Consider the following 72,089-nt stretch of genomic DNA (forward strand, 5'->3'; position numbering starts at 1 on the left):
ATTTTGTCACGAAAAGATGCTCGACTATGCATGGAATTGACAGCCTTGGAAAGACAAAACTCTGACGTTTCCAAAACTGCAAAGATATTATCTGTGAGTGCCCCAGAACTAATGCTTCAGGCGAAACCAAGATGAAGTTTCATACTGGAAATGCCCCAGATTCTGAAGGCGCTGTGTTCCAATGTTTCCTTATATGGCTGTCAATGCGCCAGGAATGAGCCTGCCCTTTGTGTCGTTTCTCCAAAGTGTCTGCAGCATTGTGACGTGTTTGTAGGCATATCATTGGAAGATTGACCATAAGAGACTACATTTACCTGGTGTCCCGCCCGGTGTCCTGTGTCGAAATTATTGCGTAATCTGTAGGTCCATGCGCGTTCCATTTCTTCAGAAGAGAAAGTCAACTGCCACGAAGGATTTTATCGTCGAAGATATGTGAAAAACACCTTGAGGATTGATTCTAAACATCGGTTTGCCATGTTTCTGTCGATATTATGGAGTTAATTTGGAAAAAAGTTAACGTTTTAATGACTTAATTTTAGTTTTTTTTCTTACCCAAACGTGATGAAGAATGAAGAAAACGGACCGATTTGTCAACAAATAATATTTTTTGTAAAAACAGAACATTTGCTATCTAACTGAGTCTCCTCATTGAAAACATCTGAAGTTCTTCAAAGGTAAATGATTTTATTTGAATCCTTTTCTGTTTTTTTTTGTGAAAATGTTGCATGCTGAAAGACAGGCATAATCCTATGCTAGGCTATCAATACTGTTACACAAATGCTTGTTTAGCTATGGTTCAAAAGCATATTTTGAAACTCTGAGATGACAGTGTTGTTAACAAAAGGCTAAGCTTGAGAGCAAATAGATTCATTTCATTTGCGATTTTCATGAATAGTTAACGTTGCGTTATGGTAATGAGCTTGAGGCTGTAGTCACGATACCGGATCCGGGATGGCTCGACGCAAGAAGTTAAACCTTCATAAAAGTTAGCTATTCCAATTTGATCATTTTAAAAGGATCATTAGAAAACCCTTTTGCAATTATGTTATCACTGCTGAAAACTGTTGGCCTGATTAAAGAAGCAATAAAACTGGCCTTCTTTAGACTAGTTGAGTATCTGGAGCATCAGCATTTGTGGGTTTTATTACAGGCTCAAAATGGCCAGAAACAAAGACTTTCCTTCTGAAACTCGGCAGTCTATTCTTGTTCTGAGAAATAAAGGCTATTCCATGCGAGAAACTGCCAAGAAACTGAAGATCTCGTACAACGCTGTGTACTACTCCCTTCACAGAACAGCGCAAACTGTCTCTAACCAGAATAAAATGAGGTGTGGGGGGCCCTGGTGCACAACTAAGCAAGAGGACAAGTACATTAGTGTCTAGTTTGAGAAACAGAAGCCTCACAAGTCCTCAACTGGCAGCTTCATTAAATATTACCCGCAAAACACTGCACGCGTGAGTGCATACATTTTCATACTGGTGCCCTGTGGGAATCGAACCCGTTTATGATCTAACATAGCAATAAAACAGGAACTAGGTTTACCACCAGAGGTGTGTTTCCATCAAACAGACTAGTTGTGGATTAAAAAAAAGGCTGTGCGTGATTACATTGTGCACATAAAAAATTACTTTTGTGGTTAAGTTCCCATGTACCAAATAACAAACACAAGTCAAATGAGTTTCCATCGCAATTTCAACTCTACAGATGGTTTTGTTACAAAAACTCTTGCACAATCTGATTTTGGCGCATACTCTCTAGACAAGACCACTGATAAATTGGATAGGGGGTTCTGTGATGAGATATGGATAGAGTGTAATTTAATTTAATAATTGGCAACCAAGAACCGATCATCATGTCATGAGCATTCAAATAGCCTTCCCTCGATATTTAGCCAATTGGACATTTGCATGATCACCGTGCACTTAACCACCATGTGAAGTTCATCATTACTTATTTTATCTGCTTATAAACTTAATGCTTTTCCACAATGTGGTGGAAGGCCCATATCGCGTGACTCCAAGTTTACCTCGATATGATGGTTATTAAATCAATATTTTCAGCATAAAGGCGTTTCCATGGCCATTTCTAACATTCGTTTTATAGACAAAAAGATCCCACCATGTCGAACGAAACTGTCTGTTGATATTTATGAAATTGTATGGACATTTCCTGTTTCTATAAACCCTGTCGTGACCTTTTTGTGTGTCAGGTAAATCTTCCGCATGAAAAATGTTGAATGACACTGAGGGGCAGTGTTTTTACAACTAATGCCGGTTTGTCTGAGACTGATGTCGTGCAGGTGTTTGTACACATGCATATACACACACACACTCATTCAAATAAACACATACAAGAACACACACATACATGTAATAGTGCCAGACATGCACACAAACATATACAGTTGGCATTGCTGTTATGATTTTAGTTGTCCTTGATGTCCTTTGTTTTAAATGTATTTGTTTAATTCTTTTTTTTGCATTGTTTGCAGTCTGTCTTCTTTTTTCTCTTTAGTTCATTCTCTTGGTTGTTGGTGCTTTGGGGGGTTCTTGGGGGTGGGGAATGGAATTAATTGTACACAGATTTCTTTCGAACTTCATGGAATTATAGACAGTTTGTGTTTGATGACTACTCTGCCAAGAGCTGTGACTTGAATAAACGAAATGACTGAGATTGCGTCACAAATGGCACCCTACTCACCACTCTATAGCCAATAAGGCTCTGGTCAAAAGTAGTGGACGATATAGGGAATAGGTTGCCATTTAGGATGTAACCTAAATGCTGCTTTAACTGACTATGGAGATTAGTCAAGACCTCTGAATTGACCTATTTTTACCATAGACAGATGTAGTTCAGTTGTGAGTGCCAATTATTTTGCATTGTCTTTAATTCAAAAGCACATCCTTGTTTGCACTAATTACATTCTATATGTAATAAATAATGTAATAATGTCCATTCAAGTGTGCCATGTTTACTTTTAAAGAAATTACAAGGCAAAACAAGTTCTAGCCTACCAGCTGAGACATTGTAGTTACATAAAATACCAGTTTTTATTGCAAGTAAATACCACATGGGGTTTAGATTAGAAATGCTAAATACCGGTAGGGAATAGTGGGGTATATTGACCCAATGGTTAGTTGTTTCTAGGGAACACAAAATTAATCATGTGACCAAATATTTAGGAAGAGATCATCATTTCATGGAGTCAGTCTGGTATGCAAGTTAAGTCCAAAAAATGGATTTTCACAAAGTCAGATTAATATATTGTGTTACAGGTTTTTATTATGCATGTATCTAAACCAAAGTAGATTGTTTTATATATCCGTTGGGGTCTCTATAAGCTACAATATGAGGTCCTAAACCTAGCATGAAAGTGCATCCTTGTAGCGGTGTGGGCTAGTATAGTAAAGATGTTCGCGTTGGAGTAAGTTGAGCCAATGGCCATGGGGTAAGTTTAGCCAATGGCCACCATACAAATTATGTTATTTTGTCAGTGTAATACATAGTATTTTTGCAATGTGTTTACTAAAAATAATGCATTTTCTTGTTACAGAGCAGATATCATCATGCAGTGTGTATATAAACGTAGAAGTACATTCGAGAAGTAGTAAGGGATAAAAAATAATGACAGAGGGGTTTGATTTCTTTTTTGTCAATATACAATGTCCCAGCTAGCATTTTTGGTTCATTGGAAGTTGTGGGAACAATACAGTTTTGGTTTCCCATTGATCTGGTAATGAAGCCATACATTTCCTGACCAGTAAAACTAAAATGTTTTTTTTCTGAGATCAGAAGTGAAAATGTAGCCTGTTCTGGGAAAGTTCCTTTGTAGGTTGCAGGGAGGTTCTGAGAACGTTTTACTATAATTCCCTGAAAATTATAGGTTGTTTGAAGGAAATTAAATGGTGTTTTCTTGTACATGTTTCAATAAGACTTTAAAAAACACTGCTAGCGTCAGTTAAACATTCAAGCACAGATAGGACACATGGAAATTCATTTGCTTAGACATTCATCATGCAAATACATTTCTTTATTTTATTGTGGCACAGCATCAGTGAGATTTGATCCTACGTATGATCTTCTGTTTTCTATCCATGGAATTAGTACACTGTGCCATCATACAAAGCAGTTACTTTCAGTCTCTTCAAACAGACCCCATTTCAAAGGAAACAAGCACTCATTAAGATCAGGTGTGGCCAATTGTGGGCATGGCCAACATACCTGAACACACAAGATAGAGGATTGATAAAGTTTTGTTGACACTAAGAATGGAATGTGTATGTTTTAAAATCACATTCTTAGAACATTAGTAATGTTTTCTTGTGGTTTTCATGGAAAGTTGTCTTAATGTTCTGAGAACATGACTTTACATAGAACCATGAGAAATCATGTAGAAAACATTCTACTTACGTACTGAAATTCCCACCTAAGAAACATATGGTTCTCAGAATGTTATGTGCTAGCTGGGTATCTTGTACCATTCCCAGAATGTTGTGGGAAGGTTGTATGCAAAATAACCATAGGACAACCATGATCTCACCAAGAAACACATGCTAGCTGGGGTACCTGTGCTAAAGAGAGGAAATGATAGAGTAGCAGAGGCACACAAGTTCTTATCTGATGACATCAAATGCCGAATACAACAGGTACCTTACAGTGAAATGCTTACTTACAAGCCCATGAAAAACAAGTGTTAAGAAAGTATTTACAAAAATAAACTGAAGTAAAACATAATAAATTAAAGAAAAAAGAAAAACAAATAATTAAGAAGCAACAATAAAATAACAGTACCGAGGCTATATACAGGGGGTACCAGTATAGAGTCAATGTGCGGGGGCACAGGTTAGTCGAGGTAATATGTGCAGGCAGAGGTAAAGTGACTATGCATGGATAATAAACAGAGTAGCAGCAGCATAAAAAAGGGGGTGGGGGGGGTGCAAATAATCCATAGCCATTTGAATAGCTGTTCAGGAGTCTTATGGCTTAGGGGTAGAAGCTGTTAAGAATCCTTTTTGACCTAGACTTGGTCTTCCAGTACCGCTCGCCGTACGTAGCAGAGAGAACAGTCTATGACTAGGGTGGCTGGAGTCATAGTCTGAGCTTGCTAAATATATCAAGAATCTATATCTAGACCAGTTTCATAGGCGTAATAGCCTTAAATGCAGGGAACTTGCCTACGAATTGGCACATCAAAACATCATCCCTGTCCCAGACAGGTAGTCAACAAATGGAAGGGTAAGTGATTTGAACAGAGCGATCTGAATGTAGGAATAACTTTAAGAGATACAATATACCACACCCACATTCCATGAATTAAACTTTGACCTACCAGCACCATCACCCACTTAACCCAAGTCTGCTCAACTTACCCTGTCCCTATGTGCAACTTACCCCATACCCAGTGTGTTGTGCCAAGGGACCACTTTCTATGGACAAGCTATGTTTTCAAAACTGCTACGTTGAAAGTGCATTCGGAAGCATTCAGACCCCTTGACTTTTTCCACATTTTTTTAACGTTACAGCCTTATTCTAAAATGGATGAAATAGAAATGTCCCTCAATCTACACACAATACCCCATAATGGCAAAGCGAAACAGTTTTTTTGAAATGTTTGCAAATGTATTAAAAGTAAAAAACAGAAATCCATTATTTACATAAGTATTCAGGCACTTTGCTATGAGACTCGAAATTGAGCTCCGGTGCATCCTGTTGCCATTGATCATCCTTGAGATGTTTCTACGACTTGATTAGAGTCCACATGTGGTACATTCAATTAATTGGACATGATTTGGAAAGGTACACACTTGTCTATATAAGGTCCCACAGTTGACAGTGCATGTCAGTGCTAAAACCAAGCCATGAGGTCGAAGGAATTGTGCGTAGAGCTCTGAGACATTGTGTCGAGGCACAGATTTGGGGAAGGGTACCAAAAAAATGTCTGCAGCATTGAAGGTCCCCGAAGAACACAGTAGCTAGCCTCCATCATTCTTAAATGGAAGAAGTTTGGAACAACCAAGACTCTTCCTAGTGCTGGCTGCCCAGCCAAACGGATTAATCGAGGGAGAAGGGCCTTGGTCAAGGAGGTGACAGAGCTCCATAGTTCTTCTGTTGAGATGGGAGAACCTTCCAGAAGGGCAACCATCTCTGCAGCACTCCACCAATCAGGTCTTTATGGTAAAGTGGGCAGACGGAAGCCAGTCCTCAGTAAAAGGCACATGACAGCCCGCTTGGAGTTTGCCAAAAGGCACGTAAAGTCCCTGATCATGAGGAACAAGATTCTCTGGTCTGATAAAACCAAGATTTAACTCTTTGTTATGAATGCCAAATGTCACATTTGGAGGAAACCTGGCACCATCCCTACGGTGAAGCACAGTGGTGGCAGCATCATGCTGTGGATATGTTATTCAGCGGCAGGGACTGAGAGACTAGTCAGGATCGAAGGAAAGATGAACAGAGCAAAGTACGGAGAGGTCCTTGATGAAAACCTGCTCCAAAGCGCTCAGGACCTCAAACTGGGGCGAAGGTTCGTCTTCCAACAGGACAAGCACACAACCAAGACAACGCAGGAGTGGCTTCAGGTTAAGTCTCTGAATGTCCTTGATTGGGCAGAACTACAAACCTGATTCAGTTACGCCAGCTCTGTCAGGAGGAATGAGCCAAATTCACCCAACTTATTATGGGAAGCTTGTGGAAGGCTATCAGAAACATTTGACCCAAGTTAAACAATTTAAAGGCAATGCTACCAAATACTAATTGAGTGCATGTAAACTTCTGACCCAGTGGGAATGCGATGAAAGAAATACAATTTGAAATCAATCATTGAGCCAATGGCAAGTTGAACAAATTGTTTTCTTCCCAGGTGCAATGCAAAGCATTATCGCTGGGATATGAGGTAACAACAGGGCCTGGCCTATGTTTAAAGTGTTTAAAAAAGTACAAAGTGTTTGTTTGGTGTTACTGTAAGTCTGTGTTAAAATATGTTTAAAATGATTAAAACACAAAAAAGTGATTGTGTTATGGATATAAAGATAGACATGGATTTAAAAAAGGTAGTATAATATTTAATTCAGTACAGAAATTGGTAGCCGGGTTAACTTAGCCTGTCCCGCTGCTCAACTTACCCCATACATGGGTTAAGTTGTGCCAAGACCCCACTATTTTTGGACAAGCTATATTTTAAAAACTGTAATGTTTACATGAGTGCTGATACATTTCCAGGGATACACAACATCTGTAAATATATGTAGATATCTTTGTTAGAAAGAACACTATATGTCCCTTGACGGAGTGATGCTGAATGGCTCAACTTACACCACTCAATGACTGTGGTTAAAAGCTGAATTTTGATAATATTACCATTGTATCAACACGCTTGTCACTCCCTTTCAACAACGTAAAAGATTTGGCACAGTAGGCATCAAGTTACTTGCCTTTTAATGTTGCATAAATGTTTGAAAGGTCTATCATTTTTACTGAAAACGATCCAAGTTATCATAGGCCGTAGAGGATAACTTGGAAATATGTCAATTCCTGGAAACCAAAGGGAAGGATACAGCAGAGCTCCGGGAGCAAAAGTTCCTGTGTGAGCTGGCCTTTCTCTGTGACATCTCGAGCCATCTCGATGAGCTGAACCTGCAGCTTCAGGGGCGGGGGCGCATCATCACAGACATGTACGCTGCAGTGAGGGCCTTCAAAACTAAACTGTGCCTGTGGGAGAATCAGATGCTGCAAGGAAAGCCTTGCCATTTTCCCTGCTGCCAATCCATAAAAGCGCAGATCTCTACCGCTGTGTTCCCATGCGCACAGTTTGCTGAAAAATGCACCAACCAACATCCAAATGGAGCTGATTGAACTCCAGTGCAACGACACGCTGAAGTCAAAGTATGATGCTGTGGGCGCCGCACAGTTTCCACGGTTCATCCCTGACACAATGCCTCAGCTTCGCACCCAAGCTGCTCAGATGCTCTCCATGTTCGGCAGCACTTATCTATGCGAGCAACTTTTCTCCTCGATGAAGATGACCAAAACAACTCACAGGAGACGTCTGACTGATGAACATCTTCGCTCGATACTGAGGATTTCTTCAGCTCAGAGCTTGAGCCCAGACATTGATGAACTAGCATCCAAGAAGAGATGCCAGGTATCTGGCTTGGGCACATCAGATTAGACCAGTGTGCAATATTTAACTTTTTCTTTATGCACTTTTTCTTGCTACAAGGCATGGGCTTGAATGGTTGATTGATTTATTATCATTTTATTTGTAAAATTATTAGCCAGTGGAAAAAGTTGATTTTGGTATTTAAATCAGAAGGCTCCAAATAGAAAAGAGGCATACAATTTTTATTTAAATTTTATTTATTTAATAAATGAATGCCATTGATGTGTTTTTTCATTTGAAATTCGATTTTGCATGTCTCCACTATTAAATTATATATTGTATGGTAATAAGCGATGCTTGTTCCATATTCAATGTTAAAGCAAAACTTGTTTGGGTCCATATTAAAAGGTTAATTTGTTCAATGTTGGCCCGTGGCTTTGTTCAGGTTTTACATTTTGGCCCACTGGGTATTTGAGTTTGACACCCCTGCCGTAGACGCTATCAATTGCCTAACTTATAAGCTTAGGCATATTTTTGCACAACATGATTTTGCATTCAGAAGGGATAACTTGAAATAACATGATGTAGGTTAATTAAATAATAAAAATAAAATTATTTATTAGCCTAGTTGTTATAAGTATTTAGGCATATCATGTGAATTTGGCCTAATGTGAAATCATTGTCAAACGCACAAAATATTTTGTCTCATATTGGTCTATAATTTATGGGTTGGTAATGTGGAAATATCAAAACATCCTTTTAACAACTCCAAACCAATTGCCTGTCTATGGTGCAGGAACCACTGACCCACTGCCTTTTTCTATTGTCAAGACACCTGCTGGTAACTGCTTAGGATAGGCCTTGAGGTCTCCATAATATCTGCCGACTAGGTGTAACGCTTATGACTAAAGAGGCTTCGTGCATAGCTTTTATTTTTTGCACATAAGAATAGGAGTAAATTCTCTATTCTCTAGTCTCTATTCTCAGCACTTACGACCAATTTTTCTACTCTGAGATACTTTGTGGATATGGGCCCTGGCCTCGTAAATCTCAAAGATTCAATCAATACTTGCCTTTGAATTGAACTTCCCTGCATTTCAGAATTTTGAAATTGACCAACCGCTTGGAAATATGAAGGACAAGCCTATTCCTCTTGTAGGATACCCTAGTTTTCAGAAAATATGGGGAATCAATGAATAATTAAAGGCTTGAGACACCTTTGTATAATCATCTGATAGTGTTATCGTCAATTATCAAGTCATGATCAACTCCAGCATTAAAACAATTACACACAGATGAGAGCAGTACTACACCTCTGTGTACGATCTGTAACATGAGTTCCACCCATGTTGCTTCTTTTTCTCTGTGATCTGACACACAAGGAAGTAAAAGGGGAGGGCTCCCACATGAAAAAAATACATCAGTTTACTATAGAATACTACCCTACTTACTATAGAATTCACATAGTTGAGGTGTGGCTTGGGAGACTCCAGAGGGATCCAGGAAGAAACTGACTCGGGTTAGCTAGAGGCAGATGCAGAACAGGAGCGGCTGAGGAAGTTCGTCTCAAGAGAGTAAGAGAGCAGAGGAAACTGTAGAGAGAGACATGGCAGACACAGAAAACAAGTCAAAATCCAAACCAGACCAGAAACTCTGCTGCACTGTGTGTTCCAGTGCTCTCAATAAGGATTACCTCACTACCTGTGGCCACTCAGTCTGTGCCTCCTGCTTGGGGAAGAAAGGTAAAGGCTGTCCTGAGTGTCTACAGAGCTCTGGCAAGCCTGAAACTGCACCTGTGGAACAGAATGGAACGTTGAATGGAATGGTGGCTGAGTCTCCACCGGTGATCAAAACCAAAGAAAAATATGAAAAGGACATAGAAGCCCAGGATTCAAAGACCGCAGAGGAAACAATGATAAAGGAAGACCTGAAGGAAGCAGAGGACCCTAAAAAAACAGAGGAAGAGAAAATGAAAGAGAGTGACCCTCCACAGCCTGCAGAGGAAGTGAATGAGGATGGGGTGAACAAGAAAACAAAGGAGGAGAAAGCAAAAAAGAGAACGCAAAGGGAGAAGACAAGGCAAACGAAGAAGAGGTCAAGGAAGAGGTGAAAGTAGAGTCGTTGGGACTCGATGATGTTGTGTGTGACTCATGTATGGAGACAAGCCCGTGCATGGCCCTAAAGTCGTGCCACACCTGCCTTGTGTCCTACTGCGAGGCCCACCTCAGGCCCCACTTGGAGAACCCCAAGTTCCAGAAACACCGTCTGGTGGAGCCGCTGAGGGACATCGAGAGACGGACCTGTGAGATTCACAAATGGTCCCTGGAGCTGTTCTGCTGTTCTGATGCTGTGTGTGTCTGTCCGGACTGTGTGACAGAAGACCATAGGGGACATAACACTGTTCCTGTGTTAGAGGCGCGCAGAACCATAGAGGTATTGCACTTTCTCTTCTGCATGCAATCTTTCACCCTCTCTTATTCTCAGTTTAGAGTGGAATAAAAACTCACTTCTCTCTAAACAGGATGTTTTGTTCACAAACTCATCCAAAGCTTTACAACAGGTGTGGAAGTCTAAAACATCCAGGAACATTTCACCAGCATGAGCACGTGTTGTAATACATTGGCTATTGCCATGGTAGCCTGCACTGAGCTTGTATAGTTGGTGGTTGAAGATATCCCTCTAGTGGTGTGGGGGATGTGCTTTGGCAAAGTGGGTGGGGTTATATCCTTCCTGTTTGGCCCTGTCCGGGGTGTCCTCGGATGGGGCCACAGTGTCTCCTGACCCCTCCTGTCTTAGCCTCCAGTATTTATGCTGCAGTAGTTTATGTGTCGGGGGCTAGGGTCAGTTTGTTATATCTGGAGTACTTCTCCTGTCCTATTCGGTGTCCTGTGTGAATCTAAGTGTGCGTTCTCTAATTCTCTCCTTCTCTCTTTCTTTCTCTCTCTCGGAGGACCTGAGCCCTAGGACCATGTCCCAGGACTACCTGACATGAGGACTCCTTGCTGTCCCCAGTCCACCTGGCCATGCTCCTGCTCCAGTTTCAACTGACCTGAGCCCTAGGACCGTGCCCCAGGACTACCTGACATGAAGGCTCCTTGCTGTCCCCAGTCCACCTGACTGTGCTGCTGCTCCAGTTTCAACTGTTCTGCCTTATTATTATTCGACCATGCTGGTCATTTATGAACATTTGAACATCTTGGTCATGTTCTGTTATAATCTCTACCCGGCACAGCCAGAAGAGGACTGGCCACCCCACATAGCCCGGTTCCTCTCTAGGTTTCTTCCTAGGTTTTGGCCTTTCTAGGGAGTTTTTCCTAGCCACCGTGCTTTTACACCTGCATTGTTTGCTGTTTGGGGTTTTAGGCTGGGTTTCTGTACAGCACTTTGAGATATCAGCTGATGTACGAAGGGCTATATAAATAAATTTGATTTGAATTTGATTTATTAGTATCCTTAATGATAATATGGCAAAATTCATAATTTGTCCATAAAAAGTATATAAAGAAGATGTCCTTCATCAGTCCACATGTTCTTACCCAAGTCTTATGCCATAATGAATTTGGCTTGCATCAAAGGCAGCTGCTCTTATTTAAAGTAATAATGAACTTGTATCAACTAGAGCCTTCACACATTTGACAACAGCTAGGCTATATATAGTAGGGTCTGACTGGTTGTAGGTCATGTTAGCACTTCTGTCAGCCAGGACATGGAGAATGATGGAGCCCCACTATGTTGTTTTGGTCTCAGTCTATAGTCACTGTAAGGACACACTGCTTTTTTAAATAAAGTTGACTTTTCATATCGACTGCAAAGACAGGATTACTTTTAATTCAATTACAGGGATATTCCCATATAAAAAAGGTTGTCCTATATCACTGTGTGATTATTGTCCAAGTTTCACAGTACAGTAGTACATTCTGGAAACTCTGGACTAACATATACAGTTTAGCACTCAAACAAAAACACCACACGGAGACAGCAAATCAAGAAAACAGAATGGAAAATCTGACCAAAATAATATATTGACTGACATTCTTAGTGCATTCGGTCACAGAGAGAGCTTCAACCCCTGCTGGTACAACACAGCAAATTATCCCGTGTTAAATCAACACTGAGAGTGTTAAATGTAACTGTTCCAATGTCTATACGGGTCTACACTTTTCAGTGTTAAATTAACACATTGCTTAGTGTAAAGCCTTAATTGTATATTTCCCAGGTTGACTTGCCTTTCGAGTGGATTGTAGAGTTACTACCCATGGCTGTATTGATTAATGACAGAGACATGGTTGTTGCAGTCATACATGTTTTAGTCCTATAGCCTTCACCAAGTGAGATCCGAAGCAAATATATATTATCATTAAAATGTATATATTTAAGTCAATAGGATACATATTTCATATTGCCTTATTTTGAGGGCCTAGTTTTGCCCTAATACTGCAGCCTGAATCTCCTGGTTTACATGCCACAGACAATTTCACCACAAAAGCTGGATTCAAATAGGAATTACACATCACCTTGCAAGCTAGCATAATGTGACTTGCATGCCTGATGTGGCCTGTAAACCATGTATTTCAGGCCATTATATTACACTCAGGCAAAAAGGTTTAGATTTGTTCCTAAAGGGGTACAAACACTTCAAATCAAAGTTTATTTGTCACTTGCGCCGAATACAACAGGTGTAGACCTTACAGTGAAATGCTTACTTACAGGCTCTAACCAATAGTGCAAAAAAGGTATTAGGTGAACAATAAATAGGTAGGTAAAGAAATGTAACAGTGAAACGACAGGCTATATATAGTAGCGAGGCTACATACAGACACCGGTGAGTCAGGCTGATTGAGGTAGTATGTACATGTAGATATGGTTAAAGTGACTATGCATACAATATATGATGAACAGCGAGCGGGTGGTGGGTGGCGGGACACAATGAAGATAGTCCGGTTAGCCAATGTGAGGGAGCACTGGTTGGTCGTCACTGTAGTGGTACCCTTTAGTTATAAGTGCATAATTGTACCCCAGTTCATACCTCAGGCCACATCAGGCATGGAAGTAGGGTTGCAAAATCCCTGTGACTTTCACAAAATTCCAATATTTTCTGCTTCCTTTTCCATCAAATTTCCAACCAGGATTTCTGGAAAACCTGGGAATTTTGCAACCCTACCTGCAAGTGGGTGCGTTACTCAAAAATTCAAATCAAAACAGTAACTCTATCTGTTTGAGTAAAAATACAAATTCACTTTAATTAACTGTACTCAGATAATGCATAGTATGTGCAATGGTTTTCCTCAAAAGTTCTGAGTAATGACAGCACGTTGGGCTTTACAGTGTAGCTCACACCTGTTATTTGCACAGTGAGTTAAAATGCCATTCCTTAAGTAAACATATGAATGTATGACAATCCAAGAAGTCAATATTTGACAATAGTCATGCAAAAACTCAATTACTAGCTGAATCTGTGAGAATTTACATGCAGCTGCAATAAGCTCATATTCTGAACTAAACTCAAAGTATGACTGAGTGGGGAAAGCTCCTCTTCGTCAACAGCTCATTCCTCATGTTCTTCGTGTCATCCTGAGCAAATGCCTCTTTTGAGGAATTACATAATGGAATAAGGGTGGGATTGAACAGGAGGCAGACTCTTCTGTCAGTGCTGACCAATAACATTATACAACAGTTTGTGCCATGTATCTAGATGTATCTAATTATCTTTGTTGAGTTACTGTTTAATGCTGGCTCAGGGAACATCAAAACAAGATATTTTGGTAACATTTGAGACACATGATTTGACTCAGTTTCCCTTTTTGGGTTCTAACTTGTCTCGCAACATAACAAGACACAACAGATGAATAGCTGTAAGTAATGTTTTGTGACGTGAGATATGCGTCTCTGTGCCAAATTACGAGACAATATAGGACAATAGAATTCCCTTCAGGAGAAGGTGTCGACATTCTGGACTGAACGATGGCCCTGTCTTTGACATAATTCAAATTTACACATCTACAAATGGTTTAAACCCAAAGAGGTCGAGTGGCTTTGCTGTTCCTGTCTTTAGAACAAAGGTGTGGGTCTTTTCAGAGCATGTTCAGACCTGAACAGGAATCTACTGAGGGGAAGGGAGAGGGAAAGACACAAGTGCAGATGTTGAGTAACCTGGTCCCAGTTATGTTTGTGCTGTTTTTCTAACTCCATCCATGACAAGGACCATAGGTAGTTGGCAAGACAGCACAATCAGATCTGGCACCATGCTAGAATGTGGAAATGCAACATTGAAAGTCACACACTGGCTGACTGGGAGGTTTTCAAAGTGTTGCCTTTCAATAGGGTGCTCATAATGATCACACATCTCATCCACAGCCAAGGTTGGGGAGTAACGGATTACAAAAAAAAACTAGCTGTAAAAATGTAGGTTTCGACAAGGGTTCAACTAAGATCCTCAAAGTTCTTTGAAGAACCTTAGGGTTCTTGACACTGTAAATGGCCCACAAAAGGTTTTTCAAAGAACCACATAGGAGGTGGGGGTTCATCAAGGAACCTCCTTAGTTGGTGGGGGTTCTTGCAGGAATGTAACTGCCCAACTGAAACATTTCGATTTGAAAGGACAGCAGATGCAGGCATTTAACTGAGGCACTTTAAATCTTCTCAATTTAAGCTAAGGTTTGTCCCTTGTATGATCTAAATTGATCATGTTTATGATGATAGCATTTATCTTCTCATGTGTGTGCCAATCTTTCTAAAACAGAAAATGGACACAATTCAACGGATATCAATCAACAAAGAGGTCAGAATATATAGGCTATAAGAATATGTTGGAGGCTAGCTGTATTGCGTGCAGATGAACTGCACACTTTTGTGCCCGTGTCTGCAGGTATACTTATGAGGAGGCATTCAAAGGTATGTCAATTGGTATTGGTATGTTATGCAGATCACATTTACCATCCTCCTCCCTTACCTCTTCAATTAATATCCCATAGGCATCTACATTACGGACATGGTATGTGTATGAAAACCATTATCAAAATAGTTTTTTTCATTCACATTCACCACAAAAACCACCATGTGCAAGTTGTTAATAGTCTGTATTATTACTATTTTTTGGATTCACAGACTTAACCCTTCCTACACCTCTGATGAATATAACAGGAAACCTGTTTCATCACCATGCACTGCAAAATCATTCTGGCTATGGATTCAGAGAACATCAACACATTAACACGCCAGAGGATATACCCATTGGACTTGGGGCTCTGCTGGGAGTTTACCTCATATTTAGATTTTTTTTTATTCTGCTTTGCCAATAAAATCATAAACATTGAGAACTAAAATATTGGGTAAGGGAGGAGGATAACATACCAATAGACATACCTATACCAGCAAAAATATTTCACTCAGATTAGATACTTTTGAAAAATAGACGTTTACTTCTAGGATTACTTTCACTGTTTTCTGAATTAAATGTATTTATAAAGCCCCATTTACATTAGCAGATGTCACAAAGTGCTATACAGAAACCCAACCTAAAACCCCAAATAGCAAGCAATGCAGATGTAGAAGTACGGTGGCTAGGAAAAACTCGAAATGCAGGAACCTAGGAAGAAACCTAGAGAGGAACCAGGCTCCGAAGGGGTGGTCTGTCCTCTTCTGGCTGTGCTGGGTGGAGATTATAAGAGTACATGGGTATTTAAAGCCAGATTGTTCTTCAAGATGTTCAAACGTTCATTGACGACCAGCAGGGTCAAATAATAATCACAGTGGTTGTACAGGGTGTATCATGTCATTACCTCAGGAATAAATGCCAGTTGGCTTTTCATGGCCGAGCATTCAGAGGTCGAGAGAGCAGGTGAGGAACAGAGATAGAGTCAAAAACAGCATGTCCGAGACTAGCTAGATCTCTTCCACCACATGAGGGGGCTCAAAACTGGACAGGAAGATCACGTATGTAACTCAACCCACTCAAGTGACAACCCTCCTAGGGATGACATGGAAGAGCACTAGTAAGCCAGTGACTCAACCCCCGTAATAGGGTCAGAGGCAGAGAATCCCAGTGGAGAAAGGGAAGCCGGCCAGGCAGAGACAGCAAGGGCAGTTTGTTGCTCCAATGCCTTGCCGTTCAACCTTTGCACCCCTGGGCCAGACTACACTCAATCATAGGACCTACTGAAGAGATGAGTCTTCAGTAATGACTTAAAGGTCGAGACCGAGTCTACGTCTCTCACATGGATAGGCAGATCTTTGCTAAAAAATGGAGCTCTATTGGAGGAAGCCCTGCCTACAGCTGTTTGCTTTGAAATTCTAGGGACAATAAGGAGGCCTGCATCTTGTGACCGTAGCGTACGTGTAGGTATGTACAGCAGGACTAAGTCAGAGAGATAGGTAGGAGCAAGCCCAAGTAATTCTTTGTAGGTTAGCATTATAACCTTGAAATCAGCCCTAGCCTTAACAGGAGAGAGGCTAGCACTGGTGTAATATGATCACATTTTTTGGTTCGATTCAGGATTCTAGCAGCCGTGTACTAACGGAAGTTTATTTAGTGCTTTATCTGTTTAGCCGGAGAGTAGAGCATTGCAGTAGTCTAATCTATAAGTGACAAAGCATGGATTAGCTTTTCTGCATAATTTTGACAAAAAGTTAGATTTTTGCAATATTATGAAGATGGAAAAAAGCTGTCCTTGAAATATTTGTGATATGTTCATCAAAAGAGAGATCAGGGTCCAGAGTAACGCCGAGGTACTTCAGTTTTACAGCTGTACAACCATCAAGATGAATTGTCAGATCCAATTGCAGATATCTTTGTTTCTTGGGAACTATCATATCTGTTTGGTCCAAGTTTAAAAGTAAAACATTTGCCGCCATTCACTTCCTTGTGTCTGAAACACAGGCTTCCAGGGTAGGCAATTTTGGGGCTTCACCATGTTTCATTGAAATGTACAGCTGTGTGTCGTCCGCATAGTAGTGAAAGTTGACATTGTCTTTCCGAATGACATCACCAAGAGGCAGAATACATAGTGAAAACAATAGTGGTCCAAAAACGGAACCTTGAGAAACACCGAAACTTACAATTGATTTGTCAGAGAACAAACCATCCACAGAGACTAACTTATATCTTTCCAACAGATAAGAACTAAATCAGGCAAGAACTTGTCCGTGTAGACCAGCGTTCCTTAAAGTATGGGTCGCAACGTAAATGTATATTTATTTAATTAATGCTCAATTTGGTAGCTGCGGGATTGGGAGAGATAGAGGGTGATGCCCGTGTGCTTCGTGGTTTTCCCAGATCTTTATTCTTGAAGATCACTCTGCGATCCACAAGCTGCAGTGCTGTTGTTCAGCAGCAGACGATGCGCCACTGACTTGTCATTCCCACTCGACATCACCCACCGTCATGAAATGGACTCATGCTAGCCACAAGTTCTGACTGAGCTCAATCGTCATGAAACACAAATACAGTGATGACTTTCTCTTTCAAACACACTTTGAGAAATAACGAGGAGCACCCACAATGTGTTTTGTATGGGAAGTACTTAGTAATGAGTCTCAAAAATATTTTTTAATAAAACGACATGTCCTGACCAAACATCCACAACATGACGTTAAAGCCAGGGAGCTCTTTCAGAACAGGGCAGAATGCTTCAGGAAACAGTGCTTCGAAAGTGGAAAAGTGAACTAGCAAAGCATTGTTGTCACTTTATAACAGGCGATGATGAGCAGAAATAAGGGAGTACTATCTCTTGTAGTAGATGTGAGATTCTCTTTCAAACAATCCCCTGGCCTTGTAAAGTTACACAGCTAATAGCTAACATTAGCCGAAGCAAGCTAGCTAGCTACTGATAAAACACTAGGAAACAGTACAGATGAAGGTGAAAGATTCAGGCCTACTGTACATTTTACTGTATAAATTGTTAAAACAAGTCTAGGTTGGAACTGTTGATGTTAAAATACAAGTAATAATTCTTATTCTGAACTGGAATAAACTGATTGAAGCAAGATGCTTTTTGAGGCAAACACTCACAGCTCTGGTTTGCTCATCTACAGCAGGACGTGGTCTCCTGCCTGACTGAGAAAGCAGTAAATGTTCTGATCCAGTCAGGGTTCTCAAGTACAGAAACAGTGTCAATGCTGAACATGACCTTATTATTGCTGTCACGCTCATCGTAATGAGTAGACCAAGGCACAGCGTGAGTAGAGTTCCACATATTTTTTATATACCGAAACTCAACAAAACAAGCACGCACGCACGCACGCACGCACGCACGCACGCACGCACGCACGCACGCACGCACGCACGCACAAACGAACTGTGAAGCTACTGGTGCACACAGGGAACTATCCGTAGACAAGATCCCACAAACACAAATGAGGAAATGGCTACCTAAATATGATCCCCAATCAGAGACAACGATAAACAGCTGTCTCTGATTGGGAACCATATCAGGCCAACATAGACATACAAAAAACCTAGATGACCCACCATAGTCACTATCACGCCCCAACCAACATAGAGAATAAACAGCTTACTATGGTCAGGGCGTGACTATTGCATTGTCAAAAACCTCTTGTTAGGACTTTGTGTATGTGTGTGTTTTCTGGTCTACATCTGTGTGATGTGATCAATCTGTTTATTCCAGTTTAGAATGAAATAAGTTATTGTATTTTAACAGCAACAGTACCAACCTAGACAGGTATGTAAGAGTGTTTTTAATAAAACAAATATTTATGGGCATTTCATTGTTATTTGTTTTTGTCTAAATTGCATTTTCTTTAGACATAAGGGCAATATAATGTACTGATATTTACACATAGTTGAATATTTTCCTAAACTTTGGTCCCAGGAAAGCACAGAATTTCTAATTTGGGTCACATGCTGAAAAAGTTTAAGAACCTATGGTATAGACCAATTAGGGTTTCTAATCTCTCCAAAAGAATATGATGATCGATGGTGTCAAAGCAGCACTAAGGTCTAGGAGCACGAGGACAGATGCAGAGCCTTGGTCTGATGCCATTACAATGTAATTTACCACCTTCACGAGTGCAGTCTCAGTACTATGATGTGGTCTAAAACCAGACAAGCATTTTGTATACATTATTTGTCTTCAGGAAGACAGGGATTTGGTGCGCAACAGCTTTTTTTTTTAAAATTGAGAAGAATGGGAGATGGGAGAGGTACACATCTGGTGGATAGAGAGCCATTTATTATGTTCAGTGATGCAAGTTTAAGTTTGTTCCACCGTAGCAAGTCTGACCAGAAGTCAGAGACCACTATGATGACACACCAAATGCATTTGATAGATGGCGGGAAAAGTAATACAAATAATAAAAGAAGAGCAGGAATATGCTTTTGTAGGCTACAGTCCAAGCTATGTCTTCTAATAAGGTGACTACTGCCGCCAAAAATGTCACCAAAAAAAACAAGAAATAACAAAACAACCGTGAAGCTTATCAGGGCTAACTACCCACACTGAAAGGAGTGAAAAAGAGCTACCTAAGTATGATTCCCAATCAGAGACAACGATAGACAGCTGTCCCTGATTGAGAACCATACCCGGCCAAAACATAGAAATAAAGAGACATAGAAAACAAAACATAGAATGCTCACCCCACATCACAGTGCCCTGACCTAACCAAATAGAAATAAAATGGCTCACTAAGGTCAGGGCGTGACATAATGGCCTAATAATTGCCTCTGTAAGTTGTCTAGAAATCTCACAATACTTCTCATGGCTGTAAGCAATTGTAGGTACATGTTTGTAAATGTCTGGAAGCTTCATTTCTTTCAAAAAATAACATAATCTGATAGTAGAGAAACAGAGAGGAAAACACATTCTTTATGTGATGCAGCAGCATGGTAAATGTTTCGAAAAATTGGTCAACTAAATCCATTTTTACCTACTTTTTAAAAATATATAGTATGACATCATATTTTATGTATGTTTTTTTCACATGAAACAAATGTTCAAATAAACCTAAACCTGAACCTAAACTTAAAGGTGACAGAGATCCTGGAGGGAGAGGACAAGCAAGCTCTCAGACAGACCGAGGGGATCAAGGTACACCTGGAGCAGAAGTGCACTGAGCTGAAGAAGACACAAGAGCAGTTGAAAAAGCTCTCGAAGAACAAGAACGACGTGGACTTCCTACAAGTAAGGTGGTTCTCACATGGCCTGGTGATTTATGATGGTTTATGGTGGAGACTGACATGGAGGTAGTGCCAAGGGAGTCAGTAGTGTTATTCACTCATTCATGGTTCTCATGGTGGTTAGCTTTGAAGTAGTGGCTGCACATACAATTACTTGCAGGGGCCAAGAGCTCTTTGGGGGTTAATCATGAACACTGAGAAGGTTGTGGTGATGGAGTGCTGTGACTCAGCAGTGTTATTCATGAACCTTAACTCAAGCCACAGCGCTGCTATCAGGTGGACTTCCTACAGGTAAGGTGGTTTTCTCTGGTAGGGGTGGATTCTGAGATTGTTGTGGTGACAATGCCAAATGACTCAGTAGTCATTCACAAACTTGAACTGTCGTACAGTGGGGCAAAAAAGTATTTAGTCAGCCACCAATTGTGCAAGTTCTCCCACTTAAAAAGATGAGAGAGGCCTGTAATTTTCATCATAGGTACACTTCAACTATGACAGAAAAAATATCCAGAAAATCACATTGTAGGATTTTTTATACATTTATTTGCAAATTATTGTGGAAAACAAGTATTTGGTCACCTACAAACAAGCAAGATTTCTGGCTCTCACAAACCTGTAACTTCTTCTTTAAGAGGCTCCTCTGTCCTCCACTCGTTACCTGTATTAATGGCACCTGTTTGAACTTGTTATCAGTATAAAAGACACCTGTCCACAACCTCAAACAGTTACACTCCAAACTCCACTATGGCCAAGACCAAAGAGCTGTCAAAGGACACCAGAAACAAAATTGCAGACCTGCACCAGGCTGGGAAGACTGAATCTGCAATAGGTAAGCAGCTTGGCTTGAAGAAATCAACTGTGGGAGCAATTATTAGGAAATGGAAGACATACAAGACCACTGATAATCTCCCTTGATCTGGGGCTCCACGCAAGATCTCACCCCGTGGGGTCAAAATGATCACAAGAACGGTGAGCAAAAATCCCAGAACCACACGGGGGACCTAGTGAATGACCTACAGAGAGCTGGGACCAAAGTAACAAAGCCTACCATCAGTAACACACTACTCCACCAGGGACTCAAATCCTGCAGTGCCAGACGTGTCCCCCTGCTTAAGCCAGTACATGTCCAGGCCCATCTGAAGTTTGCTAGAGAGCATTTGGATGATCCAGAAGAAGATTAGGAGAATGTCATATGGTCAGATGAAACCACAATATAACTTTTTGGTAAAAACTCAACTCGTCGTGTTTGGAGTACAAAGAATTCTGAGTTGCATCCAAAGAACACCATACCTACTGTGAAGCATGGGGGTGGAAACATCATGCTTTGGGGCTGTTTTTCTGCAAAGGGACCAGGACGACTGATCCGTGTAAAGGAAAGAATGAATGGGGCCATGTATTGTTAGATTTTGAGTGAAAACCTCCTTCCATCAGCAAGGGCATTGAAGATGAAACGTGGCTGGGTCTTTCAGCATGACAATGATCCCAAACACACCACCCGAGCAATGAAGGAGTGGCTTCGTAAGAAGCATTTCAAGGTCCTGGAGTGGCCTAGCCAGTCTCCAGATCACAACCCCATAGAAGATCTTTGGAAGTAGTTGAAAGTCTGTGTTGCCCAGCAACAGCCCCAAAACATCACTGCTCTAGAGGAGATCTGCATGGAGGAATGGGCCAAAATACCAGCTACAGTGTGTGAAAACCTTGTGAAGACTTACAGAAAACGTTTGACCTCTGTAATTGCCAACAAAGGGTATATAACAAAGTATTGAGAAACTTTTGTTATTGACCAAATACTTATTTTCCACCATAATTAGCAAATAAATTCATTAAAAATCCTACAATGTGATTTTCTGGATTTTTTTTCTCATTTTGTCTGTCATAGTTGAAGTGTACCTATGATGAAAGTTACAGGCCTCTCTCATCTTTTTAAGTGGGAGAACTTGCACAATTGGTGGCTGACTAAATACTTTTTTGCCCCACTGTATGTGCTGCGTAAGCGCTGCTATCTTACGTATTAGCTATATCATGAAGCATGACTAAGGTAGAACTAACCTAAAGTTGGACCCAAGCCATGCTTCAACATTCTTTTTTCAAGGCTGCCATTAACGTTAAGTAAATAAGTAAGCTTTGGACAACCCAGAATGGCCCATAGGGGCATGCACCTATCTCCTGTTTCTGTAGTGCAAGGCAGCTTGATGTACAAGTATGGACATGGCGACATTAATGACAGTTCATCGTTATTTGCCAACGAGGTCCAAAATAGTGAACGAAGCTGTGTGTGTGTTTTACAGGAGTACTCTAAGTGGAAGAAGGACAGCCCTGACATTACCCTACCTGGGTTCTACATCGGCCTTATGGACCGGCTCAACTCCTTCAGCCGAGTAATTGTTACCTCCACACAGGAGCTGTGTGAGAAGCTGCTGTCCAATTACATAGAGACACTCAAAGAGACCTGCAAAAATGGTGAGTGCAGTCACCGTTTGGCGAGCAAAGGAAAAAACTGCCATAGCGGCTGGCGGCAAGCCTCAGCAATTCCCGATCTATGTTTATTTGCTGGGAAGGGTCAGCACCACAGGAGGCTGCTGAGGGGAGAACGGCTCATAATAATGTCCAGAACTGAGTGAATGGAATGGCATCAAAAACCTGGAAACCGTGTGTTTGATGTATTTGCTACTATTCCACTGATTCTGCACCAGTCATTACTACGAGCACGTTCTCCCAAATTAAGGTACCACAAACCTCCTGTGGTCAACACACCACGGCATCCCTCACCCTGGTCATACAGAAAGGAGTAAGTAAACAGGAAGTGACAGTGTGACAAGAGAAAGAATAACACTTCAGCTTTGTGCTCCAGATAGCCAGGGAGATCATATGTGTTCATACTTCTCTGCAGACCTGATCAATCCTTCAGACAGTGTGTCATACAGTAGGTGTAGTGCTCTGATAACAACAGGTTGACTGAAGTCTCAGAAAGATAAAAACAGTTGAGAGCGTCTAATCTTGGACTGTCTGTCACTAGAGTGAAGCCCAGCTGTGAGCTGTGTGAGTCAACACATTTGAGACATCAAGGACAAAAAAATGTTGCCTGAAGGAGATTAGTATTACAGTGACTATGTGTTCTTTCATGCACAATGTCATATTTGTACTTGCAGAAAAAATAACTACATTCAAATGGAAAATTCATGCCTGGGAGTTAAAAAGTTAAGTTGGCCATGTGATTTTTTACATTAAAACATGTTATTTTTTTCTCTCTCTACTCTTCAGACAGGATGGGGATAAAAACCACAGTCCATGAAACAATCGCAGCAAAACAGAACATGACTGTGCCAGACCCAAAGACGCGGGATGACTTCCTAAAGTGTAAGTCTCTTCTATACCATTCAGGTCCTTACAGAAGCAAAACAATCCTTCAAATCACTTGAACGCTCATGTATTATTGCAGTATTGTTGTTTAGGATGTGTAAAGTTAGCCTTGCCTAAGTTGTTGATCCTGTTTTGCAATTCTTTCTCATTACTGTTATGTTGTTGTTATTCTTTCTCACGCTGTGCAGATGCAGCGCCTGTGAGTTTTGACGCAGACACGGCCCATAAGTTCCTGCGTCTGACTGAGGAAAACAGGAAGGTGACCAACACCACACCCTGGCAACACCCGTACCCCGATGCCCTGGAGCGCTTTGAGAACTGGCGCCAGGTACTGGCCACAGAGAGCTTCTATGTTGGTCGACACTACTTCGAGGTGGACGTGAGCGGTGAGGGCACGTACGTCGGACTCACCTACAAGAACATCGATCGCAAGGGCCCAAAGAACAACAGCTGCATTACCGGCAATGACTTCTCATGGTGTCTACAATGGAACGGCCGCAGCTTCTCTGCCTGGCACAGTGATGTGGAGACTCCTCTGAAAGTGGAGAAGTTCACACGTATTGGGGTCTATGTGGAATTCAGCTGTGGCCTACTGGCCTTCTATGGGGTGGATAATGCTGTCGGCATGACCCTCATTCACAAATACAGGGCTGACTTTCTGGAGCCTCTCTACCCAGCCTTCTGGCTGTCGAAGAAGGAGAACGTGATAGAGCTTGTTGGACCTGGGGAGTCGCTCACACTGAAAAGCCCTTCTCCTCCTAACTCACCACCAAACACTGATGTTGCACCCCCCAGCCGTTTCACAGTATCTTCTGTTGTTGATCAATGATTCATTTGTCAGTGGTAAATTTCCCCTGTCAACCCTAAAAAGTTTCAGAATGCAAGAAGAAATGGAAAAGGAAGTGCATCAGCCTGCCCCATACATGTGCATATACTTGTGTAAATATTTCTGTTTTTATTTTTAATACATTTGCAAAGATTTCCAAAAACTGTTTTCCACTTTGTCATTATGGGGTATTGTGTGTAGATTGATGAGGGGAATTTTTTATTTTATCCATTTCAGAATAAGGCTGTAACGTTCCACAATGTGGAAAAAGTTAAGGGCTCTGAATACCTTCCGACTGCACTGTATATCCCAATAAGGTGACACTAGATTTGTAAATTATTTTCTAAATAACATTTGCCTTTGTCAATGGTGTATTGGAGTCAAAGTCAGGTGCAGGAGAGCAGAGTATTATGAACAGGTGCACTTTTATTAAAGTTCAAAAAATGAGAGCACTACATAAATAGTACATAACACGTTCAACACGCGCTCTCACCACTGGTGTCCCCCAGGGCTCTGTTCTAGGCCCTCTCCTATTCTCGCTATACACCAAGTCACTTGGCTCTGTCATAACCTCACATGGTCTCTCCTATCATTGCTATGCAGACGACACACAATTAATCTTCTCCTTTCCTCCTTCTGATGACCAGGTGGTGAATCGCATCTCTGCATGTCTGGCAGACATATCAGTGTGGATGACGGATCACCACCTCAAGCTGAACCTCGGCAAGACGGAGCTGCTCTTCCTCCCGGGGAAGGACTGCCCGTTCCATGATCTCGCCATCACGGTTGACAACTCCATTGTGTCCTCCTCCCATAGCGCTAAGAACCTTGGCGTGATCCTGGACAACACCCTGTCGTTCTCAACTAACATCAAGGCGGTGGCTCGTTCCTGTAGGTTTATGCTCTACAACATCCGCAGAGTACGACCCTGCCTCACACAGGAAGCGGCGCAGGTCCTAATCCAGGCACTTGTCATCTCCCGTCTGGATTACTGCAACTCGCTGTTGGCTGGGCTCCCTGCCTGTGCCATTAAACCCCTACAACTCATCCAGAACGCCGCAGCCCGTCTGGTGTTCAACCTTCCCAAGTTCTCTCACGTCACCCCGCTCCTCCGCTCTCTCCACTGGCTTCCAGTTGAAGCTCGCATCCGCTACAAGACCATGGTGCTTGCCTACGGAGCTGTGAGGGGAACGGCACCTCAGTACCTCCAGGCTCTGATCAGGCCCTACACCCAAACAAGGGCACTGCGTTCATCCACCTCTGGCCTGCTCGCCTCCCTACCACTGAGGAAGTACAGTTCCCGCTCAGCCCAGTCAAAACTGTTCGCTGCTCTGGCTCCCCAATGGTGGAACAAACTCCCTCACGACGCCAGGACAGCGGAGTCAATCACCACCTTCCGGAGACACCTGAAACCCCACCTCTTTAAGGAATACCTAGGATAGGATAAAGTAATCCTTCTCACCCCCCTTAAAAGATTTAGATGCACTATTGTAAAGTAACTGTTCCACTGGATGTCATAAGGTGAATGCACCAATTTGTAAGTCGCTCTGGATAAGAGCGTCTGCTAAATGACTTAAATGTTAATGTTAAATGTTCAAAAAAACGGAACATAAAATTAAAGCGCGTAAACTAACACGACATAACATGAAACAATTACGCACAAAACATGATTGGACACAGAGGGTTAAATACAAGTAGATTGATTGGGGAAATGAAAACCAGGTGTGTATGGAAACAAGACAAGACAAATGGATATATGAAAAATGGAGCGGCGATGGCTAGAAAGCCGGTGATGTTGATCGCCGAACGCCGCCAGAACAAGGAGAGGAGCCAACTTCGGCGGAAGTCGTGACAGCCTTGATGACAGCTTTGCACACCCTTGGCATTCTCTCAACCAGCTTCATGAGGTAGTCACCTGGAATGTATTTAAATTAATAGGTGTGCCTTTTTATAAATTCATGTGTGGAATTGCTTTCCTTCTTAATACGTTTGAGCCAGTTAGTTGTGTTGTGACAAGGTAGAGGTGGTAAACAGAAGATAGCCCTATTTGGTAAAAGACCAAGTCCATATTTTGGCAAGAACAGCTGAAATAAGCAAAGAGAAACAACAGTCCATCAATACTTTAAGACATGAAGGTCAGTCAATATAGAACATTTCAAGAACTTTGAGTGTTTCTTCAAGTGCAATCGCAAAAACCATCAAGTACTATGATGAAACTGGCTCTCATGAGGACCGCCACAGGAAAGGAAGACCCAGAGTTACCTCTGCTGCAGAGGAGGAGTTCATTAAATTTACCAGCCTCAGAAATTGTAGCCCAAATAAACACTTCACAGAGTTAAAGTAACAGACACATCTCAACATCAACTGGTCAGAGGAGACTGCGTGAATCAGGCATTCATGGTCAAATTCCTGCAAAGAAACAACTACTTAAGGTCACCAATAAGAAGAAGAGAATTGCTTGGGCCAAAAAACACGAGCAATGGACTTTAAACTCGTGAAAATCTGTCTTTTGGTCTGAGGAGTACACATTTTTTATTTTTAGTTCCAATCGCTGTGTCTTTGTGAGATGCAGAGTAGGTGAACGGATGATCTCAGCATGTGTGGTTCCCACCATGAAGCATGGCGGAGGAGGTGTGATGGTTTGTGGGTAATTTGCTTGTGACACTGTCAGTAATTCATTTAGAATTCAAGGCACACTAACAACAAAGTGCTCAGCATATGTGGGAACTCCTTGAAGACTTGAAGACTGTTGTAAAAGCATTCCAGGTGAAGCTGGTTGAGAGAATGCCAAGAGCATGCAAAGTTGTCAAAGGCAAGGGGTGGCTATATTGAAGAATATAAAATATGAAATATATTTTTATTTGTTTAAAACTTATTTGGTTACTACATGATTCCATATGTGTTATTTAGTTTTGATGTCCTCACTATTATTATACAATGTAGAAAATACAAAATCATCACATTCCCAGTGGGTCAGAAGTGCATTCCATTAGTATTTGGTAGCATTGCCTTTAAATTGTTTAACTTGGGTCAAACGTTTCAGGATAGCCTTCCACGAACTTCCCACAATATGTTGGATGAATTCTGGCCCATTACTCCTGACAGAGCTGGTGTAACTGAGTCAGGTATGTAGACCCCCTTGCTCGCACACGTTTTTTCAGTTCTGCCCACAAATGTTCTATAGGATTGAGGTCAGGACTTTGTGATGGCCACTCCACGCTTTAACTTCCTGACTGATGTCTTGAGATATTGCTTCAATATATCTCCATAATTTCCTCTCTCATGATTCAATCTATTTTGTGAAGTGAACCAGTCCCTCCTGCAGCAAAGCACCCACACAACATGATGCTGCCACCCCTGTGCTTCACGATTGGGATGGCGTTCTTCGGCTTGCAAGCCTCCCCCTTTTTCCTCCAAACATAATGATGATCATTATGGCCAAACAGTTCTATTTTTGTTTCATCAGACCAGAGGACATTTCTCCAAAAACTATGATCTTTGTCCACATGTGCAGTTGCAAACTGTAGTCTGGCTTTTTTATGGCGGTTTAATTGGCGGTTTAAGTGGAATTGGTCCACTTCACAAAATCGATGGCATCATGAGGGAGGAAATTATGTGGATATATTGAAGCAACATCTCAAGACATCAGTCAGGAAGGTAAAGCTTAGTTGCAAATGGGTCTTCCAAATGGACAATGACCCCAATCATACTTCCAAGGTTGTGGCAAAATGGCTTAAGGACAACAAAATCAAAGCCCTGACCTCAATCAAATAGAAAATTTGTGGGCAGAACTGAAAAAGCGTGTGTGAGCAAGAAGGCCTTCAAACCTGACTCAGTTACACCAGCTCTGTCAGGAGGAATGGGCCATAATTCACCCAACTTATTGTGGGAAGCTTGTGGAAGGCTACCTGAAATGTTTGACCCAAGTTAAACAATTTAAAGGCAATGCTACCAAATACTAATTGAGTGTATGTACACTTCTGACCCACTGGGAATGTGATGAAAGAAAGAAATGCTGAAATAAGTCATTCTCTCTACTAACATTTCACATTCTTAAATTAAAGTGGTGATCCTAACTGTCCTAAGACAGGGAATTTTTACTGGGATTAAATGTCAGGAATTGTGAAAAACTGAGTTTAAATGTATTTGGCTAAGGTGTATGTAAACTTCCGACTTCAACTGTACACTTGTTCTGAAAGGCCCCAGAGTCTGCAACACCACTAAGCAAGGGACACCACCAAGCAAGCGGCACCCCGAAAACCAAGGAGCTCTTCAGACAGGTCAGGGACAGAGTTGGGGAGAAGTACAGATCAGGATTGGGGTATAAAAAATATCAGAAACTTTGAACAGCCCACCAAGCACCATTAAATCCATTATTAACAAATGGAAAGAATATGGCACCACAACAAAGCTGCCAAGAGAGGGCCGCCCACCAAAACTCACGGACCAGGCAAGAAGGGCATTAATCAGAGAGGCAACAAAGAGACCTAAGATAACCCTGAATGTGCTGCAAAGCTCCACATCGGAGATGTATCTGTCCATAGTACCACTTTAAGCCGTACACTCCACAGAGCTGGGCTTTACAGAAGAGTGGCCAGACAAAAGCCATCGCTTAAAGATAAAAACACGTTTGGTGTTCACCATAAGGCATGTGGGAGACTCCCAAAACATATGAAAGAAGGTACTATGGTCAGATGAGACTAAAATTGAGCTTTTTGACCATCAAGGAAAACTCTATGTCTAGCGCAAACACCTCTCATCACCCCAAGAACACCATCTTTTTCATTGGCAGGGACTAGGAAACTGGTCAGAATTGATGGAATGATGGATGGCGCAAAATACAGGGAAATTCTTGAGGGAAACCTGTTTCAGTCTTGCAGAGATTTGAGACTGGGACAGAGGTTCACCTTCCAGCAGGACAATGACCCTAAGCATACTGCTAAAGCAACACTCGAGTGGTTTAAGTGGAAATATTTAAATGTATTGGAATGGCCTAGTCAAAGCCCAGACCTCAATTCAATTGAGAATCTGTGGTATGACTTAAAGTTTGCTGTACACCAGCGGAACCCATCCAACTTGAAGGAGCTGGAGCAATTTTGACCTTGAAGAATGGGCAAAATCCCAGTGGCTAGAGGTGCCAAGCTTATAGAGACATACCCCAAAAGACAAAAGGCGGCCCTACAAAGTATTGACTTTGTGGGGGGAGTAGTTATGCATGCTCAAGTTTTATTCTTTTTGTCTTATTTATTGTTTGATTCACATTAAAAAATATTTTGCTTCTTCAAAGTGGTAGGTTGTGTAAATCAAATGATACAAAACCCCTAAAAATGCATTTGAATTCCAGGTTGAAATGCAAGAAAATAGGAAAAATGCCAAGGGGGTGAATAATTTCGCAAGCCACTGTAGCAGATGTTATTGCGGGTGTAGCGACATGCTTGTGTTTCTTGCTCCAACAGTGCAGTAATATCTAACAGGTTATATCATACAATTTCATAATAGACACAACTCTAAGTAAAGGAATGGAATTGAGAATATATAAATATATGGACGAGCAATGTCAGAGCGGCATAGACTAAGATACAGTAGAATAGAATATAATACAGTATATACATATGAGAAGAGTAGTGAAATATATGTAACATTATTAAAGTGTCCAGTGATTGCAGGGGTATGTACAGTGGGGCAAAAAAGTATTTAGTCAGCCACCAATTGTGCAAGTTCTCCCACTTAAAAAGATGAGAGAGGCCTGTCATTTTCATCATAGGTACACTTCAACTATGACAGACGAAATGAGGGAAAAAAATCCAGAAAATCACATTGTAGGATTTTTTATGAATTTATTTGCTAATTATGGTGGAAAATAAGTATTTGGTCAATAACAAAAGTTTATCTCAATACTTTGTTATATACCCTTTGTTGGCAATGACAGAGGTCAAATGTTTTCTGTAAGTCTTCACGAGGTTTTCACAAAATGTTGCTGGTATTTTGGCCCATTCCTCCATGCAGATATCTTCTAGAGCAGTGATGTTTTGGGGCTGTTGCTGGGCAACACGGACTTTCAACTCCCTCCAAAGATTTTCTATGGGGTTGAGATCTGGAGACTGGTTAGGCCACTCCAGGACCTTGAAATGCTTCTTACGAAGCCACTCCTTCGTTGCCCGGGCAGTGTGTTTGGGATCATTGTCATGCTGAAAGTCCCAGCCACGTTTCATCTTCAATGCCCTTGCTGATGGAAGGAGGTTTTCACTCAAAATCTCACGATACATGGCTCCATTCATTCTTTCCTTTACACGGATCAGTCGTCCTGGTCCCTTTGCAGAAAAACAGCCCCAAAGCATGATGTTTCCACCCGATGAGTTGAGTTTTTACCAAAAAGTTATATTTTGGTTTCATCTGACCATATGACATTCTCTCAATCTTCTTCTGGATCATCCAAATGCTCTCTAGCAAACTTCAGACGGGCCTGGACATGTACTGGCTTAAGCAGGGGGACACCTCTGGCACTGCAGGATTTGAGTCCCTGGCAGCGTAGTGTGTTACTGATGGTAGGCTTTGTTACTTTGGTCCCAGCTCTCTGCAGGTCATTCACTAGGTCCCCCCGTGTGGTTCTGGGATTTCTGCATACCGTTCCTGTGATCATTTTGACCCCACGGGGTGAGATCTTGCGTGGAGCCCCAGATCGAGAGAGATTATCAGTGGTCTTGTATGTCTTCCATTTCCTAATAATTGCTCCCACAGTTGATTCCTTCAAACCAAGCTGCTTACCTATTGCAGATTCAGTCTTCCCAGCCTGGTGCAGGTCTACAATTTTGTTTCTGGTGTCATTTGACAGCTCTTTAGTCTTGACCATAGTGGAGTTTGGAGTGTGACTGTTTGAGGTTGTGGACAGGTGTCTTTTATACTGATAACAAGATCAAACAGGTGCCATTAATACAGATAACGAGTGGAGGACAGAGGAGCCTCTTAAAGAAGTTACAGGTCTGTGAGAGACAGAAATCTTGCTTGTTTGTAGGTGACCAAATACTTATTTTCCACCATAATTTGCCAATAAATTCATTAAAAATCCTACAATGTGATTTTCTGGATTTTTTTTCTCATTTTGTCTGTCATAGTTGGAGTGTAGCTATGATGAAAATTACAGGCCTCTCTCATCTTTTTAAGTGGGAGAACTTGCACAATTGGTGGCTGACTAAATACTTTTTTGCCCCACTGTATATAGGGTAGACTATACAGTGCCTTGCGAAAGTATTCGGCCCCCTTGAACTTTGCGACCTTTTGCCACATTTCAGGCTTCAAACATAAAGATATAAAACTGTATTTTTTTGTGAAGAATCAACAACAAGTGGGACACAGTCATGAAGTGAAACATTTAACATTACATTTACATTTAAGTCATTTAGCAGACGCTCTTATCCAGAGCGACTTACACATTGGTGCATTACCTTATGACATCCAGTGGAACAGCCACTTTACAATAGTGCATCTAAATCTTTTAGAGGGGGGGCGGGAGTGAGAAGGATTACTTATCCTATCCTAGGTATTCCTTAAAGAGGTGGGGTTTCAGGTGTCTCCGGAAGGTGGTGATTGACTCCGCTGTCCTGGCGTCGTGAGGGAGTTTGTTCCACCATTGGGGGGCCAGAGCAGCGAACAGTTTTGACTGGGCTGAGCGGGAACTGTACTTCCTCAGTGGTAGGGAGGCGAGCAGGCCAGAGGTGGATGAACGCAGTGCCCTTGTTTGGGTGTAGGGCCTGATCAGAGCCTGGAGGTACTGAGGTGCCGTTCCCCTCACAGCTCCGTAGGCAAGCACCATGGTCTTGTAGCGGATGCGAGCTTCAACTGGAAGCCAGTGGAGAGAGCGGAGGAGCGGGGTGACGTGGGAGAACTTGGGAAGGTTGAACACCAGACGGGCTGCGGCGTTCTGGATGAGTTGTAGGGGTTTAATGGCACAGGCAGGAGCCCAGCCAACAGCGAGTTGCAGTAATCCAGACGGGAGATGACAAGTGCCTGGATTAGGACCTGCGCCGCTTCCTGTGTGAGGCAGGGTCGTACTCTGCGGATGTTGTAGAGCATGAACCTACAGGAACGGGCCACCGCCTTGATGTTAGTTGAGAACGACAGGGTGTTGTCCAGGATCACGCCAAGGTTCTTAGCGCTCTGGGAGGAGGACACAATGGAGTTGTCAACCGTGATGGCGAGATCATGGAACGGGCAGTCCTTCCCCGGGAGGAAGAGCAGCTCCGTCTTGCCGAGGTTCAGCTTGAGGTGGTGATCCGTCATCCACACTGATATGTCTGCCAGACATGCACAGATGCGATTCGCCACCTGGTCATCAGAAGGGGGAAACGACATTCATTGGATATTTTCAAACTTTCTTAACAAATCAAAAACTGAAAAATTGGGCGTGCAAAATTATTCAGCCCCTTTACTTTCAGTGCAGCAAACTCTCTCCAGAAGTTCAGTGAGGATCTCTGAATGATCCAATGTTTATCTAAATAACTAATGATGATAAATACAATCCACCTGTGTGTAATCAAGTCTCCGTATAAATGCACCTGCACTGTGATACTCTCAGAGGTCCGTTAAAAGCGCAGAGATTATCATGAAGAACAAGGAACACACCAGGCAGGTCCGAGATACTGTTGTGAAGAAGTTTAAAGCCGGATTTGGATACAAAAAGATTTCCCAAGCTTTAAACATCCCAAGGAGCACTGTGCAAGCGATAATATTGAAATGGAAGGAGTATCAGACCACTGCAAATCTACCCAGACCTGGCCGTCCCTCTAAACTTTCAGCTCATACAAGGAGAAGACTAATCAGAGATGCAGCCAAGAGGCCCATGATCACTCTGGATGAACTGCAGAGATCTACAGATGAGGTGGGATACTCTGTCCATAGGACAACAATCAGTCGTATATTGCACAAATCTGGCCTTTACGGAAGAGTGGCAAGAAGAAAGCCATTTCTTAAAGATATCCATAAAAAGTGTTGTTTAAAGTTTGCCACAAGCCACCTGGTAGACACACCAAACATGTGGAAAAAAGTGCTCTGGTCAGATGAAACCAAAATTGAACTTTTTGGCAACAATGCAAAACGTTATGTTTGGCGTAAAAGCAACACAGCTCATCACCCTGAACACACCATCCCCACTGTCAAACATGGTGGTGGCAGCATCATGGTTTGGGCCTGCTTTTCTTCAGCAGGGACAGGGAAGATGGTTAAAACATTACATGTTTTCTGAATGTTTCCATTAATGTTTTCTTCCCTATGTTTGTAGGATGACAACGATGATGATGACGTCTCCCTGTTTGATGCAGAGTAGGGTAGTCGAAGACGACTAAAATCAAGAAATTTGATTCAGCATTGCACTCAGTGGCTCAGCCAGAAAACAGTATAACTCAATGGCTTTCAGCCCTGAATACAAGCCACAGTCCCATTCATATCATATTTTACAGGCATCCAATGGTCTCCTCCTTCCACCTTTTCCTCAGGGTGCTCAGAGTGCTATCTTGATGTACCTACTCTGTGAGCTCCTCAGCAGTAGCTTCATTGTCTGTATTGTCACCGTCATCCTCTTCCTGTCAGCTGACTTCTGGACCGTTAAGGTAGGCCCTAAACAGTAATACTGTAGAACAAAACAGCAATAGAATAGTAATATAATACTAATACAATAGAATAGTAATATAACTCCAATAGAACCACAATAGAAGACCAATAAAATATCAATATAACATGTGTAAATATTGTCAACCCTCTGTCTCTTTTGTTTAACTAAGTAGCCTAATGATGTATTGACTCCTCTACCATATTTCAGAACATCACTGGGTCGTTGATGGTGGGCCTGAGGTGGTGGAACAAGGTGGATGGATGATAGAAAAAGCCACTGGGTTGTTTGAGTCCAGAAAGGTAGGTCACACACATCCCAATCTTTTCGGGGCAGATAGTAACTAACTGCCCTCCACTGAATTACCTTCTTCTGTAGTGGTAAAACCTAGTTCCATAGAACCTGTATCAACTCTGGATTGTGATGTCATAACAAAGCCTATTACTGTATATACATGTGGTCTCTCCCAATCTTGAGGTGTACTTTCTTTGGATACACTCAAAGCATTATAACCCTCAATCCTAGAATTTAACCAGCACGTTGTATTGCCAAATACTTACTTGGTCAACAAGCTAGTTGTCATCCACAGATGTGAGAATGTCCTCTCTTTCCTATCAGCCTTGGGGGAATTCGAAGCAGCTGGTGTCAGATCCAAGTCGAGGATCTTCTGGTTGGGCCTGGTCATGTGTCCAGTCATCTGGGTCTACTTTGTCTTCAGCACACTCTTCTCCTTCAAGATCAAATGGCTGGTTAGTCAAATCTAGTCCATTATATTTTAAAGTGAATATCACATGGGTGTCAACACAGCTGAGTTAAGTGTTAGTTCTTAGCTTTGCCAGTGCTCTCTCAATTTGTGGAGATTGCTTCATTGTCAGACATACTGTGTAAGGCATCACTGCTCACATTACTCATCAGCACCATCGTCTCTTTCAAAATGAAGTGGGCTAGTTATTTTTTAGCCTTGCCAGTGTTCTCTCACTATGAGGATGTTGCTCCGATGTCAGCCATAAATGACCAGTTCTTATAATCTCGCACCTCTCTCCTCCACCCAGGCCATGGTCATCATGGGCGTGGTGCTACAGGGGGCTAATGTTCGCTGTAAAGTGGGTGGTAGGACCAGTTTGAAGAACATGGCTACTAACTATTTTGGACGGGTAACTTTTTGAATGCATAGTCTGACAACTGTGACATGCTTAACACCCTGGCCATCCTACAATCTAAGCTTGATCTCACACAAATTATCAATGAACCCACCAGGTACAACCCAAAATCAGTTAACACGGGCACCCTCATAGATATCATCCTAACCAACTTGCCCTCCAAATACACCTCTGCTGTTTTCAACCAAGATCTCACCGATCACTGCCTCATTGCCTGCATCCGTAATGGGTCTGCGGCCAAACGACCACCCCTCATCACTGTCAAACGCTCCCTAAAACACTTCAGCGAGCAGGCCTTTCTAATCAACCTGGCCCGGGTATCCTGGAAGTATATTGACCTCATCCCGTCAGTAGAAGATGCCTGGTTATTCTCTAAAAGTGCCTTCCTCACCATCTTAAATAAACATGCTCCATTCAAAAAAATGGAGAACCAGGAACAGATATAGTCCTTGGTTCTCTCCAGACCTGACTGCCCTTGACCAGCACAAAAACATCCTGTGGCGTTCTGCATTAGCATCGAACAGCCCCAGTGATATGCAACTTTTCAGGGAAGTTAGTAACAAATATACACAGGTAGTTAGGAAAGCTAAGGCTAGCTTTTTCAAGCAGAAATTATAAAAATATCTGCCGAAATTGTTGCAACCCCTATTACTAGCCTGTTCAAACTCTCTTTCGTATTATCTGAGATTCCCATAGATTGGAAAGCTGCCATGGTCATCCCCCTCTTCAAGGGGGAGACACTCTAGACCCAAACTGCTACAGACCTATATCTATTCTACCCTGCCTTTCTAAGGTCTTCGAAAGCCAAGTTAACAAACAGATTACCGACCATTTCGAAACCTACCATACCTTCTCCGCTATGCAATCTGGTTTCAGAGCTGGTCATGGGTGCACCTGAGCCACGTTCAAGGTCCTAAATGATATCATAACCGACATTGATAAGAGACATAACTATGCACTCATATTCATCGACCTGGCTAAGGCTTTCGACTCTCGAATCACAACATTCTTATTGGCAGATTCAACAGCCTTGGTTTCTGAAATGACTGCCTTGCCCGGTTCACCAACTACTTCTCTGATGGAGTTTAGTATGTCAAATCGGAGGACCTGTTGTCCGGACCTCTGGCAGTCTCTATGGGGGTGCCACAGGGTTCAATTCTAGGGCTGACTCTCTTCTCTGTATATATCAATGATGTTGCTCTTGCTGCTGGTGATTCTTTGATTCACCTCTACGCAGACAACAACATTCTGTATACCTCTGGCCCTTCTTTGGACACTGTGTTAACTAACCTCCAGATGAGCTTCAATGCCATACAACGCGCCTTCTGTGGCCTCCAACTGCTCTTAAATGCAAGTAAAACTAAATGCATGTTCTTCTACTGATCACTGCCCGCACCTGACCGCCTGCCCGTCCAGCATCACTACTCTGGACAGTTCTGACTTAGAATATGTGGACAACTACAAATACCTAGGTGTCTGGTTAGACTGTAAACTCTCCTTCCAGACTCACATTAAACATCTCCAATCCAAAATTAAATCTAGAATCGTCTTCCTATTTCACAACAAAGCATCCTTCACTCATGCTGCCAAACATACCCTCGTAAAACTGACCATCCTACCGATCCTCGACTTCAGCGATGTCATTTACAAAACAGCCTCCAACACTCTACTCAACAAATAGTATATGGAGCATTGGTTTTGTCACCAAGGCCCCATATACTACCCACCACTGCGACCTGTACGCTCTCGTTGGCTGGCCCTCGCTTCATACTCGTCACCAAACACACTGGCTCCAGGTCATCTACAAGTCTCTGCTAGGTAAAGCCCCGCCTTATCTCAGCTCACTGGTCACCATAGCATCACCCACCCGTAGCACGCGCTCCAGCAGGTATATCTCACTGGTCACCCCCAAAGCCAATTCTTCCTTTGGCTACCTCCTCTCCTTACAGTTCTCTGCTGCCAATGACTGAAACAAACTGCAAAAATCCCTAAAGCTGGAGACTCTTATCTACCTCACTAGCTTTAAGCACCAGCTGTTAGAGCTGCTCACAGATCACTGCACCTGTACATAGCTCATCTTTAAATGAGCCCATCCAATCTACCTCATCCCCATACAGTATTTATTTATTTATCTTGCTCCTTTGCACCCCAGTATCTCTACTTGCACATTAATTTTCTGCACATCCTACCATTCCAATGTTTAATTGCTATATTGTAATGAATTTGCCACCATGGCCTATTTATTGCCTTACCTCTCTTCTCCTACCTCATTTGCACGTACTGTATATAGACCTTTTCTACTGTATTATTGATTGTATGTTTGTTTATTCCATGTGTCACTCTGTGTTGTTGTATGTGTCGAACTGCTTTCCTTTATCTTGGCCAGGTCGCAGTTGCAAATGAGAACTTGTTCTCAACTAGCTTACCTGGTTATATAAAGGTGAAATAAAATAAATAAAAGTCCTGATTCTCCATCCATTTCCAGAAGTGTGCACTTGAAGGCTCCCTGACATACTTCGGGAGACGGATGGAGAATTGGGATGCAACGTGTCGGCCTTACTGAAATGGACAAGAACTGTCTGTATTTATTTAAATCAGGATTTTGTGTGCATATCTAATGTGTTTTTGTTTTGTGTGTTTTCTCTCTGACAGGCAATGACTAAACAAGAAGAGTCATAGAGAAGGGTGACTGCTCTCAGATTTTAACTTATGTTTGCATTATTTTGAATGCTACAGCATACCTAGAGTTTTACTAGAAACTAATGCAAAATAGAAACATTTTGTGACATTGCTTACCTTTGAAGAGTTTTCACATTATGATACCATTTAAAGTGAGAAAAATGATCATTTCTAGATAAGCCTGTGCTTTTCCACTGTAGCTATACTGACTCAAAGCCTTATCTGTTTTATTTGTTGTTTTACATATTATCCCTAGACTTTATACAATACAGTGAAATGTTGTTTCTGACTTGTATTATACAAACATTTTGCCTGTATAAAACTGATGGTTGTAAAGCAATATGGAAGATCAAGTTCATGTGTAAATAGTATGTTTATGTTTAAAAAAAAAGTGAGGCATATTTTTGCGGAAATACATTTATAACATTTCCAAAATGAGCTGTGTTTTTCTGGATTTACTTCATGAATTTCATTACTAAACTTTTAGGAATCTAAAATCTTTCATTTTAATTTGATGTGTGGGGTCAAAGAGTACACACAGGAACCCTTTGTTTTTACACTGATGCTACTCAATGTTTATTATATATGCATAGTCACTTTACCCCTACCTACAAATACAAATGACCTCGACTAACTTGTGCCCCGCACATTGACTCGGTACCGGTACCCCCTGTAATATTGTTATTTTATTGTGTTACTTATTTATTTTATTTTTTATTTATTTTATTTAGTAAATATTTTCTCGACTCTTTTTTCTTAACTGCATTGTTAGTTAAGGGCTTGTAAGTAAACATTTCATGGGTAAAGTTTACACCTGTTGTATTCGGCACATGTGAAGAAAAAAAATGATTTGATTACACCCCTCTGTTTCATAGTTTTACTCATGGGAACTCGATGGGAAGGTATTTTCATTAAATTAAATGATGTGGCATAATTGAATCAGTATTTTAAAAACTCATAAGCCTACTTACATCAGTGGTGCTTTGGTCATGTTATATTCAGTGCGCAATAAATATTAGAATCGACAGCGTCACCTTGTGGAACATTATTGCAACGTTTTCTGCCACAACAAAGATGGCCACTGTTCATGACTGATGTGAAGAAGACGGATACGGAAGCGAACTCGTTTTGATTGCCCCGCCCCAGCTGATGAGAATCTGGGGGTCATTGTTATTATTTTGTGGAATAGCTTTTGCTATTATATTTTCAATATTGGTGGCCTTTCTTCTGTATCTACGTTTGCCAAAAACACCCAGGATGATTCCGACCGAGGATGCGTCCGCGAGGAAGAGAGAGATAGAGGAGAAACTAAAGCAGGTCGGTTTCAGGAAATGGGAAGGGAAGGAAATGGGAGAAATCTCTAGCTAGCTAACTTTAGATAGCTAGAATTATTTACTAGCAAAGCGACATTTGACTTTGGCTACTACATGTTGTCCTCTCTATGCATGTTATAAGTGTAATTTGTTCAAATGAGTTTACAAGTGTACACTGCACAGTCATACCCGACTTGACCTGTCGTAACACAGCCACACAGAGGCGTTTTTCTTTGATCAGCGTTCTCAGACCGTTAACGTTACACTAGGAATGGTTGATAAGCAGATGTTCCAACAGAACCAAGCTAGGCTGTATTGTAGACATCCCTGTCACTATCCTGCATCTCGTGCCGCTGTTGTCATAATTCGTTCATTCCCTCTATGAGTAACAGGAACAGGAAACCCTGTCCTTCATCCGAGAGAATATGGAGAAGAGTGATCAGCTGACTAAAGGGATGGTATGTTGCAGGTTGACACTCATTTCCCACTCAATACAAAAGTAAATGGTTCCTTTCCAGACAACTATTTTTTGACATTCTCATAATCTGTACTGTACACTTGAAACCTGGGCCTAATAATTCCACATAAACTGTTATTTTACTGCTGACTCTTTCTGCAACCCACCACTGCTCCGATGCAGGTGTCCATCTTGTCATCGTTTGAGAGTCGTCTGATGCAGCTGGAGAACTCCATCATCCCAGTACACAAGCAGACAGAGAACCTACAGAGGCTTCAGGAGAATGTGGATAAGACCCTGTCCTGCATGGACCATGTCATCAGTTATTACCATGTAGCCAAGGACACCGACAAGATCATCAGAGAGGGGTGAGAGTCAGACAGGGCAGACAGAGAGAGAGAGACTGGCATCTATTTAGATAGACAGCTGCACGCTGTTAAATAAAATTAAAATAAATAAAATGTTCACGCAGTTTTATTGAGTGTAACGTTTTGACCCAAAAGTCGGCGTAAGGCTATTTTTGCATTATCGCGCTCTACTTAACTATTATCCTGTTATCCTTGGATTTAATCTTCCATGATATGACAGTCATCATATTTTATTCAGCATTGTCCTATTGCTTCCTGTGTTGGAGTAGAGAGTACTGTAAGCAGTGCTGTTAACTACTAGCTTTTAACTACTAGTGAACAGTCCAGGCAAAATGTCTTAGCTTGGGATAACAGACCAAAGCTGATACCTGGTGCTATGTTTCTATGTTCCAGGCCAACGGGTAGACTAGATGAGTACCTGGCCTGCATTGCCAAGATCCAGAAAGCTGTTGAGTACTTTCAGGACAACAACCCAGATAGCCCTGAGCTCAATACAGTGGTACAGTACTCAAATATCGGTCTCTCTCGCTCACTCTTGTTTTCTTGCTCTGTCTCTTTCTCTCTTCATTCCCTCTTTCATTCCCCCCTCTCTCTCTCACTCCCTCTAATCTCCTTCCTCACATCCTGTTATCAATAACAATACATTCTCAACATTAAATACTTACTTCGCTGTACTTTTTGCTATCTACAGAAAGCACGATTTGAGAAGGGTAAGGAGCTCCTGGAGGCTGAGTTCCGTGGTCTGCTGACCCGCTACAGTAAGCCTGTTCCTCCCATATTGATCCTGGATGCCATCACTGTAGATGAGGAGCTGGAGGTTCAGGAGGAGGTGACTCTAGAACACCTCCCTGAGGCCGTGCTACAGGATATCATCTGTATCTCTGGCTGGCTGGTGGAGTACGGACGCAACCAGGGTAGATCACCCACACTTTATACATTGTCACTGATCTCTGTCCCCAGTCATTTCTCCTTTAGCATAGTCCCTTGGAGTATGGACTCAACCAGGGTACTTGTACTGTACATGAAATGCACTCACTCTTCCATTGATGTCCATTTCATGTTTGAAGGTGTCATCGGTTTCTTTTCAAAGGATGCTGATTCTATTTTATAGTACATAAATCAAATCAAATGTCATTGGTCACATGGGCCGAATACAACTGGTGACCTTACAGTGAAATGCTTACTTACAAGCCCTAAACCAGTAATGCAGTTTTAAGAAAAATATTTTAAAAAAGAAAAGAAATTAAAGTAACAAATAATTAAAGAGCAGCAGTAAAATAACAATAGCGAGGCTATATACAGGGGTTACCGGTACAGAGTCATGTGGGGGGAATGTAAATAGTCTGGGTAGCCATTTGATTTGATTATTCAGGAGTCTTATGGCTTTGGGGTAGAAGCTGTTTAGAAGCCTCTTGGACCTAGACTTGGTGCTCCGTTACCGCTTGCCGTGCAGTAGCAGAGAGAACAGACTATGACTAGGGTGGCTGGGGTCTGACAATTTCTAGGTCCTTCCTCTGACACCGCCTGGTATAGAGGTCCTGGGTGGCAGGAAGCTCGGCCCCAGTGATGTACTGGGCCTTATGCATGACCCTCTGTAGTGCCTTGCGTTCGGAGGCTGAGCAGTTGCCATACCAGGCAGTAATGCAACCAATCAGGATCCTCTCAATGGTGCAGCTGTAGAACCTTTTGAGTATCTGGGGACCCATGACAAATCTTTTCAGTCTCCTGAGTGGGAATAGGTTTTGTCGTGCCCTCTTCAGGACTGTCTTGGTGTGCTTGCACAATGTCAGTTTGTTGGTGATGTGGACACCAAGGAACTTGAAACTCTCAACCTGCTCCATTACGTGTAGACTTAATACTATTATATAGATGTTATGTGGATTACGTGTTGAGGAGAGATAACAGGGCAATAGGAGATTGCAGTACAGGTCACTCAGATGAAGCCAGTGTCAATGAGGAGGATGAGGATTCAGTCAGCCAGCAGGAAGAGCAGTAGCAGGACGGTGGATAGGGTCAGATGAGATCCCTAACAGCATCAACCCATCTCACCCTCAGGAACCGTAAGTGGCAGAAACAGACTAGCTGCCCCTTCTCTCATGGTTAGTGCTATCCGGGATCCTTGGGACACCCCTACCATAAACCTAACCATACCCCTAACGTAACCCTAACCGTTTTCAACTTCAATGGGGGGAGGTCAGAGTTGGGACGTCCCAAGGATCCCGTTCAGCACACTACATGATAAGTTGAAAACCTTTTCCTTGCATTGGTGTACTCAGAACCTACCACACCCTTGTCAATTCCATAATTATGGGTTTTATGGTGGTTATCGTCCATTTTTGACCACTTCTTCTCTACCTCTGCAGACTTAATGATTATGTTCAACAGTTGTACTCAAAGCCTGCTCTTAACACAGATGTAGATTTCATAACCATATTTATGTATGATAGTTGTCCTCTCCTCTTGACCACATCTCCTCTCTGCTCTGCAGACTTTATGAATGTTTACTTCCAGATCCGCTCCAATCAGTTGGACCGCTCCATCAAGGGTTTGAAAGACCACTTCCGGAAGAGTTCTGCCTCTTCTGGCATCCTCTACTCACCAGCCGTTCAGACCAAACGCAAGGACACTCCCACTAAGAAGGCACCCAAGAGACCAGGTCAGTGCCCTGCTGCGGCCCGGTAACATTACACTCTGCCTCCATGATGATTCAACTATAGCTATAGTGTCACTATCACTCTCATCCGTATGCTAAAATAATACCCACCACAAACAGGTTCATATCTACCACAGGTTCACAGAATGCATTACTTCATCACAGTCACCACAAACAGGAATATACACTCTGAGTGTACAAAACATTATGAACAACTGCTCTTTCCATGACAGACTGACCAGGTGAATCCAGGTGAAAGCTATTGTCCCTTATTGATGTCACCTGTTAAATCCACCGTAGTAAGTGTAGATGGGGGAGGGGAGACAGGTGAAATAAGGAGTTGTAAACCTTGAGACAATTGAGACATGGAATGTGTGTGTGCCATTCAGAGGGTGAATGGGCAAGACAAAATATTGAAGTGCCTTTTGAACAGTGTATGGAAGTAGGTTCCAGGCATACCGGTTTGAGTGTGTCAAGAACTGCAGCATTGCTGGGTTTTTCTCTTCTTTAACAGTTTCCCGTGTACATAAAGAATGGTCCACCACCCAAAGGTCATCTAGCCAACTTGACACAACTGTGGGAAGCATTGGAGTCAACATCCCTGTGCATCCCTGTGGAACGCTTTTGACACATTGTAGAGTCCATGCCACAACGAATTGAGGCTCTTCTGAGGGCAAAAGAAGGTGCAACTCAATATTAGGAATGTGTTCCTAATGTTTGTACACTCAGTGTAGATATCAAAATAATCTTATCATACACTAATACAATTTTAGACAGCTCACACACTTAATAATGTCCCTCTGGTCTGAACATTCTGAATCAGATGATTGGTTGTAGTTCCCCCTCTTGCGTAATTCTATTCTGTTTTAAGTGTCCTCCAAATCACTGAGAGCATGATTCATCATTGTCTACACGACTACCGAGCTTCTCTAGCATCATCAGCCTTATTAATGGACGACAGTGTCCCTCACCACCCCTTCTATGATTACATCCCAAATGTGAACCCTATTCCCTATATAGTACACTGCTTTTGACCAGGGTCCATAGGTATGTAAGGAATAGGGTGCCATTTGGGACGTAGACTATATGTTCCTGTGATTTAGCCTTCTCTCTCCTTGTCATGACCCCGACTAACCCCTCTGCTTTCCTCTTGTTTTATAATCCTCATGTGTATTGTGATGATGGTGATGACAGTCTACATCCCAGGTAAAGAGAAAAGCTTTAGTGTGTCTCTCTATCGTCTCGTTACCATCTCTTGCTTCTGTTAACTGGATGCCACATTTCACCACAAACGAGGGTGCCGTAGTCAGTGACCAGAACACCGTGAAGTAGAATCATGCCATCTGATGTGGAAACAGTTATGCTACCACTCCCCTATTCAGCGTGATTGATAGTTTGTTGTTTTTGTCACTTAGGTTAGTTGGTCACCTCCAGTGGGGTTTCTTGATGTAGTTGGATACAGGAGGAAGAGGCAGACTTGACAGAAGCATCTTGCATGTCTTTATTTTGAACTCTCAGTTTTGTGGTTTCTTTGGTGTTTGCCAGGAGTGTTTGGGGTTTTGTCTGTATTGTGACTGCTCTGCAACCAATATAAAAAGTTATAAAGTATTTTAAGGTAGTGTATATTGACTTATATTGACTGACCTGAAAGCTAACATTTTCTCCATCAAAATCAGCCAATTGCAGAACATGGACATATTTATACCGCTTGATTTAGAAGTAATTTAACCACATGGCCTGCAACATCCGATAACTAAATGCTCCTATGCTATAACAATGCATTTGCTGCATGGCTTATATTCAATTCTATTATAATTGATCAAAAAAATTGCTCAGTAATAGCTTACGTTGCTAGAATTGAAAACATCATAGGCAAAGCATAGGTTGAGGAATGAGGATTGTTTCAGACATTTCTACGTAGATCTATTTTTGCATCATTATTTCTATTCTGTCTCCCACTTCATTGATATTACTAATAATGCATCAATTGCTTACTAACACACAAACCCAAGTCGTAATCGTGTACTGTTTTACTTGCTCTCTATTTGTTTGTATTAACTCAGGCTTTTGTATGAATCTATACGTCTATAAGATGTAAAACATATAACCATGTAACAATTTTACCAATGCTACGTTAATGTTATAACAGTAGTAGTGTGAGTGAATGTCCATAATAACAATGCTGAAATGAATGTATTGTTAATTCTGATGGCTGTTTTGTTTGTGTTTGTATAATGAACCTAACCTTTCCATTTTTTTTTTTTTTTTGTTACCTTGCTGGTGGAGTGTGCTTCGGCGCACCCCGTCATAGTGTGTTTATCTAGCTGTGCTGTAGTTCTACCTTGTAGTTGTATTTCTGTATTGTGTAGTAGCGGTGCTAGGCCACGGTTCCCATTGCCCCCCATCTCTTTTCACTCATGATTGGTGGTGGTGAAGGGATGTGGTGTTGGTGTATCTTCATCACACTTCCTAGCTCTCTTCCTCTCATCTCTCTTCCCCCGTTCCTACTTCGTTTCTCTATCTTCTTTTCTTCTCTGTGGACCCCTGGATTGTGTCTGTGTGTCACTCTGTGGGAGCAGGGACCATTCGCAAGGCTCAGAACCTTCTCAAACAGTACTCTCAGCATGGTCTGGATGGGAAAAAGGGGGGCTCTAACCTCACTCCTTTGGAAGGTAACGCACCCTGGCTTTGTTGTCTTCTCTTCGGTGTCTTTCTCTTTCTATCACTATGCCAGTGTACTGGGGTTACTGGTCTGTTGCTCTTGTCCAGGTTAACTTGTTGATTTTGTTAAACAACAGACACACAGGAACCTCTACAGAGTCACTGGCAGAGTCACGCTGCAAATAATTTAAAAGCTATGTTGTTTAATGAATACAAAATATAGTTGTAATTCAAATGTTTAATCTTCAGTGTAAGGTGAATGTCATAACTCCTTTTTAGCTAGCCTGAAATATACCACGTTGAAATGTAGTATTTGGTAATAGAAGTTTACTTGCAACACGTGTTAGAACTGCAGCAGGTCTAAACTGGTGTGACTTCTGGCTTTCAAAGTCATGTAAATCTGGTTCCTGTAAAAGCTATAACATCCACTAACTATCTCAGACACAGGTCAAACAAACTCACAAACCCACTGGTCCCCCTGACCTCCCCCTGCCCCCCAACAAGGGTGTTCTCTGCTTTCCCCGCTGGGTGCTTGGTGGTCAGTATATGTTTCTAGGCGAGTCCCAGGCTTACCACTTGGCCTATAGGCCCCAGGAGTGAGCCTGGTTCCATGACTATACCCCCCCTCCCCCCACCCATCAGGTCACGATCATGACCAGCGGGTCAAACACCAGTCAGACGCCCTGACCGACAAGCATGGGGCAGCAGCAGGTGAGTAAGGGGGAAGTTTGCTCCAAAATGTCCATATGGGGAACAAGACACCCACCAGTATTCAAGCCCGTGGGATGTGATACCAGGTTCAGCACACATCCATTGACAGCTATGGAAGCCAGTGGATATGTGCTGACAGTTAAAAAGTTAGCTATTGTTGTTTAAAAAACCTCATCAAATAGTAGTCAGTGGTTCCTTTCAGCTTATATACTGGTCAGGTAATGTCATTATATCAATGTGAAGTAAATTCTCCCCTACTGTCATTCTCCATTTTGCTTTTGAAATACAGTGAATATAATTTTGAACAAATACATGCCCAATATTTATCTCCCTTGGGGGAAAAAACACCATTCATGGAAGTAGCACATCAAGTAAGCATGCTGTAAATACACATATCTAAACAGTCATAATTCTCAGTCAGGATTGGATTGTTGGTATTATTGAAACCTGCCCAATGCCTCTGTTCCACCAAGTCTCATCTCCATCCTGTCCCCTAACTGACCTCACCATGTGCCCCTCAGGGAAGGATGATGTCCTGGACATAGAGATCGACTCTTACATCCACTGCATCAGTGCCTTTGTGAAGCTGGCCCAGAGTGAATACATCCTGCTCACAGAGATCATCCCTGAACACCACCAGAAGAAGACCTTTGACTCCCTCATACAGGTCAGGCCTCAGTCAGCCAAACCACAGGCCTTTATGACTCCCTCATACAGGTCAGGCTTCAGACAGGCAAGCCACAGGCCTTTATGACTCCCTCATACAGGTCAGGCCTTAGACAGGCAAGCCACAGGCCTTTATCGTTTCGGTTGCCTCTTTTTTTCATGTCAGATGAAGACAGTAATATCATAGCTTGCTTGCATAGAAGGTATGGTCAGGTCTCAACCAAAGACAGGTGAACAATTGGCATTTCTTACCCAGAAGAAGACTAATATAGCATGATCTATGGTCTCCTGAGTTTACTGTGTCTGTGCAAATAACAAGATTGTTTTCAAAGAGAATGTTGTCAAATCAAAGTTTATTGGCCTTATTCACATGATACAGGGTGTAAATGGAATGGTGAAATACTTACTTGCAAGCTCTCCTCAACAGTACAATACACGTTATCAAAATGGTAAAGAAATAAGTAATAAAAGTAGTAAAATAGGAATGTTGACAGAGGCGTGAAGTACCGGCTCTGATATTGGCTCTCTGATATAATGTACAGTGAAGCTGACTCCTCCTGATTCTCTGTCTGATCTCTTGTGTCTTAGGAAGCCCTGGACAACCTGATGCTGGAGGGTGACAACATAGTGGCGGCAGCACGGCGGGCCATCATGAGACACGACTACTCTGCTGTCCTCACCATCTTCCCCATCCTCAGGCACCTTAAACAGACCAAGCCAGACTTTGACTCCACGCTCCAGGTAATGTAACCTGCAGGCCTCACTTAAGCAGATGTATGAATTAACAATAAACCATCTGAAATGTAATGCCAAAGCCAATTTTACGTTGGACAACAAAAAGCTTTTTGAATTAAATTGTATTATGATCTAATTTCCCTTTTCCCTTCATGGTATATATCTACAGGGCACAGCTGCCAGTACCAAGAACAAGCTGCCTACCCTCATCACGTCCATGGAGACTATCGGAGCCAAAGCTCTGGAGGAGTTTGCAGACAGCATCAAGGTAAGAGCAACTACCCTCCACCGATCACTCCTTCGCTCTTTCAACCATACTATACACAGCTTGAACCCATTAACAAACTATTCCTAAACTATTTACAGTATAATATGTATGGACATTTTATTAGGACCAGCATCTCCTAGTGTTCTTGTAAGAGTGAAAAAATATTTTGTGTCTCTTTTCTATGACAGAATGACCCTGACAAGGAGTACAACATGCCTAAGGATGGAACTGTCCATGAGCTCACCAGCAATGTAAACCAGCACCCTCCATCTTGACATACAGTCTGGAGTTTATATAGTGGCATATGTTGCTGTTAGCCTCTCCATGTCACATACTGTCATCCCTTACATTATTCCTCACCCTGGTCTCTCTCTCTCTTCCCCAGGCCATCCTGTTCCTTCAGCAGCTGCTGGACTTCCAAGAGACAGCCGGAGCTATGCTTGCCTCTCAAGGTAGGGAGGGCTGAGTGGACTGTCCTGTCCAGGCATCCTATTCTCTATAAGGTCCACTGCTTTTGACCAGGGCCCATATGGCTCTGTTCAAACAGCGCACTATATAGGGAATAGGGTGCCTTTTGGGACGGACTCCGGGTCTGCTGTTAGTGTCCACCAGCTTCTGTCTGCCCATTGTTTGTCTGTTCTGAAACGGTAGTAGTAGACCATCCCATATTTGTCTGAGAATTCCCATGTATCCACCAACTGATGTTTGTAATAGAAACTAAACATCCTCCTTATCTCCAGTTACGTCACATCAGCATTTCTCTCCTCCAGAGTTCTTTCTGGCCCTTCTTCCTCTGTCTGTGTCTATAACTTCCTCTAATGTGTTGCTGACTTGAACTCATCTCTTCTTCACCTCTTCCTCACCATCGCTGCTGCACCGCCTTTCTCTGCCTCTAGAGGGAGCCCCTAGACACTCCATATACTGTACTATGGACAGGCTGTTCCCTTTCTAGGGACTATCTGGGTGACCATTTCTAACATCAATGACCACACATATCAGCATTTGAACCCTTTGAGAGGGTGAGATATGGACCGTCATAACAAGACCAATCATACTAGCAATGAGGATGAAAAGGGGCCCCCACTGTTCGGGTTAGTCCCTCTTGCCCCTCCTGCATCCCAGTACCGTGACCCTATACACTCACCCCATGCCCCTTACCCATAAACCACCATACTCTCTACCTATCGCTGTCTGGCTGTTAACAGTACTTTGCTTACTCTGCACTAACATATCTTTTCTAACCTTTTGCACTTTGCTTCTCTCATCTTTTCTGTCTCTCTCTTTTTTGCACTTGCCTCTGCCCTAAAGTACTGGGGGACACGTACAATATCCCTTTAGACCCCCGAGGTAAGCCAACACAAGACAGGTGCTTCACTACCAGAGGAGTAGGGAAGGACAGAGCCATTAATACGTTTCTAACTTTATGAATGGTCTCAGGTTTTTATCAACATGTTGTTTAGGATTTAGTTAATGGATGAGTAATGTTACACAAAACCCATTAACAGAAATACATCGATAGTATGTATGGGTAGTACTATTGCATCCTTATATGATTGTAAAGACTGTGGAACATGGATCATGCTATTGAGGTGCTTACAGTATTATGGAAATTGCGTTTTTCCAGCCAGTCACACTCTCCCATATATTTTACATTTAAATTGTAATTAAGCTTTCGCCTCTAATGAATTAAGTTATTCGAACAGGAATAAAAATGACTATAATTCAAATCCCAGGATTAACTGAAAGATGATATGATATTATATCCCAGTTGAGGGATTAGCAGTGACACAGTGGATTATGTAACTCAGTGATTATAGATATGTTAACACTGTTTTACAATCTGCAGAGACCAGTTCGTCAGCCAGCAGCTCTGAGTTCAGTAGGAGACTTCTCAGCACCTACATATGTAAGTTTAGGAAGTGAAAATGTGTATGTTAAAACGTTGTTGTTATAAAGAAAATCAAGAGCTTAATTAAAGGTAGACTTGGCGTTTTAATGTTGCCACGAGCAGCACTGCTCATATTGCGATTAACGCGATGCAAGATTTTGCTGTCACACAGAGTATCTGAGCATGTGCAAAGGTTCGCTTCACGCTGTTACAGGGTGGTTGCTACAGGACCAAAACAGGGGAGAAGTTTAACCTTCACCCTTCAACGCTCTTGGTTGTTGCGGAAATGAACTGCTGCTGTTTACATTGTATCTACGTCATCTCGCTGAGTCTACCTTTAAGTAAAGATACACGCTGTATGTAATCCATTTGTACAGTAGCTATATAAAGGACAGACCTTTGAATTGTTTTGGTCACATTATATAACTTTTCTCCAACACAAACGTCCCCTCAATGACAATAAAGTTGATCCTATATATCTTATATAACTAGATGATTAAAATGTGCAGTTGGAACCAACCAAGCACAGTTTACAAATGTCCTTGGCTCTGATTCTGAATCTGGTTTGCTTCTCTCTCAGGTAAAGTGTTGGGGAACTTGCAGCTGAATCTTCTCAGTAAATCCAAGGTGTACGAGGACTCTGCTCTGAGTGCCATCTTCCTCCACAACAACTACAACTACATCCTCAAGTCCCTGGAGAAGTAGGCCCCGATATCCCCTTATTATCCCACCAACGTGCCTGCACGACCTCACACACAAACCATTTCCATTGATATCTTTCAAAACTTTTAGTAACCCTATTGATATCAGCTACTCAAACATATACAGTGCCTTGCGAAAGTATTCGGCCCCCTTGAACTCTGCGACCTTTTGCCACATTTCAGGCTTCAAACATAAAGATATAAAACTGTATTTTTTAGTGAAGAATCAACAACAAGTGGGACACAATCATGAAGTGGAACGACATTTATTGGATATTTCAAACTTTTTTGACAAATCAAAAACTGAAAAATTGGGCGTGCAAAATTATTCAGCCCCCTTAAGTTAATACTTTGTAGCGCCACCTTTTGCTGTGATTACAGCTGTAAGTCGCTTGGGGTATGTCTCTATCAGTTTTTCACATCGAGAGACTGAATTTTTTCCCCATTCCTCCTTGCAAAACAGCTCGAGCTCAGTGAGGTTGGATGGAGAGCATTTGTGAACAGCAGTTTTCAGTTCTTTCCACAGATTCTCGATTGGATTCAGGTCTGGACTTTGACTTGGCCATTCTAACACCTGGATATGTTTATTTTTGAACCATTCCATTGTAGATTTTGCTTTATGTTTTGGATCATTGTCTTGTTGGAAGATAAATCTCCGTCCCAGTCTCAGGTCTTTTGCAGACTCCATCAGGTTTTCTTCCAGAATGGTCCTGTATTTGGCTCCATCCATCTTCCCATCAATTTTAACCATCTTCCCTGTCCCTGCTGAAGAAAAGCAGGCCCAAACCATGATGCTGCCACCACCATGTTTGACAGTGGGGATGGTGTGTTCAGGGTGATGAGCTGTGTTGCTTTTACGCCAGACATAACGTTTTGCATTGTTGCCAAAAAGTTCAATTTTGGTTTCATCTGACCAGAGCACCTTCTTCCACATGTTTGGTGTGTCTCCCAGGTGGCTTGTGGCAAACTTTAAACAACACTTTTTATGGATATCTTTAAGAAATGGCTTTCTTCTTGCCAATATACGACTGATTGTTGTCCTATGGACAGAGTCTCCCACCTCAGCTGTAGATCTCTGCAGTTCATCCAGAGTGATCATGGGCCTCTTGGCTGCATCTCTGATCAGTCTTCTCCTTGTATGAGCTGAAAGTTTAGAGGGACGGCCAGGTCTTGGTAGATTTGCAGTGGTCTGATACTCCTTCCGTTTCAATATTATCGCTTGCACAGTGCTCCTTGGGATGTTTAAAGCTTGGGAAATCTTTTTGTATCCAAATCCGGCTTTAAACTTCTTCACAACAGTATCTCGGACCTGCCTGCTGTGTTCCTTGTTCTTCATGATGCTCTCTGCGCTTTTAACGGACCTCTGAGACTATCACAGTGCAGGTGCATTTATACGGAGACTTGATTACACACAGGTGGATTGTATTTATCATCATTAGTCATTTAGGTCAACATTGGATCATTCAGAGATCCTCACTGAACTTCTGGAGAGAGTTTGCTGCACTGAAAGTAAAGGGGCTGAATAATTTTGCACGCCCAATTTTTCAGTTTTTGATTTGTTAAAAAAGTTTGAAATATCCAATAAATGTCGTTCCTCTTCATGATTGTGTCCCACTTGTTGTTGATTCTTCACAAAAAAATACAGTTTTATATCTTTGTTTGAAGCCTGAAATGTGGCAAAAGGTCGCAAAGTTCAAGGGGGCCGAATACTTTCGCACGGCACTGTGTGTATATATATATATATATATATATATATATATATATATATATAGCCTACAGTAAACACTAATCAACAAACGCATTGCCACGGCGCCAAACACCTTTTCTAATGCAGATGCTCAGGCAGAGAATTGATATACCATAAAGCAAGAATATACTTAGTCAAAGTCACGTGTTATTTTAACCATATTACCCTGTGTGTGTCCGTGTGTCGGTCCCTCCCTCAGGTCTGAGCTGATCCAGTTAGTGACAGTGACTCAGAAGAAGGCTGAGAGTTCATACAGAGAGCTGATAGAACAGCAGAAACAGATATACCAGCGCAGGTAAATACATAATGGGCTGAAGGGCATCTGGGTACACTCTCAATTAGATGTAGCTACAGCATGTTCCTGAGTCACTAGCTGGTCCCTGCACTACGTAAACTATCTCCTGTGATCTTACATAACATACTATTCTGTTGTTTGTCTTGCTTTTCTTTAGCTGGTACAAGGTCACAGAGCATATTACGGACCGGAACATGCCTGCCTTCCAACCAGGAACCAAGGTGTGACTGTTTACTTGATATGCGTATGTACACTGAGTGTACAAGACATGAACAGCTGCTCTTTCCACGATATACTGAATCCAGGTGAAAGCTATGATTGCCCTTATTGATGTCACTTGTTAAATCCACTTCGATCAGTGTAGATGAAGGGGAGGATAGAGGCTAAAGAAGGATTTATAAGCCTTAAAACAATTGAGACATGGATTGTGTATGTGTGCCAGTCAGAGGGGTATGGTAGTAGCTGCCAGGCACACCGGTTTGTTACAAGAACTGCAACTCTGCTGGGTTTTTCCACGCTCAACAGTTTCCCCATGTGTATCAAGAATGGTCCACCACCCAAAGGACATCCAGCCAACTTGACACATCTCTGGGAAGCATTAGAGTCAACATGGGCCAGCATTCCTGTGGAATGCTTTCAACACCTTGTAGAATCCATGCCCCGACGAATTGAGGCTGTTTTGAAGACAACTCAATGCAAGGAAGGATGTACACTCGGTGTGTATACAAAGCATACAGCCTTGTTTGCGATGCTTAGCTTGCTGTGCACATTTGCTATTTTATCTGTACATGTGAAGTAAATGGCCTTTCATATGTTCCCTCTAACCAGCTGAAAGACAAAGAGCGTCAGGTGATCAAAGACAAGTTTAAGGTAAGATAACCAACAGCATACAGGTAACACAAAACACATTCAATCCCTACCAAGGATATACTGAGGATTCAAGAGTGATGAATTGGATACTTTTTAAATGTGCCAACATATCAGTTAAAATACCTTCAATTTAATCTCAAGCTCCATGAACGTATGGTTTAAACGTATCCTTATGGACTGATCCCTTGCTATCTGTAGGGATTCAACGACGGTCTGGAGGAGCTCTGTAAGATCCAGAAGATGTGGGCCATCCCAGACAAGGAGCAGAGAGACACCATCCGCCACGCCCAGAGGAGAGTGGTATCCGAGGCCTACAGGGCCTTCCTACAGAGGTGAGTCTTAAGCACCACCACTACTGTGACATCTGTGTTATTCCTCCTCTCTCTCACATATTGTAAAGGATGGTAACCATTGTAACTTGTAGGAAATGTATTTATTTTCTGGGTTCGTCTTCTGTTAGTCAGAACCTCGCTAAAAGGGTTTCCTTTCTCTCCGCAGCTCAGTTAAGAAGGACGGCTGTAAGTTTACACAAAACATTGTTAATCATGAATGTTGAATTCCTTCACAGATACGCCAACATTTCGTTCACCAAAAATCCTGAGAAATACCACAAGTATCGTCCAGAGCAGGTGGAGGAGATGATCGAGAGGCTTTTTGATACCTCAGCCTAAGCCACGCCCATTGACCCCACCCGCAAAGTAACCATACCCCCAACCCTCATAACACTCAGCTCAACCTCCTGGGTCCCCTATGACTCGAGACTGTTCAGGAGGATGTAACGTTCACATAGAAATGCATTGTGTAGAACAGATATGATTGTCTGTCAGATAAAATAGGGAATTGTGTCATCTCTACTCATTCTATTTACATCTGCAACATTTGGAAAGTTTTACTGAATAAACCCCAGAGCTTCTGCCTCCCCTGAGACACCCATTGCCCTATGGGTGTCTCATACTTTATGCTCTTTTTTTATATAGTAAAGTATTTATATGTAATTTTCTTGTTCTCCAATCAATGAGCATCTGAATCTAATTAATAAAGCAAAGTCTGTGATTTGCGATGATGTTGTTATTGTTTTGTTGGTGGTGGGTAATGCAATTACATAACAGCACAGTAGCTACATATAATTGTCCAGTCAGTGTGTTGTGTACTAATAACTAATCTAATTGAAAAGGTATCAGATGTGAATAGAATTACCAGTTGTCACTTATTGTTGTCATTTATTCCAAATTATGGTTATTCTGGTGAAACTATTAGTTTAATCTTTGAAACCATTTGTTTCAAGGTATTAGCTTAATCTAGAATATATGTTCAGATTGGATGAATACAGCAATAATGCATGACAAGGATTGCGTGGTCGGATCTGTACATTTTATAAGATACTACTCTCCGACCACACCAAATCCTGAAATCATCAAAATGCTAATAATGTCGAGAGATAGCTAATGTTTGGATTGAGTCGACACATCAATTGTAGAACTTGGAGATAGATGCAATTGGAAGGTTGAGGAGTAGGATTATTGTTGGAAGGTTGAGTAAAATTATTGTTTGAAAGGTCAAAGCAATAGGAAGGCTGAGGAGTAGGATTATTGTTTGAAAGGTCAAAGCAATAGGAAGGTAGAGTAGTAGGATTATTGCTGGAAAAGTAGAAGCAGTAGGATTATTGTCTGAAAGGTAGATGCAATAGGAAGGTTGAGGAGTAGGATTATTGTCTGAAAGGTAGATGCAACAGGAAGGTATAGGAGTAGGATTATTGTCTGAAAGGTAGATGCAATAGGAAGGTTGAGGAGTAGGATTATTGTCTGAAAGGTAGATGCAACAGGAAGGTATAGGAGTAGGATTATTTTCTGAAAGGTAGATGCAATAGGAAGGTTGAGGAGTAGGATTATTGTCTGAAAGGTAGATGCAACAGGAAGGTATAGGAGTAGGATTATTGCTGGAAACTTGGCCTTATTATTCAGCTCCTCTACATTAATACTAATACCCAGCATTGTTTGCAAGTGTTTCTATTTACGTTTTAGTGATATATCCAGAGCAACATACAATTAGTGCATTCATCTTAAAATAGCTTGGTAAGAGATCACAACACAATCGTATCAAGTACATTCTCCCCCAGCAAAGTATTTATCAGCAAAGTCAGTGCTATTGGGAAAAGTTCGTTTTAATTTTTTTTATGTCAGTTCTTGAGGGGAGTTTGTGACAGAGTAGGCAATATCAATGGTCAGTCCAAGAGTTCAAGGTCTAATAGATTCCCTAATGAACGATAGAACAGGTTGGATATACAGTGCATTCGGAAAGTATTCAGACTAGAGGTCGACCGATTAATCGGAATGGCTGATTAATTAGGGTCGATTTCAAGTTTTCATAACAATCGGTAATCAGCATTTTTGGGCACCGATTATGGCTGATTACATTGCACCCCACGAGGAGACTACGTGGCAGGCTGACTAGCTGTTATGCGAGTGCAGCAAGGAGCCAAGGTAAGGTGCTAGCTAGAATTAAACTTATCTTATAAAAAGCAATCAATCTTAACATAATCACTGGTAAACTACACATGGTTGATGATATTACTAGTTTATCTAGCTTGTCCTGCGTTGCATATAATCGATGTGGTGCCTGTTAATTTATCATTGAATCACAGCCTTCTTCGCCAAACGGGTGACTTAACAAGCATTCGTGAAAAAAGCACTGTTGTTGCACCAATGTGTACCTAACCATAAACATCAATGCCTTTCTTAAAATCAATACACAAGTATATATTTTTAAACCTGCATATTTAGTTAATATTGCCTGCTAACATGAATTTCTTTTAACTAGGGACATTTTGTCACTTCTCTTGCGTTTTGTGCAAGCAGAGTCGGGGTATATGCAGCAGTTTGGGCTGCCTGGCTCGTTGCGAACTGTGTGAAGACCATTTCTTCCTAACAAAGGCCGTAATTAATTTGCCAGAATTTTACATAATTATGACATAACATTGAAGGTTGTGCAGCAATATTTAGACTTATGGATGCCACCCGTTAGATAAAATACGGAACGGTTCCGTATTTCACTGAAAGAATAAACGTTTTGTTTTCGAAATTATAGTTTCCGAATTTGACCATATTAATGACCTAAGGCTCGTATTTCTGTGTGTTATTATATTATAATTATGTCTATGATTTGATAGAGCAGTCTGACTGAGCGGTGGTAGGCAGCATCAGGCTCGAAAGCATTCATTCAATCAGCACTTTCCTGCATTTGCCAGCAGCTCTTCTCAAGTGCTTCAAGCATTGCGCTGTTCATTACTTCAAGCCTATCAACTCCCGAGATTAGGCTGTCAATACTAAAGTACCTAATAGAACATCCAATAGTCAAAGGTATATGAAATGAAAATGGTATAGAGAGAAATAGTCATAATAACTACAACCTAAACTTCTTACCTGGGAATATTGAAGACTCATGTTAAAAGGAACCACCAGCTTTCATATGTTCTCATGTTCTGAGCAAGGAACTTAAACGTTAGCTTTATTACATGGCACATATTGCACTTTTACTTTCTTCTCCAACACTTTGTTTTTGCATTATTTAAACCAAATTGATCATGTTTCATCATTTATTTGAGCGTAAATTGATTTTATTGATGTATTATATTAAGTTAAAGTAAGTGTTCATTCAGTATTGTTGTAATTGTCATTATTACAAAATATATATATATAAAAATCGTCCGATCAATCGGTATCGGCTTTTTTCGGTCCTCCAATAATCGGTATCGGCGTTGAAAAATCATAATCGGTCGACCTCTAATTCAGACCCCTTGACTTTTTCCACATTTTGTTATGTTACAGCCTTATTGTAAAATGTATGAAAAAAATCCTCATCACCATACAGTATGGTACAGTACACACCATACAGTACCTCATAATGACAAAGCAAAAACTGTTTTTTTTACATTTTTGCAAATGTATTAAATGAAGTGGGGTGGTGGCACCGGGATCCTCATCTCTCCCAAGTGGTCATTCTCTCTTTCTCCCCTTACCCATCTGTCTATCGCCTCCTTTGAATTCCATGCTGTCACAGTTACCAGCCCTTTCAAGCTTAACATCCTTATCATTTATCGCCCTCCAGGTTCCCTCGGAGAGTTTATCAATGAGCTTGATACCTTGATAAGCTCCTTTCCTGAGGACGGCTCACCTCTCACAGTGCTGGGCGACTTTAACCTCCCCACGTCTACCTTTGACTCATTCCTCTCTGCCTCCTTCTTTCCACTCCTCTCCTCTTTTGACCTCACCCTCTCACCTTCCCCCCCTACTCACAAGGCAGGCAATACGCTCGACCTCATCTTTACTAGATGCTGTTCTTCTACTAACCTCATTGCAACTCCCCTCCAAGTCTCCGACCACTACCTTGTATCCTTTTCCCTCTCGCTCTCATCCAACACCTCCCACACTGCCCCTACTCGGATGGTATCGCGCCGTCCCAACCTTCGCTCTCTCTCCCCCGCTACTCTCTCCTCTTCCATCCTATCATCTCTTCCCTCTGCTCAAACCTTCTCCAACCTATCTCCTGATTCTGCCTCCTCAACCCTCCTCTCCTCCCTTTCTGCATCCTTTGACTCTCTATGTTCCCTATCCTCCAGGCCGGCTCGGTCCTCCCCTCCCGCCCTCGTGGCTCGACGACTCATTGCGAGCTCACAGAACAGGGCTCCGGGCAGCCGAGCGGAAATGGAGGAAAACTCGCCTCCCTGCGGACCTGGCATCCTTTCACTCCCTCCTCTCTACATTTTCCTCCTCTGTCTCTGCTGCTAAAGCCATTTTCTACCACTCTAAATTCCAAGCATCTACCTCTAACCCTAGGAAGCTCTTTGCCACCTTCTCCTCCCTCCTGAATCCTCCTCCCCCTCCCCCCTCCTCCCTCTCTGCAGATGACTTCGTCAACCATTTTGAAAAGAAGGTCGACGACATCCGATCCTCGTTTGCTAAGTCAAACGGCACCGCTGGTTCTGCTCACACTGCCCTACCCTGTGCTCTGCCCTCTTTCTCCCCTCTCTCTCCAGATGAAATCTTGCGTCTTGTCACGGCCGGCCGCCCAACAACCTGCCCGCTTGACCCTATCCCCTCCTCTCTTCTCCAGACCATTTCCGGAGACCTTCTCCCTTACCTCACCTCGCTCATCAACTCATCCCTGACTGCTGGCTACGTCTCTTCCGTCTTCAAGAGAGCGAGAGTTGCACCCCTTCTGAAAAAACCTACACTCGATCCCTCCGATGTCAACAACTACAGACCAGTATCCCTTCTTTCTTTTCTCTCCAAAACTCTTGAACGTGCCGTCCTTGGCCAGCTCTCCCGCTATCTCTCTCTGAATGACCTTCTTGATCCAAATCAGTCAGGTTTCAAGACTAGTCATTCAACTCAGACTGCTCTTCTCTGTATCACGGAGGCGCTCCGCACTGCTAAAGCTAACTCTCTCTCCTCTGCTCTCATTCTTCTAGACCTATCGGCTGCCTTCGATACTGTGAACCATCAGATCCTCCTCTCCACCCTCTCCGAGTTGGGCATCTCCGGCGCGGCCCACGCTTGGATTGCGTCCTACCTGACAGGTCGCTCCTACCAGGTGGCGTGGCGAGAATCTGTCTCCTCACCACGCGCTCTCACCACTGGTGTCCCCAGGGCTCTGTTCTAGGACCTCTCCTATTCTCGCTATACACCAAGTCACTTGGCTCTGTCATAACCTCACATGGTCTCTCCTATCATTGCTATGCAGACGACACACAATTAATCTTCTCCTTTCCCCCTTCTGATGACCAGGTGGCGAATCGCATCTCTGCATGTCTGGCAGACATATCAGTGTGGATGACAGATCACCACCTCAAGCTGAACCTCGGCAAGACGGAGCTGCTCTTCCTCCCGGGGAAGGACTGCCCGTTCCATGATCTCGCCATCACGGTTGACAACTCCATTGTGTCCTCCTCCCAGAGCGCTAAGAACCTTGGCGTGATCCTGGACAACACCCTGTCGTTCTCAACTAACATCAAGGCGGTGGCCCGTTCCTGTAGGTTCATGCTCTACAACATCCGCAGAGTACGACCCTGCCTCACACAGGAAGCGGCGCAGGTCCTAATCCAGGCACTTGTCATCTCCCGTCTGGATTACTGCAACTCGCTGTTGGCTGGGCTCCCTGCCTGTGCCATTAAACCCCTACAACTCATCCAGAACGCCGCAGCCCGTCTGGTGTTCAACCTTCCCAAGTTCTCTCACGTCACCCCGCTCCTCCGCTCTCTCCACTGGCTTCCAGTTGAAGCTCGCATCCGCTACAAGACCATGGTGCTTGCCTACGGAGCTGTGAGGGGAACGGCACCTCAGTACCTCCAGGCTCTGATCAGGCCCTACACCCAAACAAGGGCACTGCGTTCATCCACCTCTGGCCTGCTCGCCTCCCTACCACTGAGGAAGTACAGTTCCCGCTCAGCCCAGTCAAAACTGTTCGCTGCTCTGGCCCCCCAATGGTGGAACAAACTCCCTCACGACGCCAGGACAGCGGAGTCAATCACCACCTTCCGGAGACACCTGAAACCCCACCTCTTTAAGGAATACCTAGGATAGGATAAGTAATCCTTCTCACCCCCCCCCCCCCCTTAAGATTTAGATGCACTATTGTAAAGTGACTGTTCTACTGGATGTCATAAGGTGAATGCACCAATTTGTAAGTCGCTCTGGATAAGAGCGTCTGCTAAATGACTTAAATGTAAATGTAAATGTAAGTGAAAAAACTTATTTACATACATACGTATTCAGACCCTTTACTATGAGACTCGAAATTGAGCTCAGGTGCATCCTATTTTCTAGTTTTTTTCCTACAACTTGATTGGAGTCCACCTGTGGTAAATTCGATTAATTGGACACGATTTGGAAAGGCACACACCTGTCTATATAAGGTCACACACATGACAGTGCATGTTAAATAAAAAAACAGGCCATTAGGTCGAAGGAATTCGTAGACCTACGAAACACAGATCTGGGGAAAGGTACCAAAAAATGTCTGCAGCATTGAATGTCCCCAAGAACACAGTAGCCTCCATCATTCTTAAATGGAAGAAGTTTGGAACAACCAAATCTCTTCTTAGAGCTGGCCACATGGCCAAATGGAGCAATTGGGGGAGAATGGCTCTGGTCAGGGAGGTGACCAAGAGCCCGATGGTCACTCTGACAGAGCTCCAGAGTTCCTCTGTGGAGATGGGAGAACTTTCCAGAAGGACAACCATCTCTGCAGCACTCCACCAATCAGGCCTTTATGGTAGAGTGACCAGACGGAAGTCACTTCTCAGTAAAAGGCACATCTTGGAGTTTGCAAAAGGCACCAAAAGGCCTCTCAGACCATGAGAAACAATATTCTCTGGTCTGATGAAACCAAGATTGAACACTTGGGCCTGAATGCCAAGCGCCACGTCTGGAGGAAACCTGGCACCGTCCCTACGGTGAAGCATGTTGGTGGCAGCATCATGCTGTGGGGATGTTTTTCAGCGACAGGGACTGGGAGTCTAGTCAGGATTGAGGGAAAGATTCATTAAAGTACAGAGAGATCCTTGATGAAAACATGCTCAGGAGTGCTCAGGACCTCAGACTGGGGCGAAGGTTTTACCTTCCAGCAGGACAACGATCCTAAGCACACAGCCAAGACAACGCAGGAGTGGCTTTGGGACAAGTCTCTGAATGTCTTTGAGTGGCCCAGCCAGAGCCCGGACTTGAACCCAATCTAACATCTTTGGAGAGACCTGACAATAGCTGTGCAGTAACGCTCCCCATCCAACCTGACAGAGGTGGAGAGAATCTGCAGAGAAGAATGGTGAAACGTCCCGAATACAGGTGTGCTAAGCTTATAGTGTCATACCCAAGAAGACTCGAGGCTGTAATCGCTGCCAAAAGTGTGTCAAAAACGTACGGAGTAAAGTGTCTGAATACTTATGTAAATCTTTTATTAAAGTTTTATATTTTTAATACATTTGCTAAAGTTTCTAAAAATCCGTTTTTGCTTTGTCATTATGTGTAGATTGATGAGGGGAAAAAAACAATTTAATCAATTTTAGAATAAGGTTGTAACATATATATATTTTTTTTTAAGTCAAGGTGTCTGACTACATTCCGAATGCACTGTAAATAACAGCTATGCACTTGATGTCCCACATTTATATTTGACATTGTTTTACATATTGAAGCCAACCAGAGCATGGATGTGTTTTTAAATTGGGTCTTGATTGAAGAGTTTTCCATTTAGAAAGGGAGCATCTTGTTCTAAAAATCCTAAAAAAATAATGCACTGATTGAAGCATTTCATTAGAAGTTGCCTTGGAAACTAATACTGTGCAGAAGTATAGAGATTCTATCTCTCTATCCCCACATTTGTGATTAATTATACGTTTTCTAAGGTGCTAACAACAGAATGTTTCAGTGATTAGATTTTTGTTAAAGGTGCATTTCACACCAAGTTCTTCTGACTCTTCTTTTTACAGAAAGCACAGATGTACACTACATGACAAAAAGTATGTGGACCCCTGCTCGTCAAACATCTCATTCCAAAAGCATGGGCATTAATATGGAGTTGGAACCCCCTTTGCTGCTATGACAGTCTCCAGTCTTATGGGAAGGCTTTCATCTAGATGTTGGAACATTGCTGCAGGGACCTGCTTCCATTTAAGCTACAAGAGTATTAGTGAGGTCGGGCACTGATGTTGGGCGTTTAGGCCTGGCTCACAGTCAGCGCTCCAATTTATCCCAAAGGCCTTCCCCAAGCTGTTGCTACAAAGTTGGAAGCACAGAATCGTCTAGAATGTCATTGTATGCTGCAGCGTTAAGATTTCCCTTCACTGGAACTAAGGGGCCTAGCACAAACCATGGAAACAGCTCCAGACAATTATTCCTCCTCCACCAACCTTTACAGTTGGCACTATGCATTCGGGCAGGTAGCGTTCTCCTGGCATCAAACCCAGATCCGTCTGTCAGATGCATCAAACACGTTTCATGAAGCTCCAGACAAACAGTTGTTGTGCTGAAGTTGCTTAAAGAAGCAGTTTGGAACTTGGTAGTGAGTGTTGCAACCAAGTTTAGATATTTTTGCGCAATAAGTGCTTCAGCATTCGGCGGTCCCGCTCTGTGAGATTGTGGGGCCTACCACATCGGCTGAGCCACTGTTACTCCTAGACGTTTCCACTTCACAATAAAAGCACTTACAGTTGACCGGGGCAGCTCTATCAGGGAAGAAATTTGACGAAGTGTCTTGTTGGAAAGGTGGCATCCTATGGCGGTACCACATTGAAAGTCACTGAGCTCTTCAGTAAGGCCATTCTACTGCCAAGGTTTGTCTATGGAGATTGCATGGCGGTGTGCTTGATTTTAAACACCTGTCAGCAATGGGTGTGCATGAAATAGCCAAATTCACTAATTTGAAGGAGTGTCCACATACATTTGTGTATATATAGTGTAGAAATGTAGAGGTGGCGGCACAGCATAAAGGACTCAACCTATTTTGTGTGTTCTTGTCATTGTTCTCCCACTAGGCATTTGGTCCTGTCCGGACCGGCTGTCTTTATTATTATTATTTTTTGATGCCTTCATTTCGGACTGGACCCAATCTGAACCAATCATAGACGTCTATATTTGGTTCAGATTTGGTCTTTGGCCTTGATTTGACCCCCAAAAATTATAAACTTTGAACTTGTTTATCCAGCATGCTTTGCAAGTGTTTGTTTTTCCGACATTTACATTTTGGTCATACAGCAGCCACTCTTATCCATATCGACTGACAATCAGTGCATTCAACCAATGCAGACAAAATAACAACATATACAGTCATAGCAAGATAATAAAAAAATCTGTAATCGTTACTAAGATTATTATTGTAGTTAAAGTAGTCTGTTGGTTAATTCCAGTTTTAAAGCTTATGAGAAATCTAACATAAGTGCATGTGACAGATGGTGGCAATCATAAATATTCTGTTGCACTCTTCATTTGGCTCCTCTTTCCTATATTAAGAGACTTGAAGAATTATTATTGTGATATAATATTTACTTTATTGAGAATGTATGTGCAGTTGAAATTTGTCCATTAAATCAATGACCCGAAAAATATAAATATTTGACGAGGTATTTTCAACGTCTGTATAAGACATCTCTTCGATGTCCGGAAAATATGTATTTTCAACAGACATTTAAGACGCATTTTCGACGTCCGTATAAGACATATTTTCAATGTCCGGAAAAAACATATTTTTGATGTCTGGATAAGACATCTTCTAGCCTTTCAATCAGCGCCTGAAATGCACGATGTCAACGTCTGGAAAATATTGATTTTCAATGTTATTTTGGGCTCTCTAATTCAGAGACTAAAGTGTGCCTCATCTGACCCATTTTACAGAGGGCACTACTACTCTGAGATTATTTTGCGAATATGGGCCCTGATCACGGCTCCTCTATCAGACTCTATTAGGATAATCAGGCCAAGGGGGGCCTGACACTGAAGATAGGTAGAACCCTCCGTTAATTCCCTTCTGAGGCACAACACTCCATTCACTACCCCTGTCTGAAACAAAGGCTGAATCCTACATGGCGCCCTATTACCTACCTACAAAGGGCCCGTAGGGCTCTGGTCAAAAGTAGTGCACTAGGGAATAGGGTGCGATTTGGACATAGTCAGAACCCTCAGTTCACTACCCCCCTCTATGATGGAGAATGGAGAGACCTGGGTATAATGAGTCTCAGCAGGATGTCCTCAGTCTTTATCATGCAATTGTTCTACAACAACACAACTCTCCATTATGCCTTATTGTGTTATCAGAATCATTCCTAACTCAATGTACCATTATTAGGTCTCTTCACCTTCTTTGAACACATCAGCAGGCTACTGGAGAGAGCTGAACAACATCCATGCTCACAACACACACATGCTGTAAAGATGTAAGCTCATGCATGCAAAAACTCTAAACACGCTGATCAACTCACATCATTATTCATTACGCAATGGCACCCTATTGACAACTAAATTGGGTACGGCTTGCTACTTGCAACAGCAGTACTTTTCTGAAAGTGTCTTCAATCAGATGAAATGTACGCAATGAGGAAAATCTTGAGACAACAATGACAACAACAACAAAAACACGTTAAAGAGCAGAAGTCGAGCCGGAATCTGTCCCAACAATAAGTCAAAGGTCTCAACTTATAATCAAAGGTAACACCAGCCCTGCTCCTGGAAGTAAACACTCCATAAACACAATTACTGGTACTTTTTTTGAGACTCTTCTATTAGACAAAAAGTCTTATTCCTCATTGTAACTCCTGGAAACAAGTCAGGTCATTCCTGTCATACTGGTAACTACATTACCATGCTGAGAAACGGAATCAACAAGGCTTTAATTGGTGAACTCAGGAAGACTACTAAACTGTGTGAATAAGAAGGGTGAAGCTTCATAAAGTGAACATACAGAAAGAAAGGAACTTTGGTGACCCCTTATTCTTCAGACTCCAGGCAGACTCAAGTCAAGTTAAATACTTCTGGTTATAACCTTCCAAACTTTTAAAAGTAGATTTGTAGATAAACATCTCACTGCATGAAAGCAGTTTCTGGGTGAAATTCGAACTGCTATACTCACAAGGTCCTGAGTAGGATTTTCCCATGTGAGTGTGTGGATTCCTGCGCACTCCTGCACATCCAAGAACACTTGTGTGATACGGATATTTCTGGGATAGGAAATTCCTGATTATGCATTAAAAAGTTTCTAGAAATTTCCAGACTGTGCATGTAACGTAAACTCTCAACGGCTGCAGGTGCATGCCTCTACTTCTTCATGTGTTGGAAGAGAAGCCCAGTGAACAGCCAACACTCTGTGTCTCCTTATTTATCCTGTTTTCAGCTTTGTAACATTTATAAGCATTGATTCATTTTCAAAATCTATAGACAACATGTATATCTAAACTTTTCTGGTCCTTTTTATGTATAATTTAAGTGTTTTGACCGAGTGAAAAATGTGTGACATTTTCCATTTTATATGATTGTAGCCAAGCTAAGCTAGCTAACTTTGTTTGTAAATTAATGAAAACAAGATGGCGTCTCAGATGTTTTTATTTTTATTTTTCTATTATAAACAGAAGATGCTGGAGGGAAAAAGTATCTATATCCACAGTAAAACAAGTCCTATATCGACATAACCTGAAAGGCCACTCAGCAAGGAAGAAACCACTGCTCCAAAACAGACATACAAAAGCCAGACTACCATTTGTAACTGCACATGAGCACAAAAATTGTATTTTTTTGAGAAATGTCCTCTGGTCTGATGAAACAAAAATAGAACTGTTTGGCCATAATGACCATGGTTATGTTTGGAGGAAAAAGGGGGAGGCTTGCAAGTCGAAGAACACCCTCCCAACCATGAAGCACGTGGGTGGCAGCATCATGTTGTGTGGGTGTTTTGCTGCAGGAGGGACTGGTGCACTTCACAAAATAGATGGCATCATGAGGTAGGAAAATGATGTGGATATATTGAAGCAACATCTCAAGACATCTGTCAGGAAGTTAAAGCTTGGTCGCAAATTGGTCTTCCAAATGGACAATGACCCCAAGCATACTTCCAAAGTTGTGGCAAAATGGCTTAAGGACAACAAAGTAAGGTATTGGATTGGCCATCACAAAGCCCTGACCTCAATCCCATAGAACATTTGAGGGCAGAACTGAAAAAGCGTGTGCGAACAAGGAGGCCTACAAACCTGACTCAGTTACACCAGCTCTGTCAGGAGGAATAGGCCTTGTACAAGATCTTCAGTTTCTTGGAAATTTCTAACATGGAATGGCCTTAATTTCTCAGAACAAGAATAGACTGACGAGTTTCAGAAGAAAGCTATTTGTTTCTTGCCATTTTGAGCCTGTAATCGAACCCACAAAATACTGATGCTCCAGATACTCAACTAGTCTAAAGAAGGACCGTTTTTTTGCTTCTTTAATCAGCACAACAGTTTTTAGCTGTGCTAACATAATTGCAAAAGGGGTTTCTTTAAAAAATATATATATTTTATTTTTGCAATTTCCAAATAAGAACATTCAAAACAAAAGTGAAAAGATATTAGACAACGATAGGACAAAGTGACAGTAACAGACGAGCGTAACAAAAAAACAATAACAATTATAATTATAATTATATATACAAACATACAATAAGAAAAAAATTATAACGAGACATTGGATCACCTGCCATAGGCTACATATTATACATTACGTGTGAAACATTATGTGAGGATTATATATAGATTCAATCAATGAGATGTGGGGGGAGATTCTCCATATAGTCAATAAAAGGTTGCCAAATTCTATAAAATGTCTTTAACTTATTCCTCAAGCAGTAAGTGATTTTCTCCAAACGGATACAACTATTAACTTCCGGAAGCCACATTGCAACTGGCAGGGAGGAATCCAATTTCCATTTCTTGGCAATACATTTCTTGGCAATCGCTAGCAATATTTATGTTAGCTTTATAGTATGGCTTTGCCTAAGATTGGTGTTAGTAAATTTACCCAGTAGACAGACCTCCGGGTCTAAAGGGAATGCAACCCCGTGAATTGAGGATATGGTATCGCATACCCCCTGCCAGAAACCGTGTCGTTTTGAACACTGCCAAGCCACCTAGACTGTGCAGCCCAGTAGTACATTCTAAAATTGGGGAGGTTTAAGCCCCCTTGACTGTAATCAAGGGTCAGTTTATCCAGGCCAACCCTAGGGGTTTTGCCGTGCCAGATAAACCGTCTGGTCAGCTTGTCGAGAAAGGAAAAAAATGCTGCGGGAACAGGGATAGGGAGAGATTGAAACAGATATAGAAATCTGGGCAGGACATTAATTTTAATTACATTGATTCTACCCAGTAGAGTGAGAGGTAAGTCCATCCATTTACAAAGGTCAACCTCCACCTTTTGCAACAAACTGGTCAGATTGAGTTTATAGAGGTTTTTCAGATTACCATCCACCATTATGCCCAAATATGTGAAGCCCATAGGCGACCATCTAAAAGGAAACTTATGCTTGATGGTATGATGGTCAAAGACAGACAACGGTAAGATTTCGCTTTTATCAAAATTGACCTTATATCCAGAGAACTATAACACTGTAGTAGGATCTGCAAGTGAGAGAGGGTTTGTTCTGGGTTTGTTAGAAATAAGATAAGGTCATCCGCAAAGAGTGATAAGTTATGGGTATGGGGGCCCACCTCAAAACCATGTATGTCAGGGCACGTTCTAATAGCCTCAGCCAACGGTTCGATGGCAATGGCAAAGAGGTGGGGGCTAATTGGGGAACCTTGTCTGTTCCCCCTATAAAGAGGGAAAGAGGAGGAAGTAATCCCATTGGTAGCAATCCTAGCTTTAGGAGATTTGTAGAGTGATTTTATCAAATTTACAAACACTGTGCCTAAACTAAACTTTTCCAAGACGCGAAAGAGGTATGGCCATTCAACCCTACCAAAGGTCTTTTCAGCGTCGAGGGAAACTGAGACACTAGGTATTTTGTTTTTGTTAGCAAGATGAATTATATCAAAGAACCTTCTGAGATTATTGGAGGACAATCTATTAATTATGAAGCCAGTCTGATCTGCGTTGACCAACAGGGTAAGACATGACTCCAGTCTCTTAGATAGCATCTTGGTGACCAGTTTACAATCTGTGTTAAGGAGAGAGATTGGTCTATAGGAGGCGCACTTTAGTGGGTTTTTCCCTTTATTGTGGATGACAGTAATCACTGCTTGTGAGATGGGCTCTGGAAAGCAGTTGTCGTCTCTGGCTTTTTTAAGTACCTCCATAAGGTAGGGGACCAACAGCTCCCTAAATTCTTTATAGAACTCTGGAGGGAAGTCATCCTCCCCAGGAGATTTATTAGAAGGTAAGGATTTAATGGCCTCCAACAATTCAGGAACTGAGAAGTGTTCATTCAGGCGCTCCCTGACAGGCATGGGAGGTTGAGAGAGGAGAGAAAGGAGTCGATCTCTGATAGATCATCGCTTGATTGGGAAGTGTAGAGGTATTCATAGTATTTCTTAAAAGTATTATTAATTTCAGTAGGGTCGAAAGATATCTCATTAGTAAGAGTTTCTGTGGGATTAATTGTCCTCTTACTTTCCTCTGCTTTCAGTTGTCATGCCAATACTTTGTGAGCTTTCTCTCCAAGCTCGTAATAACGCTGTTTTGATTTAGTGATGGCCCTCTCAGCTTGATATGTGTTCAGAATATTATATTTAAGTTTTTTATTTACCAAAATTCTGTATAGATCTTTAGTCTGGCCTCTTTGGTAGGTTTTCTCCAGCTCGGAGATTTCAGATTCAAGGGCAGTCAGTTCTGCACCGTGTTTTCTCTTCAGCCCTTTAGTATAGGAAATAATCTGTCCCCTCAGATAGGCCTTCAATGTGTCCCAAAGAATGAAGCTGTCAGGAGCAGAGGGTTTGTTTGTCAAAGTAAAAATATTGATCTGCTCTTTGGTGAATGCACAAAATTCAGGTTGCTTTAAGGAGTGTAGAATTTAGTCTCCATCTATATGCTCCATTTACCTTGGTAGGAATGGAGATTGATAATACCAGAGGAGAATGGTCACTAAGCAATCTGGGGAGATACTCGACATCTAACACTCTATGAAACAGTTCTGTCGAAAGTAAAAAGTTATCTATGTGTGTCTTGTGTGGGTGTGAATAAAAATAGTAGTCCCTATCTTGTGGGTGCAACTGTCTCCAGATGTCTAGTAAATTGAGATCTTTCATGAATGACATGGTGAGCTTGCCGGCTTTGGTAAGAAGTGAGGGTTTATCAGAAGACCTATCAAGAACTGTATCTAAGCAAAAATTAACATCTCCTCCAACCAGTAGCCATCCTGGTGGTGCTTGAGCGACCTGAAGGAAGACATTCTGAATAAACATATGGTCATTGAAGTTAGGAGCATAAATATTGAATAGGGTCCAAGACTCTGAAAACATATGCCCCTGCACCAAAACAAACCTGCCAAAGGGATCAGAGATGGTGTTGTTGACGCAGAAGGGGATGTGTCTACTTATCAAAATTGCAGTTCCTCTTGCTTTGGAGTTAAAAGAGGATGCAAAAACGTGTCCTACCCATTTCCTCTTCAATTTCTTGTGTTCACTGGCTGTAGATGTGTTTCTTGTAAAAACACAATGTCAGCCTTTAATTTCTTAAGGTATGTATAGACTCTTTTCCTTTTAATCGGGCTGTTAAGATCTTTACGTTGAATGTGACATATTTTAGTGGATTAAGCATAGGTTGGGTTTCAAATATGTAACTGAATGGAAATCTATCATATGCAGATAATTAGGAATTTTTTAAACTTTGGTTTGAGCACAAAAGTGACCTGTGTGTCTCTTTAGGAAGGAAACAATAAACATAGAAAAAAGGAAGTCAGACGATTGTCAGACTAAAACAACAATCCCAACAATCAAACATGAATACACTTGTAGAGATACGTTGCTGCTCGCTTTCCATCTTGCTCTTACTAGCTAAACCTTGGTGTAAACTAAAACCTGCGAGCTCTCTAAGTTGAAAACAAACGTTGTGAATAGATATTTATGGCTGAATATTTACTGCCCACGGTAAGGGCTGCTTGAGTCTCTTTTCGAAAGATTAACATAAATGAGGGGGAAAGCAGTGGGCCTAAGCCCACTTATTGCTTCGCCCAGTGGATATGGACTAAACCAAAATATACTCTCCTGTAAATGTAATAGAACTCACCCTGGAAAGATACGGTTAGTTGAAAATGTACAAATCAATTATAGTGACCGGGAGATACCAGCAGTTCAGTAAGAGAAAAAAAACTAACTGCATTTTATCCCCCAGAGAGACCGTCCTGGCTCAGACGTTGCTCAGTTCTTTGAGAAAAGTGTGCACTTCTCCCGGTGTGTTGAAGAGATGGCTTTGGCCTTTGTACTGAACTTTAATCTGCGCAGGGTGGATGAGGTAGCCGGTGATGTTCTTCTCCTTCAGTGCATTGGCGGCAGGTCTGAAATGCTTGCGAAGTCTGGCAAGATCCGCGCTCATATCTGGGAAAAGGCTGACCCTCTTGCCATCGATGGTGATGTCCCCTTTGGCTCTTGCGAGTTGCAGTATCTTCTCTCTGTCTTGGAAACGGAGGAACCTGATCAGGACGGCTCGTGGGGGCTCATCTGGCCGGGGTTTCGGCGCTGATGTTCTGTGGGCCCATTCAATTTCCAGCGGCTTGGTGAAGTTGATTATGCCTTGGACCTCCGGGATCCATTGAGTGAAGAAACGGACCGGGTCACGGCCCTCGCTGTCCTCTTTCAATCCCACCACACGGATATTACTACGTCTACTCTGGTTCTCCATCTGATCTACCTTGTTTTTGAGGCAGGCATTGTCCTTTTGCAGTTGTATCAAGACCTGGTCATGTCGAGCGATGGTATCTTCAACTGTGCTAATGCGCAACTCTGCCTCAGTCATTCTCAAAAGGAGATCATTCATGGAGGATTTCAGGTCGTCAATGGAAGAATGGAGTTCAGCCGATTTCTTATCAATTTTCATAGAAAGACCTCTGTTACCATCCTGAATTTCCCGGAGGAGAGTAGCCAGCATGTCGGCAGGCTCGCAAGAGGCTGCTGAGAGCAACAGTCTGGAACTGTTGTCTGAGTTATGAGGGCTAATGCTAATCTTGCTATCTGTAGTGTTATCGTTATCTTGGGAATCAACAACGTTTTGGTCGTCCTTCTTGCCTCTCGGTCGGAGGTCCATGGCTCTTTGGGAAGGTAAGTACTTGCCAATTTATCAGCCAATGTTAGAATATTGTTTGTCAACGTCTGCTCAGCTCTGCGGCATCATGTGCTCCCCCGCAAAAGGGGTTTCTAATGATCAATTAGCCTTTTAAAATTATAAACTTGGATTAGCAAACACAATTTGCCATTGGAACACAGGAGTGATGGTTGCTGATAATGGGCCTCTGTATGCTTATGTAGATATTCCATTAAAAATCAGCCGTTTCCAGCCACAATACAACACTACCAATGTCGACACTGTATTTCTCATCAATTTGATGTTATTTTAATGGACAATTTTTCCAATGTTCTTTCCAAAACAAGGACATTTCTATGTGACCCCAAACTTTTCAATGGTAGTGTATGTATATATATTTTACAAATCATGGCTCATATTAAGTGAATTTACACATGTACATATGAACAACACGCTAATGATATCTATTTTAGAAGTTTACTTTTTATTACATTTGTATCTAATGGCCACATGCTAATTGCTAACAGCTAATGTTCTATAGCTCAGCGCTTGGCGTTATCTAGTCTGCCATTTCGCCCTTCTAGCTAGCTACTTTTAGCAGGCTACTTTTTAACCACTAAATACACATTCACTCTATGTATACAGTGCTAATTGTACACACACATTATAGAAGAGAACTGTGTATTAAATGTAACAAAAACCCATGAATAGCTAGCTAGCAATTATCTAGAAATATCACTAAAAGAGCAAAGAACTCTTTTGTGAACGGCAAATAACCCTTGAAGAGCTCAAATTGTTATTTTAGTCATTATGGTTCCACATAGAACCATCACCCTTCCCAAAGAACCCTTGAGGAACCCTTATTTTTAGGCTCGTTCATATTCCTCCGTCTGAGGTATTTTTTTGTATGTATTATGTATTACCATAAGTTCCTTCCAAGGCAGCAGCTACTCTTCCTGTGGTCCGAACAAGATCAAGGCAATTACATCAAACACACACACACACACACACACACACACACACACACACACACACACACACACACACACACACACACACACACACACACACACACACACACACACACACACACACACACACACACACACACACACACACACACACACAAACAACAGTACATCATTCAACATATTATTACACCACTAC

General features: G+C 42.1%; 2 protein-coding genes and 1 pseudogene across 12 annotated transcripts; all 3 read left to right on the plus strand.

The window, feature by feature from the left end:
* Positions 1-10,252: 10,252 nt before the first annotated feature.
* LOC118361485 (tripartite motif-containing protein 16-like protein) lies at positions 10,253-25,246 on the plus strand. Its single transcript, XM_035741464.2, has 5 exons — positions 10,253-10,531; positions 20,080-20,232; positions 22,514-22,685; positions 23,487-23,582; positions 23,774-25,246. The coding sequence occupies exons 1-5, from the start codon at positions 10,253-10,255 to the stop codon at positions 24,412-24,414; spliced, it is 1,341 nt and encodes a 446-aa protein (XP_035597357.1). The 3' UTR covers positions 24,415-25,246.
* Positions 25,247-33,661: 8,415 nt separating this feature from the next.
* Positions 33,662-35,272, plus strand: LOC118361022 (Golgi apparatus membrane protein TVP23 homolog B-like; annotated as a pseudogene).
* A 3,695-nt stretch (positions 35,273-38,967) lies between these two features.
* On the plus strand, positions 38,968-54,244 carry exoc7 (exocyst complex component 7). Of its 11 annotated transcripts, none has more exons than XR_008074117.1 (21): positions 38,968-39,168; positions 39,557-39,622; positions 39,805-39,989; positions 40,383-40,488; positions 40,681-40,903; positions 42,478-42,645; positions 43,837-43,848; positions 45,222-45,314; positions 45,946-46,014; positions 46,536-46,681; positions 47,269-47,421; positions 47,585-47,683; positions 47,872-47,934; positions 48,069-48,135; positions 49,530-49,589; positions 50,152-50,272; positions 52,219-52,314; positions 52,472-52,535; positions 52,840-53,030; positions 53,143-53,184; positions 53,383-53,487. XR_008074117.1 is itself a non-coding variant. In XM_035792158.1 (21 exons), the coding sequence occupies exons 1-21, from the start codon at positions 39,001-39,003 to the stop codon at positions 53,853-53,855; spliced, it is 2,238 nt and encodes a 745-aa protein (XP_035648051.1). In that variant the 5' UTR covers positions 38,969-39,000; the 3' UTR covers positions 53,856-54,244. The 11 variants fall into 11 exon arrangements, 10 of the variants coding, with proteins under 10 accessions (XP_035648110.1, XP_035648051.1, XP_052329269.1 ...); XM_035792158.1 differs by lacking the exon at positions 52,840-53,030 and adding an exon at positions 53,753-54,244 and having other exon boundaries at positions 38,969-39,168; positions 53,383-53,516; XM_052473309.1 differs by lacking the exons at positions 43,837-43,848; positions 52,840-53,030 and adding exons at positions 48,992-49,030; positions 53,753-54,244 and having other exon boundaries at positions 38,969-39,168; positions 53,383-53,516.
* The last annotated feature ends 17,845 nt before the right edge of the window (positions 54,245-72,089 follow it).

Source organism: Oncorhynchus keta, chromosome 2 (assembly GCF_023373465.1).
Source record: "Oncorhynchus keta strain PuntledgeMale-10-30-2019 chromosome 2, Oket_V2, whole genome shotgun sequence".
In the NCBI taxonomy this organism is placed as follows: domain Eukaryota; kingdom Metazoa; phylum Chordata; class Actinopteri; order Salmoniformes; family Salmonidae; genus Oncorhynchus; species Oncorhynchus keta.

What these genes read in the sequence shown, in the direction of transcription:
- LOC118361485 (XM_035741464.2), top strand. Translation starts at nt 10,253, where the DNA reads ATGGAGACAAGCCCGTGCATGGCCCTAAAGTCGTGCCACACCTGCCTT. An exon ending in AGGCGCGCAGAACCATAGAG is followed by an intron (nt 10,532 to 20,079) that starts GTATTGCACTTT and finishes CTAAACTTAAAG; the next exon opens with GTGACAGAGATCCTGGAGGG. An exon ending in CAAAGAGACCTGCAAAAATG is followed by an intron (nt 22,686 to 23,486) that starts GTGAGTGCAGTC and finishes TCTACTCTTCAG; the next exon opens with ACAGGATGGGGATAAAAACC.
- exoc7 (XM_052473309.1), top strand. Translation starts at nt 39,001, where the DNA reads ATGAGAATCTGGGGGTCATTGTTATTATTTTGTGGAATAGCTTTTGCT. An exon ending in ACTTTGACTCCACGCTCCAG is followed by an intron (nt 47,422 to 47,584) that starts GTAATGTAACCT and finishes ATATATCTACAG; the next exon opens with GGCACAGCTGCCAGTACCAA. An exon ending in AGCTATGCTTGCCTCTCAAG is followed by an intron (nt 48,136 to 48,991) that starts GTAGGGAGGGCT and finishes TCTGCCCTAAAG; the next exon opens with TACTGGGGGACACGTACAAT.